Genomic DNA, 67,825 nt, shown 5'->3' with positions numbered 1-67,825 from the left:
ACTTGAGACGTGCAGTAATATATCTTAAAATCATCTTCTGAACGGGACCAAAGTTGTTGGGTTCCTATTAGAGATGGGAGGTTCAGATTTGGAGAAATCCAACAGATGCGAGTTTTGGGGTTCTGAGTGAAACAAAGTCATGACTCAATTCGCACCAATTTCAGATCTGAAAACGAAGCAGAACATAATTTCCAGAAAAATTTAGATGCAAAGCTTGCGAGAGAGTTTTGGATCAATATATTTTATATTCAGCCTGTAGGGAGGAGGTTAGCTGCAGTGCTATGCTCTGAAAATAGACTTCAGGGTGAAAGAGGGACATAGAAAGCAATCTAATCGTGTGATTATTTTAAAGCATTTTTGTAGAGATCAGTCAGCTAGATTAGTTTGCTGATCAATTGCTTTTAATTTCAATCTTTCTGAGAGTTTAGATGGACTACTGGTTGTTATTAATGCATATATAATAGTATTAGTATATAGACTGAGTTAGATATCATTCAGAACTAAGTAGTATATTTAGTGGAGAAACACAGTGTGTTTTTGCTGTATAACTAATAATAGCAGAATAAAAAAAAAACAAATATTTATTTCTTTTAAAACTGTAAGTTTTTCTTGTGTGGGGCCGTGACATCTGAATTCATTTTGAAAAAAAATGGTGTTTGCATGTGAGTGTCAACGCAACTGCACACCCCATATAACGTGATATATTCTAAAAAAAATTCTGTTTTTCAACACTTATCAATTTTCAAAGAGTCATTCAGTAACATCTATACTTAAAACTGAGTGTTTTGCATGTGCATGTGCGTTTTGCAACGCAGCTGCACATCCCCAAAAAACGCTATATTTTCTAAACTTTTTTTATTTTTCAATATTTGTCAATTTTTAAAGGGTCATTCAGTGATCTATATTTAAAACTGGGTGTTTGCGTGTGAGTGTTTGTTTTGGGCAGTTTCGACATTCAGCAACCGCATGTAGAACATTGCAGCGGCTGCAAAAAAAATTTAATCTGCCATGACACCAGATGAAGCAAGCCCATTAGATAAATTAAATAACAAGAAAAATTTAGTGTAAGGCGCAAAATATGAAAATGTTGAAATGCTACACACACACTAAATTTGTAATGCTAGACACCATGCATCCTGAAGATTAAAGAGGCAGTAACAATTAGATGTCATTTGATGGGCAGAGGCATAAGTTGATACCCAATTGTAAAGCAGTATGTAAATTGCTGTATATAAATAAATGATGATGCTGACAGATGAATGTGGTCTGCACCCATACCAAAAACTTCAAAGACTGGTACTATACAATTCTCAATAGGCAGAGAGCATTCATCGGTATCTAAGAGCAGAGCTTTCATAACCTTGCCATTATATAAATAAAGGATGATGCTGATAGAGAAGGTGGCCTGCACCCATACTACAAAACTTCAGATACTATGAACACAATACAGTCATGGCCAAAATTTCTGAGAATGATACAAGTATTGGTTTTCACAAAGTTTACTGCTTAACCATTTTTAGACCTTTTTGTCAGATGTTACTATGGTATACTGAAGTAAAATTACAAGTATTTCATAAGTGTCAAAGGCTTTTATTGACAATTACATTAAGTTTATGCAAAGAGTCAATATTTGCAGTGTTGACCCTTAAATTTGAAGACCTATGCAATTTGCCCTGGCATGCTGTCAATCAACTTCTGGGCCACATACTGACTGATGGCCGTACATTCTTGCCTAATCAATGCTTGGAGTTTGTCAGAATTTGTGGACTTTTGTTAGTCCACCCGCCTCTTGATGATTGACCACAAGTTCTTAATAGGATTAAGGTCTGGGGAGTTTCCTGGCCCTGGACCCAAAATTTCGATGCTTTGATCTCAGAGTCACTTAGTTATAACTTTTGCCTTATGGCAAGGTGCTCCATCAAGCTGGAAAAGGCATTGTTCGTCACCAAACTGTCTTGGATGGTTGGGAGAAGTTGATCTTGGAGGATGTTATGGTACTATTCTTTATTCATAGCTGTGTTCTTAGGCAAAATTGGGAGTGAGTCCACTCCCTTGGCTGAGAAGCAACCCCACACATGAATGGTCTCAGGATGCTTTACTGTTGGCATGACACAGGACTAATGATAGCGCTCACCTTTCCTTCCAAGTGTTTTTCCAGATGCCCCAAACAATCTGAAAGGGGATTCATCAGAGAAAATGACTTTACCCCAGTCCTCAGCAGTCCAATCCCTGTACATTTTACAGAATATCAGTCTGTCCCTGATGTCTTTCCCGGAGAGAAGTGGCTTCTTTGCTGGCCTTCTTGACACCAGGACATCCTCCAAAAGTCTTCGCCTCACTGTGCGGGCAGATGCACTCACACCTGCCTGCTGCCCTTCCTGAGCAAGCTCTGCTCTGGTGGTGCCCTGATCCCACAGCTGAATGAACTTTAGGAGACAATCCTGGCACTTGCTGGATGCCCTGAAGCATTCTTCACAACTATTGAACCTCTCTCCTTGAAGTTCTTGTTGATCCAATAAATGGTTAAATGAGGTGCAATCTTGCTAGCAGTAATATCCTTGCCTGTGAAACCATTTTTTGTGCAAAGCAATGATGACTGCACGTCTTTCCTTGCAGATAACCATGGTTAACAGAGGAATAATTTCAAGCACCACTTTCCTTTTAAAGCTTCTGGTCTGTTATCCTAACGCAATCAGCATGATACAGTGAACTCCAGCCTTGTCCTCATCAACACTATCACCTGTGTTAATGAGAGAATCACTGACCTGATGTCAGCTGGTCCTTTTGTGGCAGGGCTGAAATGCAGTGGAAATGTTGTTTTTGGGATAAAGTTCATTGTCATGGAAAAGAGGGATTTTGAAATTAATTACAATTCATCTGATCACTCTTCATGACATTCTGGAGTATATGCAAATTGCCATTATAAAAACTGAGGCAGCAGACTTTGTGAAAAATAATATTTGTGTCATTCTCAAAACGTTTGGCTATGACTGTACATTTTGAATGTTACCGTCACGGAAATAGGGTTTCTGGCATCCGTCTCAAGAACATTGGGAGTAGCTGTGACAGGTATGAAGTGGAAACTAGGAGGCCAGATGAAGGTCTTGCTCATGGAGGATGTGCTCTATTCCTGTAAGCCAGATGTCAGGAGGAGGATTGCTGGACTGAAGTCCGTACTTGAATAAATGGTTGGAATCTGAACCTGGTGTACTGGAACGGGGACGCATTTACAGAGGGACTGAACCCACGGCTCAGAGACTTAGTACCCACAAGGATCCAGTAACTCAGACAATTATAGTACCAAAACTGGGACTGGGAAGGCTCAGAACTCAGGCAGCAGATTATCAAGGGTGACTACCTCCTGAACTGTATAAGCTTGTAACTGGCCCTGGGCAACTCAGAACTCAGAACATGAGTCAAGCCTGGAACTGGAAGCTATTACCCAGAGACACAGAGATGGCTCCAGAAGTCGGAAGACTCAGAGCAGTAACCTATTACCACAAATAGCCAGAAGAATAGGCTGAAGAGAGCTGGATCCATACAAGGGGTGAAAGCTGTAATGCACCGATTGAAAAATTACAAAATCCTTCATTAAGAGAGCTCGCTGCAGACTTTGGCCAAAATTGGTGACAATTGGGACGGTTGTGAAGGAATCATTGGAAAATAGACTGGAAATTACTGGAAAAGAATGTTTAATGTTATAAACAGTAATATAGGAGCAAAAATAGCTCAAATCACATCATATTTTTCACAATTTTTAATTAAATCTAGATCCAAAACCAAAACCTTTTGTCAGTTCTTGGCAAAACCAGTTACAAAACCAAAACATGAACACGTTTTAGAAACAAAACCACATCCAAAACCAGTTAGAGTGCACATTTCTAATATATATTATATACTATATAGTACTATATATACATCATTCTCAACTAGTATTTCTTTCTAATTCTTTTAAGCATGCTGAAAAAACAATTAGATGCATTTAGTTTAAAATTCAAAGTTTTTCTAATGAAAGAAGCAATCTTGGTAGGGTCAGTTTTAGGGCATCTTTATGAAACACTCAAAAAACAGGGTTTGACTGTGAGCAGCGCCCACCCAAAAAACAATTATTACTTTTAAAAAAAAATTAAGCGTGCAAAAAACATGTGTTGTGTTTGAGGGTGAGCAGCTGTGTAGCAACTCCCCCCCCCCAAAACAAACAAACAAACAAACAAACAAACAATTATTTCTTTTTTCTAAAATCTAAAGTTTTTTCTCTTTTGTACTCAAAGCAACCTTGGTGAGGGGCAGGCAGTGACATCTTTATTAAGCGGGCAAAAAACAGGGTGTTGTGCTTGAGTGTGAGCAGCACAACCCCCCAAAAAAAGATATAATGTGTTAGTTAAGAAATAAGAAATAATAATAAAACATGTATTTTTGCTGCTACTGTGTCACTAATTTTAGTCAACTCGCTGCAGACTTTGGCCAAAATAAATGAAAATTTGGACAGTTGTGAAGAGTTCATTAGAAAATAGACTGTAAATGACTGTAAATGAATGTTAATGCTATAAATAGTTATATAGGAGCAAAAACAGCTCAAACGTACATAATTTTACCTATTTTCACAAATTTGTATTAAATCCAGATCCAAAACCAAAACCCTTCAGGATTTTTGGTCAAAACCAGTAACAAAACCAAAACACAAAGAGGTTTTAGAACCAAAACCACATTGAAAACGAAAATAAGAGGGTCAGCGCACATCTCTTATTATAATTGCGGGGCAATATGAATATATAATTATATTAAGGGAAAATAATATTTGATTGCAAACTGGGGCAATAAATTTTTATAAGGGGCAACACTAATTATATCCCTCTTAGCAATCAAATATTATTGCAACTGATCAGAAAGAATGCAACCCATACTCAACCCTCTAGATAATGTGGCTTCAACCACCACATATAGTGTCCGACAATATAAACCTCAACCATGGCACACCAAACAGACAGCCCCCTGCAATATTCCTCTAGTGCCACCAGAGGGAATTTCACTCCAAAGCCAACCTATTCCTCCACTATAAATTCATTACTTTATCTTATAACACTGCTCTTTTACTTGCCAAACCTACTTTATTTCTCCAAGCATGTCCAGTTGTACTAGAAGAAGATAAGGCAACTGCATTAATACAGAGAAAATTGGGGGAGAGGGGTCTACAGAAAATGGGGGGGGGGGGTGAACAGAAAATGGTGGAGGGGATATCACTAAAGGGGGAGCAGAGATGGCAACAGCAATGATAGCTGAACTCACAATCCAGCATCTGAACTGAGAGACTATTCCAATGGATCTTCCCAACAAACCACATCCTTAGAATGATAACACTCCTCAGTACTATTCTAGGATTTCCCATTGCCTTAATAATTTTTTTTCACTTGTTATATTTGCTAGAAGATGATTATGTGGGAGGTAGGGCACAGAGCTGATATAAAATGCAGTCACCTCGGTCCGCATGTCACCGTAGATATTGATCAACATTTTGGCCACATCTGGCCTTCAGGGAAGAGAAAATGACAGCTAAGATAACCACAGAGAGAGCTTATGGACAGCCAATGTTTATTACAACTGTCAAAGTCGTATAATTGGACGAACAAAAGTATATTGGTTAATATTGTTTTAACGTGCGATCGCGATCAGTATGCCACGCTACACGTGGCATGGCGCGATCACATGGTAAAATACGCATGCACACTCTCCCATTATAACATTTAGTTATTTATATAATTCATATTGGTTCCATTTCACAGTGATTTATGAGCAGATAATATTTAGTTTATTATTGGGGAATAGTTTATATATTATGATTATATGTACACTTTAGTGTTATTTGTGGTTCAGGTTGCAGGAAATGTGTCATGTTTAGTGTAATTTTAATCCCCTATTCATCAGCAGTTGTCCGGTTCATTCGCCGAAGAGATCGCACATTGCATACTCTAGTTATTGATGTTAGGGAATAAATGATCAGAGTGATAACAACTGTAAAATGATAATAGACAAGTTGAAACTGGAGTCTTCGCAGGAAGGTCAGAGCACAACCCCTGGAGAGATGACCCCCACCTTTGGATATTTTGGTTTGAACTGGCCTATGACCTGCAGCACTCTGGACCTTCCTGATACCTGGACCAATAGAAGCAAGCCACACCATCTGCATTGTTTTCACTGTAACACTAAGTGTATATAATAGAGCTCTAACTGGCACTGGCCTCAGTCTTCTCTGACCACAGTATTCTGGAGTGAAGTACTGTACGCTGGTACCAGTGGGAGCACAGATAGCGCAAGCAAGCGCAGCGGTATGTATGTATCTTTTGGTATTGGCTGTACTGTATTATAATCTGTCACTCACCGGACTGTGAGTGCTTCTTCCCGGACATTTAGGAACCGTGGCCGTCCTCCATCCTGAGGGTCTGCGCATGCGCAGCCCTTTCTAACCCTTCAGTGTATGTTCCTTTAACTTAATTGGCAGATCAGGCAACACTCCCTATATTAAGCACCTGTGGTCAATACCACGTTGCCTGATCTTGGAGTCTCATTCCCCATGAGCCTCTGAAGGTGTTCCTGTGTTTCCTCGTGTATTCAGCGCTGCTGATTCCTGTGGTTTCCAAACCACTTCTACCTCTGTGGTTTCCAAACCACTTCTACTACTGTGGTTCCCATACCACTTCTACCCTCCTGTGTATCATCGTGACTGTTAGCTGATTCCTATCCGCTGCCTCCGTGCACTACAGTCTTCAAGCCACTTCAACTCTATCATATATCATTGTGACTGTTAGCTGATTCCTATCCGCTGCCTCCGTGCACTACAGTCTTCAATCTACATCTACTCACCTGTGCATCATCGTGACTGTTAGCTGATTCCTATCCGCTGCCTCCGTGCACTACAGTCTTCAACCTGCAACTCGTCTGTGTTCCATCATGACTGTTAGCTGATTCCTATCCGCTGCCTCCGTGCACTACAGTCTGCAACCTGCAACTCGTCTGTGTTTCATCATGACTGTTTGGCTGATTCCTATCCGCTGCCTCTGTGCGCTTCAGTCTTCAGCTCATCTCAACTCTCCCGTGTTTCCTCGAGACTGCTACTACTATTGCTATCCGCTACTCTCCGTGATCATCAGTTCCAGCTCAACTCTGCTCTCCCGTGTGCCATCGTTGCTGCACCTGCTGGTTGCTATTGGCTACCTCCGTGTGTCCGCAGAGTCCTGCTGCCGCTACTCCTCAGCTCTCCTTCAACTGCTGATCCACTCTCCATGCTTTCCTGTGTTCCCGCTGGTCTCTACCCGCCTGTCAGCATTGGATTCGTGTCTCACTACTTACCTCTCAGCTAGACCATCGCTATTCTTCAGGGTCCTCCAGGAGTCCAGTTCCACACTCTACTGATTCCTGTGTATTTGTTTCCCTGCTGGTCTACCTACCTGTGCGCTGCACCTACTTGACTACCGCTTCACCCATCCAGGGACTTCGCATCCTGCCGGCCTCCTGCCGTTCAGGTATCTCTGCACTCCTGTCTGACAGCCTGCTTCTGAACCACGGTATGCATACTTCTCATTGACTGTGCTGGTGTATTGCATATCTTGCTGGACTGTGTTGGTTCTTCTCTGGAGTTTGCTATCCGCTGAGTCTACTGCCATCATTGACTGTGTTATCTTGTGCCGGATTACCTCAAGAGACTTTCTATTATTACAGTGCTGTTCAGTCATTTATATATTGTGCATATTATTTTTGCTCAAGTTTAAGGTGCCCGTGTATCTCCTGTGTTGCAGTCTCTCCCCGTGCTCCTCCTCACATATATATTCAGTGGTACAACTTGCTAGAGGCAGACCACTGATCCCTGTTCCCTGTGTCACTTGTTCCAGTATCCTTTCACATAGCAGTGGTACAACTTGCTAACGCAGACCACTGACTCCCCGGATACCTCCACTTGGATTCCATTCCTTCACTCAAGACAGCGGTACAACTTGCTATCCGCAGACCGCTGACTCTCATCACCTCCTCGTTTCTGTTGGACATTCCTCCTCACTATAGCAGTGGTACAACTTGCTATCGCAGACCACTGACTACCTTGACGTGTCCTTTGTCCATACAGTTCCTCGTGTATTATTACCAGTGCTGCTAGTCATAGACTTTCCTGAGCATCTCATCATCTGCTATTTCCTGTTCCGTGATCACCCTGCTACCAGAGTACCATAATACCACCTATATTGCTCTGGTAAGCCTATCACCTGGTGATCCCTGGGTAAAGACTCCTAGTGCCCGTGACATAATCATGTATTGAATTGTTAAATTTTGCATCTGCTAAAATAAATCTTTGTGCGTTGGAAACACAATACAATCGCTTATGCAATGCTTATTTGAAAACGATAAAGTTACTTTAATACAAGGGACATCCAACATTCAAAGTTAGCAAGAGGCTTTGTGGCAGGAAACAATACCAGCAGGAGGTATAAGGCAAGGCAGTGCTGAAAAACAAGTTATGGTCAAAAGAACTGTAAACACACCAGATAGATAGATACATACACTCATTATAACAGCTTCCTTTAAAATAAACATTACACTTCTAACTTGCAAACCAGCATAGAATAGCATGCATAGACCTGTAATTTACATTCCAGTTCACCAATCATCACAATTACTCTGTAGACATCCAGAAAACTGATAACAGGTCACAGTGAATAGCAAGAAGGAATTTTGTGAGCAATTAATGCAAAGCACATTTCACTAGTTGCTCTCACATTAATATAATGCACAGTTTGTGTGAAGCGTTGTTGACAGTTGTTTCCAACAGATGAAAAGACTTATGCCCAGCTGTTAAAATCTCACAAAGATTCATGCTATTGAGCAACAGTATTAATTTTGGAAAATCAAATCACAATTTTTTTTCTACTAGTTCAAACTAAAAAATACATTACAAACATTTTAAAAAAAAATCTTTGAGGTAAAACAATAAAATAAGTAAGGTCATAATGGTCGAAAAGTGCAATGTCAATGGTGCAAAAGTGCAATGTCAAATTTTTTTTTTATGTCACATGCCTATTGCTGATTAAATGCACATGGTCCATGGTCCATGGTCTTGCTCGCCATGACTATAGTGCCTATCGAAGGTATTTTTTACTACTATATGTAGATGAATGCAAAAATGAGATTTTATTTTGTGGAAGATTATTATAAAGTGATAAAGATGTTGAGAAATTTCCTACGCTGTTTTCTGGGAGGATGCACAGCATTTTCCTCCATGCAGAAGGAGTTAATTTTTCCACTTTGTCGGAGGCAGCAAAGTTTGTACGCATTTTGAACCTTCTACTTGCACTTTTATGCAAAACCATATTCTACCCCCTTTTTGAGCAATGTAAAAATAAAATCAAACACATGTAATAAATATATTCCCAATATCTTTTCATGATTAATTTAAAACAGAAATGAATCTAAACCCAGCATAATTTTAAGAGAAAAACTTAAAAGTTGAAAATAAAGGTAAGTATAAGTTTCCAATGTGTTTTGGTGCTTGGATTTTTTTTTAAGCAATACTAAACTATTATTGGTTTCCATATATTTTTTATATGTCCAATTATACGGTGTGGAGCCTTGGAAGATATCCGGGTGCAGTTTGTGAGGACCAGAACTTGATTTATTAGCTCACACAGTTGGTTCTTTCAAGGGACCATCTCCGAGGGACCTCTCCGATAGTGGGCCTCCTTTGTCACTGGGCCACCAAAACTTTTTCCTGTAAAATGTTCCTAATAGGCTGCTGAGCTGAGTCTCGCATCCCCCCCCCTCTCCCCCTGGGCTAAAGTTTGCCAGCCAGTCAGCCCCTGTTTTGTTCCATATACATCCATGATTAAAACTTCCGCTTTTACATATCATCTGGCACAAAGAGGCTTTTGCGCACATACCATATCAAATCTAGTAGTTTTTAGAGTTTATGCTGTCATTTTACTTTATTTAAAGATAACACTGCAGTGTTTTATGGTTAAACGTGATATTGTTATGTGATTGCATGTTATTCATTTACATGTTTTATCTCACAGACATGAGTTTCTAGTACTAGTGTCTAACTATTATTTGTGTTTTTGCTGTGCAGTTGTGTAGAGGGCACAGCCTTTACTGTTGACAGCTGCTTGCCCAAGCTACAAGAGGTGTTTATACAATTATTTTAATATTATTATTTTTACCTATCACGAGCATCTATAGGGAATTAGTCATATTTACCAAGAATCGTGCACACTTCACTAGGAAATGGGAAGGGATTTGGGAGAATGGCCTGCTCTCCCGAGAGTCAGAGAGACCTACCTGGTATTCAGGAGTCTTCCGGACAGGGGTGGATTGGTCATATAACCTACAGAGACTTTTCCCGGTAGGCCGGTGGCCTCAGGAGGCCGCCTAATGTCTTTTCTATGATTAAAAAAAATAAAAATTATGTGGAGCGCCCCTCCCCCTCTTGGTCGGGTGCGGGGGGGTGGGGCCAGCCACCTTCCTTAAAGTGGCTGGCCGCTGATCTGTTTCCATCCCTCCCTGCTCTCCTTACCTCTGTGGCCAGCTGCAATCTCCATACAGAGGTCACATGGGACGTGTCACATGACAGGTGCCATCCCTTGTGTACAGAGAGGAGTCTCCACAACCGCTGCAGCGGTAACAAGGTAAGTGTGATGGAGGGCAGAGTGGGGGCTGTTATGTGAGAAGGAGGACAGAGTAGGGGGGGCTGTTATGTGTGATGGAGGATAGAGGGGGGCTATTAGGTGTGAAGGAGGGCAGAGGGGAGGACTGTTATGTTTGAGGGAATGGGGGGGTCTTAATATAGTGTGTGATATAAGGGAAGGGAGGGAGGTTATCGTAATAGTACATGGGTGGGAGGTAGGCTATTAATTTAATGGTGAAATTTAAAATTTAATAGGTGCTATTTTATTTGTGGGGTGGTGGTGGGGCAATTGTATTTATTGGTGGGGCTTTTTAATACTGGAGTCTATTAAATTAAGATGAGGTGACGGGACATTTAATTTAATGCTGGGGTGGTTTGGGGCTTTTAATTGAATGTGGGGCTGAGTTTGGGGAGGACGGCTATTAATTAAATGTGAATATTAATTATTTAATCCCGGGGATGGTTGTTGGAAATGGTTGTATTAAACGTAAATGCTATTAAGTTATTGTTTGGAGGGAGGGAAATAGTTTTACTTTTTAAATGGGAATACCATTACTTTAATGTTGGGATTGGTTGGAGCGAAATAGGTCTATTTATTAAATGTGTATATTATTAATTTAATGTCAGGACTGGTTGGAGGGAAATAGATCTATTTATCAAATGTGAGTACTATTATTTTAATGTTGGGGCTGTAGGGAGGCCTAATTATTAAATGTGGGTGCTATTTTGATTTAATGCCAGGACTGGCTGGAGTTTTCTAAATTTCATGTACCCATTTTCTTTTCGAAATAGGGCCCCCAATATTCCAGGATCCAGACAAGTAGCAAACAGTCTAAAGAAAGCAGCAGCCACAGGTGGTGAAAGTGAGAAGAACAGGTTGGAGAGAGCAGGACAGTCTGCCAACTGTCCAGAATCTTGTGGGGCAGCCCTGAATTTGGGTATCTGTCTCGCTTAGTCAGGATTTGGTCCGACAACAAGGACAGTTGGGACGTATGTCCTGCTTTACACTGTACTGCTCGTGACGGCAGAGCTGCGTGCACCTAACAGTAGTGCACACAGTTTTGCCTGTGTATTTGTCTAAAATGTATCTAAAATAACCCCCTGTCTTAAGTGCCCCGGGCCTCCTAGAGCCTTATCTCAGCTCTGGCGATACTGTAGTGGTTCTTGCATTGATTCCATTATCTGCCTTCTACCACTGCACTGACAATATCATTATTCCTTCCTCCTTTGCACTTACTATATCACCAGCAAGGCCTTTGAATAGCCCTCCCCTTCACTTATGCCATTGTCTGCCATCCCTCCCTGTGCTATTATTAATTCAAATCACCACCAATCACTGGGCACATTTAGGGCTCATACACAATTGTTAAAAAAAGAAGTGTTTTCTTGCAGATGCTTGAAGCATTTCACCTTTGTGGTGATCACACTGGATAGCTATTTATTATAAGGATTATTTTTAATGCACTTTTTAAAACATACAGTGCACTTTATTACATATTAAAGAGAGAAGTTTGGCTGGTAGTTTGCATCTCATGACATCAGGGGAAGATGCAACAGTGCGGTGAGGTGCTCATATGCTGCTCTATGTTTTGCAATAGTTAAACTTATTAAACAAAGTTAGATATGTTTCTATGAAGGGAATATTGGAAGGATGTGTTAGTAGGCAACTAAACAAGTTTGAGCACAGAGATGTAAACCTGTCGCAGATAATGCAAAAGGATTCATGTGTTTTTATAACACAGGACAAGCAGGTTTTTCCCCTGCATTTCTTTAGAAATAAGCCACTGTGTCTTAAGTCATCACATCTAGGTTTTCCTGAAAGCTACTACAACCGAATTCTAGTAGTTCTAAACCCAGCCTACTTTTGTGTTGGCCCCACCTACAGTTGAGTTGGTCCCGCCCATATGAGGCCACTTCAAGACCTTTTTCCAGGACCACTTTAAGTTCCCAATCCGCCCTTGTTCCCGGACATTGCCCACATATTCTTACTTGCCCCCCTGGAGAGTGGGCAAGTGGGAATTAGTGATTTGCATTTGTATATGAAACATAAAGAAATGTCAAACTTGCCACATACAAAGACTGATAGTAAGACCTGATTAGTGGTGATCATGCATGTATACAATGTGCAACAGGAAGACCTGAATGTCTATGCATGGTTTATAAATATTTCTCACATCAACTATTGCTAAACTCTGTGTGCAAGGAACTATAATTGTACTGTGCTTCATCCAAAGGTTTCCACACTTAACATAATTTTTTTGATAGTGTGAAACTTTTGAGAACAGTTATTAAACAATGACTACATGGATACTGAATACTTTCATCATTTTCCTAAGTGTTTTATTCTGTCTTCCTAGTGATAGTCATTTGTCTACCAAATAGGTCGACTTTAAGATCATATTTTGCAAAACTAGCTCTGGCTGACCATAGTCTTAGAAACAGACAAGAGGTGTTTGAAGACAACAAGCTGTGTGGTGTAGTCCATAGATGCCCCACAAGGAACATTTCTTTTTATTTTAATAAAATAAAAAAATAAATGTTACTCTTTGCCCCAGGTTGTATCGGTATGACTTGATGTACTTTATCTCCCAGCTCTGAAACGTCACCAGCCACACTCTTCCCCAAGCCAGGTTTAGCGGAAGTTACATGTGGTGCAAAAGCTGTTTCTTCTTTCTTTGATGTCACATGCTCTTTTGATACAAGAAAATCATTCTTGAAACACGGTCGTCAACGTTTCACAGGTAGAAAAAACTGTCTGTTTATACAACCATGGACGCTGCTTGACTTGGGAAAATAACTGCAAGAGAAGCAAATATTTGCTCTTTGTGATGGGAAAGCTAGTTGGACAAGGGAGAATCTGAGCTAGTAGCAGCAATGCACTTTTTTTTTTGCGGGGACAAGATATTGAAATAAGTTTGAAGGGTGGAGAGTATGCATTTTTGATAACCTTCCTGTTTCAGTGTCAGGAATTTACAACACCTCCGAGATAGCAGTAATCTGACCTTGGTCATTATTTTACTGGGAATCCATTTGTGCCCTCAAGGTATTTCATAGTAGAGGCGCATTAATATATGCACATAGACCAATGTAATTAATAAAATGAAATAACTCGATGTCCTCTTTTTATTATGAGGTAGGTATTTATAATTAAGGGGTTGCACTAAATGTAATAGTAGACTGAGGTGACAGTTTTATTTTTGCCAATATGTTTTTTTTTTTTGCCATGAACCACAAACCAAGACATGGGGTGTGCTCCAACGTACGCTCCTTGCAGACCGTTATGTGCACTTTTTATGGTTTGGGAATGACCTCCACTATCTACATCAGGGATAAGTAGCCTTCATCACATTACCTGTTGCTAAATTACCTTTCAAAGGCTGAGATTGAAATGAACTATAATTCAACCATAACTGGTAATGCTGCAAGTAGCCAATCCCTGACGTATATGTAAATAGTTTTCTTCACTAAGGAATGTTGCAGTTCTAGCTAAATCTTGCTGACTGCTTCCTCATAGCAGATTGCTTCTCTGTATGAACCCTGTCTAGATTTCTGTCTTGATTAATGTTTGAGTTCAGTGGTGGAACTATGGGTTTGCAGAGGGTGCAGTTGCTACAGGACCCAGAGGTGAGGGGTGGCCTAGCAATGCCCCCAAACCCACTCCACCCGAGGCCCCTGCTCCCCCTAAGACCACCACCCTGCTTTCTGATTACTGTAATACAGTGATTTCTGGCATGGACTACCAGCTTTGGTTTAAAAACACCTCCTCCATCTGTAGCACGCTACTCACAGGAATCTCTATTACAGTTACATACTAGAGTTCTTACTCTCAGTTCAGAATTTCTTCCATCCACACTCAGGGGCTCCGGGTCTGTTTCAACATTGCTGCTGTTCTTTCTGAGCGCTCACCTGCTTGTGCTTTGTGGACTGTGTTACCAACAACCTTTCTGCATGACTGTCTCAAGTGTACATAATTTATACCAAAGACTGTTTGCCGGGTACCGGCAATTATTTTTGGTGTGGAGGGTGGGGGTCTGCCTTTTTTTTAGAATTTTTTTACAAATAAAAAGTCATTCATCATAATGATGATGATGATTTATGATGCCACATGAGAATACGATTACAGGGTCGATTTATATGTATCTTCATGCGAAAGCTTTTACATGTTTATTTTGAATTGCACGTATCGTAAGCTATGTGCAACTCTCATTAAATACATAAAGAACACTATTTTACACTTTTGGGGGTAAATGCCTCCAGCTTTAAATAAAAATCTATATTAGCTTGACCTAGGTACATTATTAATAATATGTGTTAACCATTGGGCTCCTATAATAAAATGGTGTGATGTATATGGTATCTTAGCAAGCAATTATCTAATTATTTTGGTGGTGACAACCTTTTTATTGATAACCTATATAACATTCTTACCTATATCCAATATTGCTAAAAATAATAATTGGAATAGTGGTTAAGATAAAATGTTTTCCTCACTCATTTGCTTGTGCTAGCTATTTTAAATAGAACTATCTGAATTTTCTGTAATACATGAACCTTGTAATTGCACATTTAGGGGTGTATTTACTAAACTGCGTGTTTGAAAAAGTGGAGATGTTGCCTATAGCAACCAATGAGATTCTAGCTGTCATTTTGTAGAATGTACTAAATAAATGAAAGCTGGAATGTGATTGGTTGTTATAGGCAACATCTCCACTTTTTCAAACCCCCAGTTTAGTAAATATACCGCTTAAAATTTAACAATTAATGTGATAGTGTAACAGTAGACCCATAATACATTTTATGTTTTTTATAACAATAATATACACATAATTATACATAATACACCTGCAATAACATTAGTAAAATTGTTATCTAGCCTGATACAGCGTTGTATGCATATTGGACATAACTGATGCTTGAGGCTCGCACATCGCAATGTGTGTCCAGCTCTGCTTAGGCCAGGTGTACATATACCCACACACATACACCCACACACATACACCCACACACATACACCCACACACACATACACCCACACACATACACACAACCCGGTTATAAGCACAAGAAAAGTTTCTTAACATTTGTTTTGAAAGTGAAAAAGGCATTCACAATTAGGCTTGATTTAAATAAAAGATCTCTATAATACAGCAAATATATTGTTCTGGCTCGTGTAGCAAAAAAAAATGTTTTAACTACACAAAATTCTGTAAAATATGCACAAATAATCATCATCATCATTTATTTATATAGCACCAGTGATTCTGCAGCGCTGTACAGAGACCTCATTCACATCAGTCCCTGCCCCATTGGAGCTTACAGTCTAAATCCCCTACATACACACAGAGAGAGACAGACTAGGGTGAGTTTTGATAGCAGCCAATTAACCTACCAGTATGTTTTTTGGAGTGTGGGAGGAAACCAGAGCACCTGGAGGAAACCCATGCAAACACAGGGAGAACATACTTACTCCACACAGATAAGGCCATGGTCTGGAATTGAACTCATGACCCCAGTGCTGTGAAGCAGAAGTGCTAACCACTTAGCCACCGTGCTGCCCTAAATAATGAGGAAAGCTCCTATTAGTTACAGAGGTGAATTAGCAATCAGCCAATGAGAAGCAGCTATCTAGTGCTCTCACCATCATCATCAGTGTTTATGCATGCCAGCCAGGGGAGGGCTGGTAAATTTTAGGTCAGGGGGCAAGATTCAAGATAGAAGCCTATTCAGAACACTTTAAAGGAAGATGCCCTCCTGACCCCGAGCCCAGCCTGCCCCTGACGTTAGCCCTCCAGGGGCGCACGGAGGATTGTCGGGGGGGGGGAAGTTTCCGACCCAAAAAAAAAAAAAAACACAACCCGAGAGCAGCAGCTCCGTTTCGTCAGTTTTGTCCTATACAGCAGCCGCGGCGCTGTCTAAGAAGCGTCCGCGGCGGTGCTGTATACACTACAGCACCGCCGTGGACGCTTCTTTGACAGCGCCGCAGCTGCTGTATAGGACAGTGGCCACTTAGTTAGCGCAGGGGGGGGTTTCTAGAGACTCAGAAACCCCCCCTGCGTGCGCCACTGCCCTCATACACCCGCAATTAATATGACTTTGACAATTCCGTGAACACTCCCTTATTGTACTCGACCTACGTTAGACAGCCCCTTCCTTCCCCCGTCTGGCCTCTTCAGTCGAAAGCAGGCACAAGTGTAGATGCCTGCAAAACTGCATATGCGTATGGCTGTTTTTGTTTTTTTACGCTACGCTACTCAGCACCATGCCCAATGTGTTTAATTTATTTCAATTATAAAGCAGCTTAAGGGCTAGATTTACTAAACTGCGGGTTTGAAAAAGTGGAGATGTTGCCTATAGCAACCAATCAGATTTCAGTTATCATTAAGTTAGTACATTCTACAAAATGACAGCTAGAATCTGATTGGTTGCTATAGGCAACATCTCCACTTTTTCAAACCCGCAGTTTAGTAAATAAACCCCTAAGTGTTTATACTGAACTAATTGTATCCCTTTGCAGAACAATATTTCTCTGACTTACAACACTTTAGAAAATATTGAAAGACATATTAGATGTAGAGGCCTTCAACGCCACACTTACAAACTACAACACCTTTTCTTAAAAACTATACACAAATGCAACAAACATTAAAGTTAAAAAAACATTTGATGATAAAATAACTAGGTGCTGATGAATCTCATCATGAGTTAAAACATATGTTAGACGATAATATGAATATACTTAATTTTAAGTTAGCTGTGATCTCCAGTCTTCTCAATCTTTGTGTTCCACATTAGTCAAATTAATTAAACAAAAAAAAACCACATAGTGCAATCTAATTTTTCAATAATAAACAATGATTTAGAGTATTATTCAGAGTACATATAGTCCCTTAATAATTAGAGCAAGAGGGTGGAATCCTTCTTCCCCTTGTGAAGTGAACACTTACTGGAACCCATCTTTAAATAACACATCACAAATCTCTTTCCAGAGATGCAGTTCCCCAGACCTGCTCCCTGGTGTTTAAAAATTTACTGGAATTTTTCTTGAAAGATAACTCTCACATAGTTTTCTCTACACATCATTCAGAATCTGGGAAACGTTCCAATCTTCTAGATAGATTTTGCTCATAAAAGTAGAACGGAAATAAAAAGATCCTAGCGTTCTCCATATTGTTCTCCCTTAAAATTCAGTTTCTTACAAATATAAGAAAGACACTCACATGTTACAACAAATTAAAAAATATATATACTCCTATCAGAGGGAAGATAACATGAGCGTAGTTCTAGCAGCAATAGATAGATGGGTTTTTGTTTCCCTTTATCCCGGGATTTTGCCAGGTTCTAGAGCCATATTATTCCTCCATAAGATGTTAATTGGTGGGGTAGAAACCAAAGCGCTCCACTCTCATACCAACACATTTCTACTTTGTTTTCCATTCTTTTTTCAAGGTAAATGTGAAAGTGCTTTGGAGCCATTTTTAAATCAGAGTGAACCAATCAAATGGTACCTAGAATGGGACCTCCCTCTTAAACAAAATTCCATAGGGGTGTGAGGTTAAATCTCCATATATTTACTATAAAATCAGGTTAAATAGACTTTTACATTTAAAATAAATTAGTTATAAGCACTCGAAGATACTCGGATGGCCAGAGGGCTTAACTCAACATAGTAAATGCTTTATTTATATATTGGCAAGGTAAGGAAAGCCCTGCTCTTAACTACCGATGAATGCTCTGGCAATGTATGGTGTGCTTAATTCTTCAATTTTTGTAGTATCTGTGCAGGCCAACTTCATCTATTTACTTTCAAAAATGTCTAACTCTATTCATTCATACCACTGTCCAGCCAATGACCTCTGCCTGTTATTGTAGCTTCACTGTCTATGGTGAATGCCCTGTAACATTCAAAATGTATTGTGTGTGTAATCTTGAATTGTTGTTACGAGTCCCCTGGTTTGTTTCAGAAGGGTAGCATTACGTCAAAGAGTATATAAATCAAAAGGTAAGTAAAGCCCTGCTCTTGGCTATCGAATGCTCTGACAATGTATTGTGTGCGTAGTCTTTGAATTATTTTAGTATGGGTGCAGGCCACCATTGTCTCTCAGCATCTTCATTTATTTATATAGCGGCAGGGTAAGGAAAGCCCTGCTCTTGGATACCGATGAATGCTCTGGCAATGTACTGTGTGTGTAGTCTTTGAAATCTTTAAGTATTGGTGCAGAGCACCTGCGTCATTCTGCATCTTTATTTATTTATATATCGGCAAAGTAAGGAAAGCCCTGCTTTTGGCTACTGATGAATGCTCTGGCAATGTATTATGTGTTTAGTCTTAGAAATTTTTAGTCTCTCAGCATCTTCATTTATTTATATAGTGACAACAAATTAGGTAGCTCTTTACAATTGGGTAACTGTGTTGATTATATTCAATAAATACATTCTTTTTAACCCTCTGCAGTGCATTATCTTTTTAAGTGAGTGTGGTGACCATTGCAACTTCTGGTTTTATTATTGCATTTATTGCTTGGGATAGCAGATTCCCTAGCTTTGGCATCTCACCACTCAATCAGTATTGGCACCGGAAATATTTGTTGTGTTTATTGACTTTACAATTGGGTATCTACTAGTCTAAATGTCTAATGATGTTTCTGTCCATCAAATGACATCTGATTGTTACTGCCTCTTCACTCCATGATGCATGCTGTGTAATGTTTCGAATTTGTATTTCTTGTACCTTTCACTAATTCTTTGCTGTTTGATTTATCTAATGGTCTTGCTTCAGTTGGTGACATGGCAGATGACATTTTATTTTACAGCTGCTGCAAAGTTCTACATGCGGATGTGGAATGTCAAAAATGCCCAGAAAAAACCTTCACATGCAAGCACCCTTTTTTTATTTGGATGTCATTGAATGAGCTTTTCAAAACTGACAAGTATAGAAAAATAGAAAAGATTAGAACGCATAGCATTTTTTTGAGGTGTGCAGCTGTGCGCTGACCCTCAAATGCAGACAGACTTTCAAAATTAACAAGTATTGAAAAATAGAAAATGTTAGAATATAATAATATATAGCCTTCCTTTTGGGTGTGCAACAGCTGTTGAATCTCACATGCAAACACCCAGTTTTTTTCAAACTAATTTCAGTTGTCACTGTCCCACACAAAATTACTTTCACAAGAAAAACTTTAAATGTTAAAAAAATAAATCTATTTGTTTTGTAGATTCTGTTGTTAATAGGCAGCAAAGCAACTTTTATAAGCAAAATATAGCAAGAGTGGAACATTTCCCAGATTCTATTTGAGAGTTATCTTTCAAGAAAAATTCTAGTAAGTTTTTTTAATATTTTTTTTTAAATCCTGTTTATTAGTAACATTGTACAAATGAAAACAGAAATTCAATAGAGATCTAGCCATAATAAAATACAGAGAGGTATGGGGCATATTGCATTTTGTGTGACATATGAAGCCCTCAATGATTATGCCCCTGGGGCATCTTTACATTGAGATGTTAAAATTATAACATTTTGAATGGAAAGGGGAGGGGGCTGTAGGGCTGAAAGGAGAGGAAGATGCAGTAAAGAATTGTGGGGGCAGGGATTGGAGAGGGACAGGGGTTTAGTCTGGAGTCTGATGAGGGTTAGGAGAAAAGGGAAAGAGAAGGCTAATGTGAGGAGAGATGTTGTAGGAGTGTGGAGGTAGTCTAGATTGGAAAGCCGGTCAATGATTCAGAACCGGAGTAGAGGTTGGTTATGATATGAGACCAATGGGGTCCAAATTTTGTGGAATGATATGGAGGAGGCCCTCAGGATGCTGGTGATATGCTCCATCTGATAGGTGTGCCACACCCGGTTGCAGACTGTTGAAGGATGAGGGATTCTTCCAGGAGGCAGTGAGTTGGCAGGCTGCCACATGATAATGTGTCTGAGCAACTTATGAGCATGAGAGGGAAGGTCTGGGACAGGTAAGGGTAGGAGAACGTGTTTGGGATCAAAGTGTAGAGGGACACCAATGATTATTGAGGTAAAGGAAGGGTCAGCGGTCCAGAAAGGGTGCAGTTTGGGACAGTCCCACCATATATGCATGAATGTGCCAGTGTGGTCACAGTTTCTCCAGCAGGCAGTGCTTACCTGTGGCACAGAGCCTGGGGGGAACATGCTACCACCTTTGCAGTAGTTTATTCATATTTTCTTTGATTCAGACATTGATGGAACAACAATCTTTGTGGTCCAATGATTCCCCCTGATCTTCCTCCCACTGTGTCTGAAAGCAATCTTTAACTACTGTAGTGAGAGAGAGCAGTGTATTGTACAATGTAGATATGAGGCCTTTCGAGGAAGGTCTTGAAAGACACAGGTCTTCGAACACAGTGGGCAATCTAGCCAACTATTGGGTTTTAACTGTTTGGTGGAAATGCCTGGCCTGCAGATATTGATGGAACAGTCTCCTCTAAAATCCACGGAGCTTTGCCAGGTCAGAAAACTATATATCATTCCTCTACCTGCCCATTTGGTGTGCATTGAGCAGGAGAGGCCAGGTTCAAAGGTAGGTAGGACCAGAGGGCACCATAATCTGGGGGGTGGGGGGGCATTTTGTTACAGTAGGACCATATAGAAAGGCAGAGGGCAAAAAGGGGCTGGACATTGTGTGGTAGGCAGCCAGAGGACAGAACAGATCAGTGATCCCCCAAGTAGGTCCGATTCTATATCGACCCAAACTCTGGTCCAGGTAGTGAGTGCCATGGGACACATTGGGCTAGGCTGCGTAATAATAATTTCAGAGGTTGGGGATGCGAGATGACCTGCCATGGGGGAGTGTTGATAAATGCGCGCAGAGATCCTGGGTCACTTATTGGACCAGATGAAGTGCATCAGGGAGGTCTGTAACATTTTGAAGGTTGGAGGGGGGACTCTAATGGGGAGGGTATGAAAGAGATACAATAATCTGGGGAGCAGGCCCACCCAAGGTATCATGAGTTTATCCCAGGATGCTAAATCATTCTTGCTGCAGGTTATAACAGGAGGGTAGTTAACCTGATAGAGGTGTTCCACCTTTCTGGTGAGCGCTATTCCTAGATATCTGATGTGAGTGGGTTCCAATGCAAAGGGAAATTTAGTTATAAAAACTGCTTTTGTTTAAGGGGGATGTGGAAGTCTAACATGTCTGTTCTAGCCGTATTCATTTTGAAATTCGAAAGGGCGGAGAAGCTGACGAGTTCCTGAAATAAGTTAGGGAGTGAGATTAAGGATCTAGTAATGATGATTAGCATATCGTATGCATAGAACGCGTTCTTATGAATGTCAGAGTGTAGTTGTATACCATTGATATCTGGGTTGAGGTGAATCTTCGTAGCTAGTGGTTCTATAACTAGGGCGAAGAGGAGGGGAAACAGAGGATGACCCTGCCGGGTCCCGTTCAGATGTAAAAAGAGGGGGGGGGGAGCCATTCAACTGGATCGAGGCGGTGGGGGAGGATGATGTTAATGAGATTTGCTAGCACTGCAGCGTAGATCTTCAGGTCGATATTCAATATTTGAAATTGGGCGATACAGAGATAGGAGTTCTAGCCCTCTTTCAGTATGACTGTGATCCAGGATCGGGTTGTGGCTGGTTCAAAGGAGACCCCAATGAGGATAGAATTAAACCATAGTGTAAGCTTAGGATTGAGGACACCAGCAAATTTATTTAGTATACAGCTGGAAAGCCGTCTGGGCCCGGCCCAGAGGCACCCTTTTGGAGCGTAAAGCTATAGCGGACTCCTCCTTCGTTATATCAGAGCTGAGATATTTAAGAGCTGATTCGGGGAGTTTTGGGAGGTGGCATGAGCGTAGGTGATCATCAATCCTCTCCTCCATGCCAGGAGGCAGCGGGTCAGAGGGATTCAGGTCATAAACTGGACAGTAAAAGCTTTGAAATTCTTTCAGGATCAAATCTGGTTCATAGATGATTCGATCCTGAGGGATTTTTATGGAAAAAATCGCATTGCGTGTACGCCACTGTAGAGCTTCTGGGTCAGGAGGGAGCCGCCTTGTCCCTTTTCTCATAGAATAACTGCTAAATTCTCATAGAAGAGCTGCTAAGTTCATTTGAGGATAGACAGGATCGCGTTGAGATAACCTCTCACCAAGGTCAACTCCTGAAGATGTGACGGATCAAGAGAGCCTTTGGTGAGGAGTGAAAGAAGTCGGGCCTCCAACGTGGCAATCGGTTCACTCTCATCTTGTGTCACGCAGTTGTTATACTAATAAGTCTCCCCTGGATGTTGGCCTTGTGAGCTTACCATATTGTTGAAGTAATAATGGGTATCTCATTAAGGGTGAAGAAGTCTGTGTGTCACTGGCACTAGGAGTTGCTACCCGAGTTTCACCAGATGGCACTCTGCTGGAGAGGCGGGGATATGGCACGCACCTCAAAGCAGGCAGGTGAATGATTGGAGCGACACAACAGCAGGAGAGTAGAGATAGTCTGAGGAAATCAACGACTTGGAGTTGTAAACTGGAAACTGAAGATAATGTAGACACGAGGAGTGGACGTGGATCGGTGATGATAGGTAGAGGAGGAGTCAGTGGTCTGCGTACAGCAAGTTGTACCACTGCAGTGATGGGAAGAATAGGATTGGTGCAGGTAGGTAGCAGGGTAGTCGGTGGTCTGCGTGCAGCAAGTTGTACCACCGCTATGGTGAGGAAACGGGTCCAGGTGTAGGTAGGTAATAGGAAAGTCAGTGGTCTGCGAGTAGCAAGTTGTACCACCGCTGTGATAGGAAGACTTGTCCAGGTGCAGGTATGTAGCAGGGAAGTCAGTGGTCTGAGTGCAGCAAGTTGTACCACTGCTGTGAGAAGGAATGAGGACTTGTCCAGGTGCAGGAGAGTGAAGTTGAAAGGCAAACTGTGGCTGTATGGGAACAGCGCGAGTAGAGCAATGTCTTGAGAGGCAGGGATGGAAGGCACAATGAATAGTCTGTATATAGTTGGTGCCTTGCAGTGAGGAGAAGCTGATCACAGCAGATTAAGCACAATGAGGCTAAGTAGTAGCATGAGAAGATATCGAGCTTGAGTGACAGCTTGTCCTAACTGGAGCAATGCGGAAACACAGTCTATATGGGTACCTGTACCCTGCGCAACAAACAAGAATGGATGCAACTGGTATGTGAGCAAAATAGGTAATAGTCAATAGTTAGTAGAGCATACCCAGTTGTGTAGATCCGGAATCAGCTGGGAGATGAAGCGTTGTAGCGGTATGGGAAACGCCGCTGAGTTGAGCAGGGAAGCAGCGTGGAAGCTGTAACACGATCAGCAGAGTGTCAGCGTTGGAGCGGTAAGAGGACCGCTGCTGAGTGGAGCCGGGAGCAGCGTGGAAGCTGTGACACGATCAGCGGGATGATAGCGTTGTAGCAGTATGGGAACCGCCGCTGAGTTGAACAGGGGAGCAGCGTGGAAGCTGTAGTATGAGCAAGCTGCACACAGTTTGGAAACTGTACAAACGAGTAAAGCTGGAAGCAGTTTGGGATCTGCACACACCTATAGAAGTTCACCGGGAATAAGACTTCAAGATCAGGCCCCTACCTAGGATTGCAGGTGCCTCAAATAGGGTGAGGTGATTGATCTGTCAATCACCTCCATGGACAGGTGAAGTTAATAGCGAGACCTGCGCATGCGCAGATGGCAGGATAGCGAGCGGCCACGATTCCACACAGGTGTAGGTAGAAAAGATGGAGGACCTCGCACCAGAGTAGAGGCACTCACGGTCCGGTGAGTGACACTGTGTCTCTGCCAGTTCTAGGCATGTAGGAGGGCAGAGTAAGAGAGTATCATCTAATCGCCATGTCGGACGCCTTTTAGGAAAATTAGCTCTGCTGGTTAGATACCCCCAGGCGATCTATCCAGGCGAAAAGCCGAACCTCAAACCCAAAAGTTTAGTGGCTAGCCGTGAGTCTACTAGAAAATAGTCAATACATGTGTACACCCTGTGGGGATGCGAATAGAAAGTATATTTTCTATCAGTGCTGTTAACCACTCACCATGCATCTAGAAAGTCAGATAGGATGTGCACTAGATGTGGAGGGGGTCGTGGTCGCTGGGGACCTGTCTAGATTTGGGTTTATGATCATATTGAAATCACCTCCCAGGTTGCCCTCAGCAATTTTATCAACAAGACAAAGCTTTTGGAAAATAGGGTTTTGGCTAGTGTTGGGGGCATAACAGCAAATTAGGGTGATAGGAAGTTGGCCTAGGGTGCCTACTAGGATGAGGAATCAGCCATCTGGGTCTGAAACGGAGTGGCTCAGTACATGAGATGGTATCGTGCAGAAGGACTATATGTGTGTGATTTCTTTAAGGCAGCAAGAATGGAGTGTTTCTTGGGGGTATTCAGCACTTTGATATTCACAATGAGCAATTTAAGAGACATGATTATAGAAGAGTATTGGCTGCGATGTCGAGAGGCCCCTCCAAATCAGAGACCTTTGGGGACTAATAGAAAACCGGTAGTTGTGGTGATACAGTAATCGCGTGGAAGGAGTAGTGAGAGAAGATAGGTGAGAAGAAGGGAAGGGGAAGAGGAAAGATTAGACTGCTGGTGGCTTGCAAGGAAGGAAAGGAAGAGGTCAGTCACTGCTCGACCGGCCTATAGACGCCTGGCTATGGAGAGGATAAGGGGTGTTGCGATAGGGTGCAGCACCGAGAAGGGGAGTAGGGAGTGGGAGGTGGCCGGGCGGGTGTGGTGGTAAAGTTCTTATGGTGGGTGTGGGGCGTCAACAAATGTAACCTTAAACCGTGAATACAACATTGACAAAGGAAAACACATTGTCAAATGGCACTAAAACATTTTGAAAAACAGCAGTGTAATTTCGTTGTGTAGTGTGATATAGGGTAAGTAGATGACAAAAATATCAACAATGCAAAAGTATCCTTAAGCATGTAACATGTGTTAGAACCGTAAATATTGGTCAGGCGGTGTCACTCAGTGGCGGCAGATGGTGAGTGGAGTTGATGGGGCAGGGTGTCCTCTCCCAGCATCCATTCAGGTCACGGCCGATCACTTTGTGTTGGGAACGAGGAAGTACTGTTGTCGTGCCTGCATAGAGAGGCACCCTCCGCCGGAGTCTTGGTGAATAGCAGTCTGGATTTACAGAAGGCCTGGAGGCGGAAGGGGAAGCACCATCGGTAATGGTGTCCATGTTTGCACAAGGCCTTTGTAGTGTCTTGGAGCTCCCAATGTTTTTGGATGGGGAGAGTGGCCAGATCCGCAAACAATTGAATTTTATTGCTGAGGTATCGAATGGAGTCACAATTCCTTGTGGCCTGCATGATTTTCTCCTCTACATAGTAATAGTGCATGTTAGGACATCTCTGAGTTTCTGGCCTGGGGTCGACCGACACCATAGAGATCTGTGAGCTCTCTCCAGAAGGAGATCTGTGTCTGTGGCATATTGTAGAATTGTTTTGAAGAAGTCAATTAGAAAGCCGATATTTCGGGATTTTGGGATATTTTTGAGGCGGATGTTGTTCCATTGAGCTCTGTTTTCAATGTCCTCGCATTTCTCGGTGAGTGACAATATGTCCGAGCGCAATGAGGAGAGCTCTTGGGTGGTATCCGCTAGAGATCTGCAGAGTTCATCTGTCTTGGTTTTCAAAGCGTCGGTGTGGTCACCAAGTTGTTATATTTTTATGAAAGTCCAAGATTGGTTGGTGTAATTCTGTATGGAATGCAGGCTTCTTGTTGTCCTGAAACAGAGAGTTGACCAGGTGCCACATGACGGGAGGGATTTCATCCTCCCGTGACAGGCCCGGGCTCGGTGAGAGGCTGGCATGAGGTTGAGCTAGTGAAACTGTGGTGTAGGTTGCTTTTTGTCTCTGTTGGTGGCCTCTGCCAAGGAGGTCCATTTTGTCCTGCCAGACATAACAGTCTAATTGTATCTGTGCAGCGAATAGGGTAGCCAATGATAATGTGTTGACGCCCCTACATAGAGTGTTTAGTACATAGTAGTAGGTGGCAGGCTCAGAGGTGTTATTGATGTTAATGCCAGTTCTGTGGTGGCATCACTGGATCTCTAGCATTGCTGTTCAGGTACGCAGGTGAAGAGCTGTGGCACTAATGCCAGAGAACTGGGTTTTATAGTGCCCAGTGCGTATCAGGGGTATTACGAGAATGCCCACAGGTTGACAGCCTATTGAGCAGCAGAAACTATTGTAATTTTCCGTCCTATCACTAGGTGGCAGCAGTGTGCTGAGTTGTGGATACGAGCCAACATAGACCTATGTGCTGCAGGCTTTATCGGTGGTAGTCACTTTAGCGGCACATATAATGCCGACACAGTTTAGAATGACCCAGAAATCATGAAGACTATCACTACGACAAGCTGAAAGTACCCACTTACTATATCATAGACAGGCAGTATATCCGGCATTTGAAATCACCTCCAGATGTAAAGAGCAACTTTTCCGAATATGTACAGTGACAAATCATGTCACTACTAATAGTCAGGCTAAAAACTACGCTTAAAGCGGTAATGCTTGGACCCACCTGATTTATATAATGCAGAAGGTGGGTCCAAGCATTGGACTGATTCATCAAGGAACGTATCTGCAGATTTTTAGCCTATCGTCCGCAAAATCACTCTGCGCATGCCCAAAACGCCAGAAACGTCCGTGAACGCAGTCCGATTCCGTGCGCCTGAAAGTGCAATGGACATTTATTACACCCTACGATTACAGGGAGTGAACTAGGCAGAGAAGGTGCATTTTGTTGTAGTGAATTTACAGTAGAGGGGTGCCAAACTCAGGCACACGCAGCCACGCTCGAATCAAGCCCTGAGCGTGAAAAGTTAGTTGTTTTACTGCCGTATCTTGCTCCAGCTACAGGGCTAGTCTAAGTCCTGATCAGTAGTGATGACAGTCTCATATGCACGCTATAACATGTGTTTCCATTTACGAGCAATTGTAAAAATTTATTTTATGCTCTGTAGACATTAACAACACCCTAATAAATGAATATGATGGGGGAGGGGACGACGACAAAAAACACTTATTTTTTACTGTTTTACCATCACTGTCTTTATTATTATCAGGAAACAATAATGCAGTATTTTTTTGCCAAAGCCTTTGTGGCAATCTTTGAGTCTCCTAGGTAACAGTGTGCTGTGCATAAATAACTGAACTCACATGTAAGTGCATGGCAAGAAATGCAAGAAATGCAAGAACAAGCATAACTGGTAGCATATGCTTTGTTGTTTGAGATTTATGTCCTATAAGAACAACTTTATATCCTTTATCTAAAGCAGTGATAGGCAACCTAAAACACTTAAAGGGGCTGCAAGGTGCAGCTCTCTAACCTTCAAAAGGGCCGCACATCACCCTAGATCTCGGTAATAAAATAATCAATACAATTAATCTAATAAAGAGACACCTAACTGTAAAAACATATCAACGGGCATTTTAAACAAGTGTTGCGAGTTATAACAAACAAATCTGACTCTAAAGCAGGAAGCAGCAAAGGAACTTAACTTGCTATTAATAGAAAACATAAATAAATCTTCTAAGTGGGATTGTTGCTTTAAGTCCCCAATTTTATATTAATTATATTGTCAATCATATATTTAATCAGACCAAGGTAAAGTGACTTAAATTTATCAATTAAAAATGTAATTAGGGGTTATGGATCTGATTCACAGACATAATCCACATCATAGGCAAAAAAAATTAAGAAGAGCTATTAGTTCAAAATGCTATCAAATTTGGCTTGTATGGGGGCCTCACACTTCTTTGATTGCTCCTGAATGGTGAACCTGGATCTCATGTACGTAATTCAGGGCTCAGAATTGTGGTTCTTAAATAAGTTAAAATAAACTAAAAAATGTTGCCTGTTTAAGCTTAAGTGGCTATATTGTAAAATATTTTTAGCAGTTTTTGATTTTTTTTTTTAATTCCGACCACAAACATTACTGTGTTTGAGCTCAAACTCAGGGAAGCTATTACATATACTATACATTGTAGCTCTTAAGCACAAACTCAAACATGGTTGAACCTGTTCAACTTGCTTAAATTTTGCTAACATTTTTACTCCACTCTAAAGTGTAAGTTACTCGAACTAGAGTTGAACTAGAACTTGTTCCATAACCACTAATTTCGAGCATCTCAAATAATAATGTTTCAATGGGCTCTCCATAATTTGGACACAAAACTGAATCTTCAGACATCTTGGGCCTGATTCATCAAAGCATGTCATCTGAAGGGTTTGTCCGCAAAATCACACTCTGCGACCGAGAGTTGCGGCCGTGTCCGAATCAAGCCCTGCGGACGTCAAAGTTACTTGTTTTTCTGCTCATATCTCTTGCTCCAGCTACAGGTCTAGTCTAAGTGCTGATCAGTAGTTATAACAGTCTCCTATGCATGCTACAACATGTGTTTCCATTCACGAGCAACTGTAAAAATGTATTTTAGGTTCAGTAGACATTAACAACATCTTAATACATTTATTTAATAGATAAAAACAAAAACAAAAAAACAACACTTTTTTCTCATTAATGCTTTTATTATTAACAGGTGACATTAATTCAATATTTTTTATTTTATTTTCCTGTGCATTTTATAATTCACATAGGTATTGGACATCTCCTGCAGTGTCTTGTGTTGTAGACCACAGCAGACTTACACCTGAATTCAGCAGTGCACGTATCTTGAGATCTGAGCCTTGATGAATTCAGGAGTACGCAAAGCCTAAATACGTGCGCATAATACTGAACGCAGGTTGCGCGCAGAATACGTGCATTGATAAATCAGGCCCCTTGAGTTTATTTTGTGTACATGAAACAGGCAGCTTTAACTACTAAATATAATGCTTTATTTGTGTTTTATATTCCTTACTCGTATTTTTCGCCAAAACCTTAATATCACCATGCAGGGTAGTCTAGTTATGTTGCCCTTAATTACAACTCAGATAAGCTCTGCTGTGTTCCTTGGTTACAATCATATCTAAGGGGCAACAGAAATAAAACACTTTGCCTTGACAATGTTTTTTTGATGAAAAAAAACAGAAGGAATGACAAAAGATAAAATACAGTTAGTAATAAACCTTACAGGAGAGCACTTACATGCCAATAAATGAAAACTGTCTGCAATTTATATAAATATATCTAACAATCATCATCAGCAGCAGCTATTTATATAGCGCTACTAATTCTGCAGCGCTGTACAGAGAACTCACTCACATCATAACAGTATATGCTTATTGTTAGTCACTGTATTGAAGAGCATAAGTTTCAGATTCAATATGACGACAAGTAAATGTCAAATGTATGCACATATTTTCTAAATAAACAAAATATTTACTTTTGTGCTATTTACATATTAGAATGTTTTTACGTCTTCCTTACGCATCTGTTTATAATGCTATCTTCATGTAGGGATTTCCTTCCTTGTCCAGATTGTTTGGTTGAAGAAGTAAATGACTTGTTGTCCGGTTGCAACTAACGGCTCTTAAATCATAAAGCGGTAGAAAGTAGGACACGTTCTGAAACTTCAGTGGGGAACACTTCTGAGCTGGAAAACATTTCTTGATAGCGTGGTGATCTGGAATGATTGTAGCCTCATTCAGACAGCAGGGGAATGATGCAATGTTTACGTGAAATCTACCAGGTTCTGAGCTGTTGAGCGAGAACTTGTGTCCATACATGTTTGTAAAATTCCTTAAATGATCACATATGTCAAAGGTCAAGGCAAACGGAATATCATCTTGAAATTTCACATGAGCCATTCTCTGAATGTCTGCTGCTTTGTTAACAGCATTCCTGTGTTCATCTGAAAACTTTTCTGTTTCTCTATTTTTTAAGTCAACCAAACTTAACTCTGATAAGTGGTCACTGGGAGGGAGAAGTTGTGGAGTTTTCTCCCAGCTTTCAGTATCATCCCCATGATGCGTCATACTGGGGACCATGCCCACTTGTTGAGGTTCTTCATGATTATGAACAGAGTTACATTGATTATCAAGATTAGGCAGATAACCATTCCCATCTAAACACGTGTTATTGGTACTTACAAGGCTTTCAAATGGCTTGTACCCAGAGTCAAACACTGGGCACATTGTATTTCCAGATGTCGTACTTTGTTGAACAGCTTGACCAAAGTCTTGACAACCGGACACTTCAGATACGGAAGTGGGACCAGCGTCTACTCCATGGTTGTGTACTTTACGTTGCCCGTTTTTTGTTGGATAAGCCTCATTACCAAATGGAACAAAACCAAAATGTGTATTGTAATAGTAAATACTATTTGGCTTCACCAGTAAATTATGGTTAGGTTTGTAGGACATGCTTTGTGATGAACAGTCCAAACAAAAGTTTAGTACAGGGTCTCTTGCTGCTGTATCATTGCTAGAATCCAGTTTATCTTCAGCTAAAGCATTAGCAAAGCTGTTGTAGCCTGAATTCACGAACATAACCTCTGTAGAACCATGGGAGCAGCTCTCATCAAGGCTGAAGGGGGGAGCATACGGCAAAAAGTCCTTTTGATTACCAGACCATTTATCAGAGTAAGTAGTATTTGGCTCATATAATTTTGTAGAAAAGTCTCCTAGACAATTATCAGAATCATAGCTGTGATACCCAGACTCTGGTGAGAACTCGGACAGACGTGCCTCGTCTTCATTACAATGTCCCATGAAGCTCGGACAACCAAAATTCCCAAATGTGTTTCCAGTATTATGGTTTTCTAAAGTTTCCATCTTTTGGGCAGATGAATCACATAAAATATCACAAAACATCTTACTGATAGAGAAGTCAATACCCAATAGGTGATCTTCATCGTTGTCTTCCGTTACGTCCTCTTGGCTTGGGATATTTTCATTGTCAATTTTTGGGAAAATTTCAACACAGCTTTCAATATTTTCGTTCTCCGGTTCAAAAATTAATTTTTTCAAGTCAGAATTAATATTGGAATAGTCTTTTATGTTTTGTCTTTGTGTAAGTTGTACATGCTTAGAACTCTTGTCGTTTTTTGCTGTTCTGCTCAAAAAATTTCCGCAGCTGGCAAAAGAAAGGAAAATGTTAATTTATGATCGACAGACACAAAATTTAAAAGAAGTGTACAATTATAAAGTTGGGACTTACTATGTTTTTGCTGCATTGGATTTTCCATCTGGTTTAAACTGTTTTTTCTAAAAAAAAATAATTTTTTTTATACCTTCACAGATAAGTAATTCAGTCCTACACAATGCTAATAATTAAAGCCAATATATTCCTAGTAAATTGATAGGCTAGAATTTTATGAAAATTGCTACGGACCACAAATGTCTGTCGTCACTGTGTGTATGAAAAAATGACACTGAAGTTGTTGATTCATTCCTGAATAAATATATTTATGCTAGCCATACACGCTGCTATAAAGCAGAGTGTACATCCTAAAAGTACCCTAGACACTTTATAATGATCCACTTCTGACCACAATTACAGGCCCCAATGACAATGGACGTGATCCAGCCACTCGCTCTTGTCATTCTACCATCTACTGTCCAATTTGCCCACCAAGGTTTGTAGTCAAGTGAAACGCCCGTATGCCCAGATCACCTTTTTCAGTTATTCACACTTAAATTTTGGTGCTTTACGCTTTTCTGATCAGTTTAACTGTGTGTAGCAGTGAGGACTTCACGTGGAACAACAAAGACACTTTGTGGTACATTACAGATGTTGTAAAAGAAACCTTAAAATGATTGCACAACTTAATGTTTGTTTTTTGCTCTGGACCTGTTAACACACTGACACACTCTATGACCTTCACCAGGAACGTCCAAACCCAATAGTTCCTAGAAATGTCTGTAACAGACAAACATAGTTCACAGGTGGGAAAAAATCCTACATAAAGGTTCTAGCAGACCATTTTAGCTAGTAACAAGGGGATACCTCTCAAAAGAGCGAGCCCTGTTAGATTTAACCCGGTGGTAGTCACTACTAAGAACACGATAGTCCAGACAGCACTTAGCGACAGTAAATTTGTGCGTGCTGTAATTCCAAGCTGGAGTCAGTTCTGCCTTGCTGTAAAACTGACTGAGGAGAATTACATTTATGCTATTAAGGGGGTAACGTGAGGACCCACCGGGTGTGTAATGTGTTCTAGGAAGAGCTGGACAGTAGACACCCACTGGGTACTCGCATTGCCCCCTTAACAGCATAAAAATAACAGTCGCAATTGAAAGTGACGTGAATCTCGACAACATTATGCTCTAATGCCGGAATTCTTCTGAGTTTTTTCAGCAAGTCGGAATTGCCTCCAGCTCGGAATTACAGCAATCGGAATTTTACTGTCGCTGTAAGTGCTGCCGGGATTATCGTGTTCACAAACTCCTAACCAACCCGATTTCACCTTATAAATACATAACAGCACCATGGATGATGCAGCTGTAGGCCAACAAGACATTTAGACCCTGGCATGTTGCCCTAACTGTTTGTACTATTAATTGGAATGGGCACTGGCAAGGAGTTGAGTCGAAAGAGGAAGTAAAAGTACTTCAATGGAAATGGCCTAATATTTCTATTGTACATACAGTATGTTACACTCACAGGGCCTGAGTCATTAAGGAGAGCAAAGCATAAAAAAGGAGTAACATTTGCACCTGGGCAAAACCATGTTGCATTGGAGGGGGAGGTAAATTTAAAATGTGGGGACAGATTTATAGTTGGGGTAGGGCATGTCCTAGATCAACTTTAAATTTCAGTGTAGTAATAAAGATATTAAGTATTTGTGTGCTATATGAAAAACAGACAGTATTTAACTTATGTGCAAAATAATAAACTAATTTGCACCCCTTCAATTGTAACATGGTTTGTCCCAGAGAACATTTACTCCATTTTTGCCTTAATGACTCAGGCCCACAGACTGCTATTGAGATCATCTAATGTAGAATATTCTCTTTTACCATTGGAAATCATTTACTCCCCACCTAATCAGTTCATTATTAACTCACCGGTATTAGTATGAGTTGGGCTAAGTTGCTCTTTCCAGGATCTGGAATATTGTTCCACCATCTATTCTTGTACCTGCATATAACATAAATCAATTTAAGCATAATTATGTCTCATTACAGAGGACCAATTCCAAAAAGAATACCCTCTAGTTTCATATATTTCTATGAATTCCAGAATGCATAATGTTATGACATAATGTCTACTCCCATAATATTAGTGCAGAGAGCGGGTAAAAGTTAATCACACTTTCCTAATGGTTTTAAGTACATTCTACTAATTAATTGGTAATAATTGGTTACACTCTACTAATTAATTGGTAATAATTGGTTTTACAATACATGTTGTTAAATAATTAGCATGAAGCAATAACCATAAATGGTCTTTTAAATGTGATGTTTTGAATTTATTACCTGGAAAAACAAAGGTAGAAGGATATAACCAGGAATATTATTACTATGCAGGAAACTGGGATAATGGTGCTCAACAGGTCATGTAGAGTAAGGCTGTAATCTGTGCAGGAGAAAACAACAGTGGTGTCAATTCATGTATAACTAGAAATATAACCATTTAAAAAAAAGAAATATCTTTATCACCATGAAAACTTTCAGAATGCTTACGTGCCAGTAGCGGCATATCTCAGGTATGATGCTGTGTTTTACGTAACAACAACAAAACTACAAATCATAATAGTAATTTGTCAGTTTATTGTCCCTCTAGTCATCGGTCATCATCTCAGTCTGATTAAATGTTCCTATGGGATTTCTATAGGATGCTATAGGACAACCTTTCATCTGTTTTTATCTTCTAAACACCCAGCGAAGATGGGGAATATACAATTATTTACCATTTCTCCACTCGGCCTTTGGGTTACTCCACTCGCTCCAAATTCCTTTAAAGTTAACGTGTTCTGCCGGCTTTGTTCTGACTCTCACCATATAGTCGTATCCTCGTTTCAGCTGCCTCTTACTGAATCTATATCTGGATTCCAATTGAGGAAGAGTATCTTCTAATGCCTGGTAAAACAAATGCATCAGGTCACAACAAATCCCATTTACTAGAGGTTTGGGGTTTCAGTATCAAAAGCACTAACACACAGCTCCTAATGTAAATACTAAGGGGGGGTATTCAAACAGGTCCGGGATTCGTGGCACTGCGCCGGAACGGGGAGTGAAGACAATCCGTGGGACCGCAATAACGCGATGTTGCGGTACCGTATTATACTTACCTGCGCAGCGCCACGAATCCCGGACATAATTGAATACCCTCCTAAGAGCTTAACGCATCTCACTAAACAAAACTGTTACTAGACTCAATTAACGTGTTGCCGGGTCCCTGAAAGAGCATCACGTGTACATTAAGGGCGTTTTCACACAATGGCGGCTCAGGCAAACCTGTTTGCACATACACCTGTTAGGAGGTGTATCTCTGGCACTTGACATTGGACAGGAGCAAATATGCTGATGATGATGATGACTTTAAGGATCTTAGCTTAAGAAACTTCTTATTTCAGTCTCCTGGACAAAACCATGTTACAATGCAAGGGGTGCAAATTAGTATTCTGTTTTGCACATAAGTTAAATACTGACTGTTTTTTCATGTAGCACACAAATATCAACTTTCAATTTCAGTGTACAAATAAGCTATCAAGTATTTGTGTGCTACATGAAAAAACAGTCAGTATTTAACTTATGTGCAAAACAGAATACTAATTTGCACCCCTTGCATTGTAACATGGTTTTGTCCAGGAGACTGAAATAAGAAGTTTCTTAAGTTAAGATCCTTAATGAATCAGGCCCTTGGTGTAGATCAGATACATATGCTGTTGATGCTGAGGCAGATGCATACTGAGATATCTACAGCGCCACATATAGACGTCAATACGCTATATTTGAGTGTGCTTCTTTAAGAGTAATTTACGCCCAACTCTGCCTCAGCCCCACTGTCTTCTGTCTCTGGCCAATAAATGTCGCACAATACATAATAATAGACTTCATCTATTGACTTCTATTTTGAAATCTATAATTATATATCTGGATAAACAGTCGATTATTGAGTTTATCTCCCCAGCTACAGATCATGCCACACCGTCAATTAATGTGCCGAGACCCCCCTCAGCTGAGGGTCACAAAGCAGCTGCATCCCCCCTGTATCTATGGTAGTTACGCTTTGTCTCTGGGACATGCGAGACACTCATACTCTGTAATATGTATAGAAAAATATAGAGTGTTACCGTTCTATTGTCTTGCTTGCAGATGAACTGAACCTGAAAGGAAAGCTGATTGCGAATGAAATTGTCCTCATAATTGGAATCCCAATACACTACGGCATTTTCTGTCTCACTGAGGTCAAGGCGTACATTTGATGGAGCTTTCAGTTTAACTGTACAGGGTACAGAATGTAGAGATTACAAGTCAATGTGCACAATAGACAGCCAGATAAGTTACTCAGGAACTGGACACACAGATAAGATAAAAGATATTGTAACGGAAACTACAAAACAAACCACACGTTCTTAGTTTCTCAAGTCAAGTACATATGTGGTCAGCACTGGCACTGGGAAAAAAGACTGGCATCAATGATATATTTTTATTATCATAGGAGACTACTTTTTAAACTGATTGGGGGTGCCCTTGTTAACCTCCACCACCACCAGACAAATAATGGAGATATTCATCCATAAGGGCTCATTTACCTAGATTGCATTTAGGTGACAAATGTGCACTGCACCACAGCAGCCAATCAGTGTGTATATTTAAATATATATTTAGGCTATGAAGCTCATTTATGACGTGCACATGTTGCGTACCGCAAGATGAATGGGCATTGCATCAGTGCACCTCAAAGGCCTGCCCAGCCCATGTCAAGGTGCATGCCTCCAATGCGGATTAGCCTCTGCAAACTGAAAGTGGTCCGTGGTCCTCTACACTGGACTAAAGAAATCTTTAGTCCAAAGTCCAACCTTCCAATTAAATGAAGATTTCAGTTTTTATTCTCAAATACTGCTCGAGTTAGCCTCATTCATGTTGTAACCAAATTGTGAAGGAACACCGGGGCTGTTTTTATTACAAGAGTCACTTTAACATGTGTGAAGCTTATTATTACATTGCATTGCGTGCCCAGATTGCCCAAAGAAATGTGCTTCAATTTAATGGGACCACTCCAATGGAGACGCTCTCCAACTGTAATAACACAAATGAGATTAAAAAAAAAACACCCCACTCACTCACTACAAACATCAGACAGCAAAATAATTATAGTTTGGCAGCAACTGAACTCCTATCACAAGCAGTCAGGGTGAGAAAATGGTTGTGATTGGCTTGCAGTGAAGGGAAGCCTCAGGGAGACTCACATGTAATAATTTTGCATCTGTCATTCGTAGTGTACAGGGCAGACTATTCTTTCTATGGATTCCCCCCATCCCAATTAGAAGTGTGCACTCAGAGACTTCCTGCAACATATTGTACTTACTGTTCCCATGTTCCCATCAACCTCCATTATATTTTTCCCAGCGCTGGCATTGCCGAATCTTACACTTTTCACACAGGGCTACTGCATATTAGTTTATTTTTTTGTTTAAAGTATAATCTGCTATGGGCAATTTTTCAAGGGAGAGTAGATTTATCAACTTTGAGGACTTGCTGGGGACCAAAGGATTGTAAATTATGTTCTAACATGTAAAAACTCATATTGAAAAGAGTTTGGGCTTTCTATTACACGCTGTTCTGTTGTATTAGTAAGTAGAGAACATATCAAAGACTTTAAAAAATTTTTTTTTTGCCCACATACAATTCTCTGGGTTTAGTTAATTGCAGGACTAGTAATTCTTGAGAACACCACATACAGGTCCCACTAGGTCAGGAGTAGGCAACCTGCGGCTCTCCAGGTATTTGTGAAACTACAAATCCCAGCATGCCTTGCCACCTATCTGCTGGTTATCTACTGGCAAAGCATGCTGGAACTTGTAGTTTCACAACACCTGGAGAGCCGCAGGTTGCCTACCCCAGCACTAGGTTTTTGGAGAATGACGTTCACACACAGAATCCCACCTACAGACAGCAGCAATCCTTTATTACCTTTAGAGTTAATGTATATAGTTGTATTGGCCACAGATGTCCCGCGCCATTTTACTTCTATTTTATAGTCTTCGGCAGCTATAAACATGTACATTTTTAAGTTACATATACATTTATTTAGCAGTCTGGTGCCACCATCGTGTTCATTGTCGAGGTCACGACAATACGACGTTCTGAAACACAAAAAGATTAGAGCAGTTAGATGATGATCATCATCATCATCACCATTTATTTATATAGCGCCACTGATTCCGCAGCGCTGTACAGAGAACTCATTCACATCAGTCCCTGCCCCATTGGAGCTTACAGTCTAAATTCCCTAACATACACACACACACACACACACAGACAGAGAGAGACTAGGGTCAATTTTTGATAGCAGCCAAATAACCTACTAGCATGTTTTTTTGAGTGTGGGAGGAAACCGGAGCACCCGGAGGAAACCCACGCAAACACGAGGAGAACATACAAACTCCACACAGATAAGGCCATGGTCGGGAATTGAACTCATGACCCCAGTGCTGTGAGGCAGAGGTGCTAACCACTTCGCCACCGTGCTGCCCGCTGCCTGATGATGATGATGATGATGATGGGGGCATGTGCAGGAATTCTGAAGGTGATCGCACACGGGATCCTTGAAGTGAACAAATTTTCCCATCATTACCAAACTATAAGATTAGCGAAATTGGCATTTATTCCTGATAGACTATAGAGATAAAAATAAAAAGGTAGGAGTCAATGTTTCTTTTTTTTTTTTGTACGATGGTATTCCAAGTGTCCGTGTTCCATAGTCCAAACAAAGTGGTTCATAATAGAACATATTGGATAATTAATAATCAGTAGATTCCAAAAACAGATTCTAGAGCCCTATCTGGGGTGCCAACCAAAAGGCAGCACACCATGGGGGTAAAGTATAAATTTTAGATACATCGAGTAGTAGATAGAAAGGCAGATTGGGAAATATATATGAATGTAAGTGAATGGAATGTGATAGTTTTACAGTGAAGGCAGTAGGAGAGGTGGCGGTATGGTATACCTCCGTATACACCCTCACTTCCACCACTCACTTTAATTGAAACTTACCTACTAAAAATGTCAGCGACTGCTAATAAAGTCCTGAATCACAGGGTACTTGATCAACTTATATCCCGAAAAATATAGAAATCTGATACTTTATTTTAAGTTGGTTTTGTAAGTTACAGTTTCGGTGGTCACTTATATTTGCAGATTTGTTTTACACTACCACTTTAAAATTTACTTTTTTCCTTATTTTTACCACTGCTATCTGCTACAGGAGATTTAAATATCAATTTAAAAAAAACCCTAAAGAAATTTAAAAAAAACAAAAAAACATTTTAAAGCAAAAACACATACTAAAACTTACTTTTTCTCAAAATTTGTATACTTCAATTGGAAATCCTCACTGCAGTTGCTGTTTGAGTTAACTTCCCAATAACAAAACATTTTCTTGTCGAAATCATTGTAACAATCCAAATTTGTAATTTTTGGGATGTGCTGGGCTGAAAAGGATGAAAATATATTATATATTATGGTACTTTAAGAAATGCATACAAAACTGTATATTAAGCAATATAAGACTGTAAAAGTCATATGAATAGATAATCCTAGAGCTTACAGCATCTGTTGCTGAAGAAGGAGCATTTATACAAAATGTTAGAGACTGTTCCCCCGCATTTATGTAGTTAGTAAATGACCCTTTGGATATGTGGAGATTTTTCAGTTTTTTGCCATATCTAGGAGAGTGGAAATTTAGTCTCTTATGGGTATTCTGTGCCATTCAACTATATAAAAAGGTGTTTTGGGTGCGCATTAGGAACAGATTAGGGGTTTACTAAACTACGGGTTTGAAAAAGTGGAGATGTTGCCTATAGCAACCAATCAGATTGTAGCTGTCATTTTGTAGAATGTACTAAATAAATGATAACAAGAATCTGATTGGTTGCTATAGGCAACATCTCCACTTTTCAAACCCGCAGTTTAATAAATATACCTCTAGTGTCAAACCTGAATGTCCATGTGGACATCTCTTCAAGTGACTAAGGCTGATTGCAAATTAAATTTTACAGTATTTTCATGCTATCTGCTACATTATTAACAAACTTGTCAGTCTCACAAAGATCACAGATTCAGCTCTGCTGGCATTTGATTAACTAAAGTGACGTAAGATTTCAGAACATTAAACTTCACCATATGAAACCCCTACGAGCAGATTTACATCCAAATGCGTGATGGTTATAAATGACAAATGTTTTATTGCAGCCGTGTAGATATTTCTGGTTGCCTTTGGTTTATTGCTTCCAGTTGGGATAATCAATAACTGGAATTGCTGCGTCACCAGGGGCCTGATTCATTAGTGATCTTATCTGCCGTTTTTTGCTTATTTTAAGCAAATCCACTCTGTGCATGCTCAGAAAAGGGAGATAAGAAGCAAAATCCACTGCGTAAGTGAAGAATTTCTTAAGTTAAGATGAAAATCCATCTTAACTTCACTCTTATCTCCCCGTTTCTTCTTAAAAATAAGCATCTTAAATGTTGCACAAGATAAGATCACTGATGAATCAGGCCCCAGGTTATTACTACCGATGCAGTGGGAACTGTTACGTTTCTCAATCTGCATTTTAAAAAAAACTAAAACGCACTATTATATAGTAAGAGTGGATATCTTGCATCACTGGTGTACTTTATATGTATTATCTGTGGGTGGTCAGGGACAGGTGCATAGAGCAAAGGTTGAAGGTCCCAGCACTAATGAGACGCTTGCGATTGGCTGTTTGCGATTGCTCCACTTATGCTGATTGACGATGTCTTTGTCACTTAGATATATATTATGCTACTGAGTGTGTGATTAAGGAGAACATTTTTTTTCTATTTCTGCTGCATTAGCTAAGGTTTAGCAGTTTTACTGATGCCTAATGGCGAAGACATTGTTATTTCTATAACAAATCGATAAACCAATGGGCGCAAGTGGGACGTAAGTGTATGTGATGTATGTTTGGCTTAAACCAGTCGCGTATGCTACTGATGCTGACCATCGCTCATGTTAGGATAATTGCCGCTCTGCACATAGTCAGCATTGCAGCTTGTGCCCCAAATTGCGCCTGCAATTTGGGGCACCTTCTGCATCAGCCTTTTGTGAAAACAAGTGCTTAAATTAAAAAAAGAAAGAAAATTAATTCATACCGTCCATTTGTAACTATACTGAACGAGAAATGATATAAAGAGGTAGACAGCAAACACAGCACGACACTTACAATTGCTTAAGGCAAACAATAAACCAATCCATATAATGCTGATCTGTATCATTCTGTTTGATTCCATCTGGAACGCTGCCATTGCTTTCCTTCCAATGGGCTTTCATAAGTCCTGTGGGTGACAATATTTTGGTATTTAGTAATATGTCATTCATTCTGTAAGTGAGAGTAAAGTCACAATAACATCTCCAGCAAGTCAGGTGGTGTCTGTACGCAGGGCCGGATTAAGGGAATGGAGGCCCCCTTAGCCCAGGGGCCTCCATTCCCCCGTGAGGCCCCCCCCCGTGATCCGAGCTGCCCGTGCCCCCCCCTCTTCCTCGGCATTTACCTCCTTCTCCAGCGAGCTGTACGCTCTTTACTGAGGAGATCTCGTGAGAGTGAGACTCACGAGATCTCCTCAGTAAAGAGACTACAGCGCGCCGGAGAAGGACCGCAGTGAAAGTGCTCAGCAGCATTGATCGCGCCGGGGGCGCCCCCGCCCCCCGATTGATCAATACTGCTGCTGAGCACTTTCAAGGGCCCCCTGGATGCCATAGGCCCCTGGGCTGTAGCCCAGTTAGCCCTATGTTTATTACGGCCCTGTCTGTACGGAGGCATTACATCATACTTGCCTACTTTCAGGCAGTACAGTCCAGGAGAGGGGCGTAACTAGAGGTCGGGAGGGGGTGGAATGCGGCCAATTGCAACATTTTGGCCGTGGGGGGGCGGGGCTAAAATGAAGCGATTCGCCGTTATTTTGGCCAGGGAATTGCGGTATGCGGGAGACTTGCCTGCTCTCCCGGGAGTCTGGGAGACCGACCCGGATTTCGGGAGTCTCCCGGACATTCCAGGAGAGTTGGCAAGTATGCAGCAAAATGAAGGGATTCCCTTTTTTTAAAAAAATGTGGAATATTAATCAGTTCCCAAACTATTTTTGTGATTCTGAGTCCCCTGCTCTCAAAGAGACCAAACAACAAGCTCTTGTATTCTATGACTTATGACTCATAGCTTGTACGGCAGTGATGGGCAGCAGGCGGCCCTCCGAGCCATCTCCTGCGGCCCCCCAGCTCCTTCCTGCTTTATTGCGAGACATTTTTGTTATAGCTTGTAACACTTGTTTAAAATGCCTGCAGATATGTTATTACAGAGACGAGTCTTTATTTCATTAAATTATTTTTTTAAACTTAATACTGAGATGAAGGTTACTGTGTGGCCATTTTGAAGGTTAGAGGGCTCCACCATGAGACCGCTTAAATGCATCAGGTTGCCCATCACTGTTGTAGGGTATTATAATTGTCATAGCCGTCTATTCATTCTTAAACCTGGGTTCCTTATAGCAGTGTTTCCTAAACACGGTGCTCAGGGCCCCTAACAGTGCATGTTTTCCATACCTCCTTGCATAAGCACAGGGGTAGTCATTACTGGCTGACACATTGTAACAGATCCACAGGTGATATAATTATTTCCATTGTCACCTGGAAAACGTGCACTTCTGAGGGTCCTGAGGACTGGGTTTGAGAAACACTGCCTTGTAGGACTGTGGGAAACATGCTTATTACATTCTTGGAGGTGCTTCTAGAAAGAACTTGGAACTGTATAGCTTGTAACTAGCACCTATAGTAAAGTATATTTAATAAACAAATACAACATGGCATGTCCTCAAGTGTTGCGATAAAGGTTATATACAGATTACATCTGTTTCCTTTGTCTTGTCTCAGGGGAGCATAATTAAATATATAACTACAACAATGAGAATTTTTATGATTCATGTCAGAAAAGAACAAGAAAAATCACAGGGTCAAAATTACTGAAATATTGTCACTAAGTCATAAATTGTAGTCACAAAAACAAGATCTTCCACTGCAAATGGTATGATGTATGGGAATCAAGGTTTTTCTTTGGTTCTCCTATATCCCCAGCAAGTAATCTTCTGAAGTTTTATTAATTACAATTGAAGTATACAGAGTCTCAAAAGATTAGCTGTTGGCAGATAGTTGGGAAATTCTCTACCGAAAATTGAATTGGGAGGGCCGCTTATCGTGACAAGTAATCAATGTGCTGCCGAAATAATCTCACAGGGGATGTCTGCATGCAACTCACCAGCAGAGGGCAACAGTGGGTGAATGTGCATAATTCAGGCTTCAGATCAATTGACTGCAAATTTCAACCGGTGGTACAAGCTGCCAGTCTAACCAAAAACAATCTGACAAGAACTCCACAGAGCAGGATATCATGGTCGGTCTGCCGTGCATAAACCACCCATTAACCAGATATCTGTTGAGTGAGTTGTACAAGCCCGCCCGTTGGCCCTACACCCTTTTAAGTGACGTTATATTGATGTTTCTTTCTACTACCCGTATATTTAATATTTTATCATTTCAAAGTACAGTTAAATGGGCAGGATTTCTTTTATTGCAATTATATGAAAAAAATGAACACACACAAATTAATATTTTAGAAGTCAGAAGTCCCAGTCCCTGGAATGCACACAGTTTACAATGAACTTTCTAGTGGCTGCATTTTTATCATATCATCTGATGCCCGCGAGTAAATATAGACCATGAAACCAAGGTGTGAAATAAATAATTACATATAGGGTGGGAAATACCATAACAAACATGTATTCGGTTTCAGTTTAGATTCTATTCTGAATCTCTGGCTCTCAGAGAGATAAAACAGCAGATGTATCAGCAAGTTTGTTTTCAGATAAGCTGCAGCGGGCACAAAGCTCAGCTATATATATATATATATATATATATATATATATATATATATAATTGTATGTTGTATTTAAAGGGTGTTTTGAAGGTGTCTGGTGATGGGCCAGAGTTCGGAACATTGCCCGGATTGCCCAACTTCAAAACCTGTTGGCCCAGCCGCTCCCACTACTAAATTGCCCACACAAAAATGTGCTGAGCTGAAACTTTCTATACTGTTCCGATTGCTCTGACCAGAGACAAAAGCAAACTAACACCCACTCAGCTGGTTAATCAATGCCTTTCCCATGCTGAAAATGCTTCAAACGATTCGTCGCTTCAACCTGTGCAGAAAGCAGGTTCTCAAAATGTAATTATCAGAATCACTTGGATTTCATCCTGGTTGTTACTTTTTTCACTCTGCAAATGAAATAATCTCCATTATTTAATAACAAGTGATGACCCCGCCCTCCCTGAAAGCCTCACAGTTACACAGAAGTCAGAACTGTTTCCCAAGTCTTGACCGCTTTGTTCTAAAGAAGTGACAATGCTATGATGCATAACATAGGTTCAGTTGTTTTCTCAATAAACTGTTATGACAACACTGGCTGTATTAATAAAGCAGATTGCCTAACCATTACCCAGAAACAACATAGCTACTCATGCCAGTGATAATATGAAATGCATCGTCATTAAGTATGATAAGGCTGTGTTGCAGAAGTGCAAAAATCTGGCAATATAATATTTATACAATTATCCTATTGTTATGGAAAAAGGGTAGATTGTTTGCTTAGCACTACCAAGCAAGAGATTTTATTCAGGACGAAGAAATATACTAAGCATACATTGGTTTAAGTCACAAAGCTTTGGATAGTATACTAATCTGCTTCATACAGATATCAACGTAGCTATACTAATTGAATGGTCTAATAGATTTTTCATACAATCAACATCTTCAGCTATTTATAGCGCCACTAATTCCGAAGCGCTGTACAAAGAACTCACTCACACCAGTCCCTGCCCCAATAGAGCTTACAGTCTAAATCCCCTAACACAGACACAAACACACACACACACACATATAGACTAGGGTCAATTTGATAGTAGCGAATTAACCTAGTAGTATGATTTTTGATTTTCGGAGGAAACCAGAGTGCCCAGAAGAAACCCACACAAACACGGGTATCGCAACAACCATACAATGGGTTGTTGCACTATCACTAATAAGTTTATAGTATTTAGACCATCTTAGGGCTTATCCACTTGGGTGTATTGTCTGCATTTGTGCACATAGAGTGGCTGTGTTACGAAAAGCAAAATGGCCTAGGGGCAGCGCAAAGTCCTCATCCTAAATCTAAATCCTACATCACATTGCTGAACAGTACAAAAACAAAACGTTTTTTTTATAGAGCTAGATTATTAAAATGAGATAAAGGGGAGGAGAGAGGGTGCATTTTTAGGGGCAATCCTTAATGACGGGCATAGCCCTACAAAACACTTGAAGTGGTGGAGGAGATCGGGTCTTGTCTTGTACTATAATTGGATTCATTTTGCACCTCCCGGTTGCAATTCTAGGCACACTCTGCCCCAAGTAAAAATACATTTCAAACACGCAAAAGTGGCACATGTAATAAAGTCACATCCAATGTCCCAGTCTTATGACTAATTTAATTTACGCCGAAGTTGCCCACTTTTCCTACCTCGCATCCAGGAGATGTGCAAGCAAAATAGGGAAAGAGCTTGAGGGCGGGGCTTGACGATGTCATTTGCACCATTAATCGGTTGGGTTAATCTCATTATCAAGCCCCTCCATCTCTGTAAACACTGAGCATGGCAGGGATGATAACATTCATGTCATTACACCCCTACCAATAGGGGTTTACTGAGGTGGGCGGGTCCTGATGACACAGGATCCGTGAAAGAAGGGGCGAGACGTATACTACAGACGGGGGACATAATGGATCAGAACTTATCTGTAGTTCCGTGGGTGGTCCCAAAGAAGAGGACCAGTCTGACAGCGAGTCCTGGCTGGAGGGGGGGTTTCCGGACAACTAGAAACCCCCATCACCGCATGGGCATCTGGTTAGGGTTCCTCCAGTGGCACTATAATGCCTGTCCAGAGTCCTTTTTGCTGATGTCTTGTACACCAGGATCATCCAAGCTAAAATAGCTCTATTGGCATTCTGCTCTCCTTATATTCTTGGCTGTATACACAGGGAGTAGGGTGAAATGTCTCAATCCTCCCCCTTTCAGCAGGGTTCTATCAGTGGACACTTTAACTGTTAGACATACAGGACTTCATTTAGAGTCTGACGCAAAGTCCGTTTTAGGCGCATCCAACAAAAAAACACTATAATGCATGTGCAGAAAGCACCAAATCCGCCTGCATCTTGGACACTTGCGCCTAAAACAGACTTTGTGTCCGACTCTAAATGAGGTCCACAGTCTCTGTTACCTTGGTTATACAATGGAATGGCTGGACTGAATTAGCTATTTGGCTGGGTACACTTAACTTAGGGTTACAATATTACATCAGGAAACAATATGACACTTTACACATGCAAGACTATTAAGACATTTGACACATTGTATCTGCAGCATTACAGAATCTACGTTTGAGATACATTTTGATACAATAACATTTATATTGATGCAGTATCTACAGTATTATATTTCAGCCAGTATACTGCTGTGGATAAATTGCACATCATCTGACTTAACTACCAGGTCTCAGATTACAGGTTCACCTAGATATTTAACTTGGGCTGCCAGCTAGTTAATTCATACATTGTTCTGGTTACAAACCAGATCTACACCACACCTCACAACATTCCACATTTGAGACAAATGGTAATTACCTTATCTAACACAAGCAAAATTACATCTGCTGTCCTGTTATTTTCACATATAAAATGTACCTAATAACATGAAATAACAATACACATACTCTGGTGTATATACTTAGACTGGGCCAAGGACTAAAAAGTACATTAAACTGTGAGAAACGAGTGAAGAAAAAGTCCTCAGTCCAGTGGGACTCTGTTTCGCAACATAAGTCTGTCGGGATTCTGGGTGGTTTCCCTTAATTCAGGAGTCTACTGGAGATTTCGGGTAAATAGGTATCTATGCCATGACTTTCAGTGTGGTTTTCACTTCCAAGATCTACCCACTGGATAATGCTAAGATACCAATGTATTCAATGCTTTCAACTTCACAGATGACCATCTGAGCAGATAGGGATTTCTATTATCCCGTGGTGAGTGAAACTAACTCTGTGCAAAGCTTTAAGCAAGTCCAGCGTAACTAAAGAAGGGACACAACTTTACAGTACGCTGCAAGGTGTTAATAACGCAGCATTTCCATTCTGCACAAACGTGCGTTTACAATAAGTGGAACATTTTAGTCTCACATTTACATGTACTTAAAGGGGAAAGACAGGGCTAATTGTAGGAGCTGCTTTGCATACAGCACATGTAGAGCCATGTTGACTGGGCTACTGTGCTCAAAGTATGTTACAAGTAGATTTCCAAATAAACTCAATAGAAAGCTTGACAGGTAAAATAAAATAATGATTTACACACATACTAAGTAAAAAATATATAGAACTCTTCAACATTTAATTAGCTGTATACCAGGCCTGTCCAACCTGCGGCCCTCCAGATGTTGTGAAACTACAAGTCCCAGCATGTCCTTCCAGCTATCAACAGGTTGTCTACTGGCAAAGCATGCTGGGACTTCTAGTTTCACAACACCTGGAGGGCCGCAGGTTGGACAGGCCTGCTCTATACAATTAAAGGGATGCGGTCAATTATTCTTTTCACTGTGCTGCAAACAATATATCTGGTCATGAGCCAATTATATCTCTCAACCAAGGAGGGCAGCCAAATCAGACAAGATCTGACTGTTTGACTTCTCAAGGTGAAAAACTGGATAAGGTTCAGCTTCATTGCAGGTTGTTAGTGCAGTTGGAAGATGACCATGAACACAAGCCAATAGGATCTTTTCACTGTATTCTAATCATGCAACAAAAGTCTGAAAATGTTATAATGTGTGAGCGAATCTCACGTTGTGAAACGGATAGTTTTAAAAAAATTCGACTGCACTGTGCGTATTTATTTGCATATAGAGCCAATCACTTCTTGTGAAGCGTACTAAAATGTGAACAATGTTTGTGTCTCTGGCCACACATACTGTCATTTTTTTTTTTTTCTGAATAATCTATTATTTTTTTTTGCAATGATATTAATATACAACTGAGTAACACACATTACTATCTGATTGACAGATTGCTTTAGACACGTTCAAATTTGATCTGACAGAACAGTAACATATTTTCAGTGCATATGCAATGTAAGATGTAGGATTTCATGTTATGATTACAATGCACACTCCTCAATCCACATTTATTTTTCTGGCTTATTGAATTAGTCATCTATAATTGCTAGTATTGTGTATGTAGCATTCACACACATAAAATATTAAACAATTAAAAAAAAATTTTGGGTTGGATAACTGCATTAAATTAGCAGATTGGAGGACTGGATTCAATGATCTAATTGTAACTTTTTTGGACACTTGAACTATTATTATTATTATCATTGTAGTTTTGTAAGGCACCGCAGTGCTCCACGGCGCCGTACAGTAGGGAAACAGGACTTAGATGAAACAGGAAGATACAACGTAGACATAATAAACAGACATGAAAACAAAGGGTATGGAGGACCCTGCTCATTAGAGAGCTTACATTCTAAGTGGGAGAGGACACAACTGAAACAAGAGGAGCAAATGTGGCTCAGAGCAGAGACTGGGACAATAAGATGATAATATTGTTTAAGTCAGGATGAGTGAAAGATCACCAAATGAGATCTGACCATTATATAGTAAAATACTATACTGCAGACCTGCTCAGGTAAAGCTCAAATCAATCAACAGATATAAAATAATGAGATGTTATTTTTAATTTCCCTATATTTAAAGTGTACAACACAAACACAATAAAATAAATCATGGTGTCCCTTTAAATAAAGTTTGACATTTATTAAAGGAAATGCCACTTCATGGACAATCCTCTCCCCTTACGAAAACCTGCATCTTCCCTCCCCAAAACAGCAAAGAGTTCATGTGAACCCTCCCCCCTGCCCCCTTGTTACCTGAAGCAGGGAGCTCACGGGGCAGGTGCACGTTTTGGTCTGTCCATACATAATGCTATATTTTCGAGGACTGGACAGAGTGTAATATTCAGATTTGCCCTGTAGGAGGATTGTACAAAGGGGAGGAGGGGTTTTCTAAAAGCGGACAATCCATTTAAATGCAACAATATATATTATTGTTTTTCCAATAATGCCTTGTTATGATCTTCCTCTGCAGCATTTACTTACTGACTGAAACAAGCGGAGTGAGAAAACAACAAAGGCATCGAGGACCAACTGATTGTCATCAGACAGAAATTGATACGATCTGATTGAACAGTACATATTAAAAGTTATATTGTGATAGTTCTTGAACGTAACAAGTATTTACCTTACATCAATTATTATGATACATTTTATCACAACACATCTAACAGAAAAACATTCTTATTAAGAACCTTTAATTAGTCGATAATCCCACCAGACTCCTTTCCCAGCCCTCAGCACTTCCCAGTATAACTTCTGTTTCCAGAAGATCAAAATGACATTTGATAAACTTACATTACAGTCTCCAGATCCTGTCCCTGTCACCTGGCTGAGTAAATAGGTAATGTTATTTTCTCCATGTCTAATGTCCGTATATATCTGCAAATTCCTCTTCTGCTATTCTTATCAAAGTATTGCACGTATTTCCTCTTCAGCTCAAAGGCACACTAGTCCAGCCTACTGCAAGCAGTTCTATTTTCCTGCTGCACATTCTAATCACACAGTTTCCCAGCACTGACACAGACAATGTGGGCAGGGATAACATACACATTGAAAACCTGTTACTCATCCAGCTTGGAACGTTGCACAATCATACAGCTTGGAACGTTGCACAATCATACAGCTTGGAGCGTTGCTGCTTGTGCCTCACCCTGTAGTGACTTACTAGCCATAATTGTGGCAGTCTATGCTCGAAAGCTGACTGATTAAAGATGTGGGAATTGTGAAAGAAAAGTTCTCCTAAATATTATTACTGGAATAGGGTGTCCTCCTACTGGAAACTAGTGGTGTGACACCACTGTGTGACACATTATCCAGGGTACTACAAGCCAAGGCTATTTCTTATATCCTCACATTATTAACACATTATCAGAGGCTGGCTGGGCCGAAGGCCCCCTTGGTCAGGTCCCATAGTGGGCTACCTTGGAGTGGGTGACTGAGTTACCCTTTTCCCTTTAAAATGTACCTAATAAGCTGCTTTGAAAAGTGGAGATGTTGCCTGTAGCAACCAATCAGATACTAGCTGTCATTTTGTAGAATGTACTAAATAAATGACAGCTAGATTCTGATTGGTTGCTATTGGCAACATCTCCACTTTTTCAAACCCGCAGTTTAGTAAATATACCCCCAGAGTGACTGTATTATGTCTTTTATCTCAGTCCCTCCATTTCTTACTGTCCTTCCTCTGTCTTTCAGCTCCTTCCTATTGTTACAGTGAATATTGGTATAATCTTTGTTCCATTGCTATAAGGTTTCATGGTCTAGTAATGTCTGAGGAGCTAAATGCTATTGAAAATAAATAACTACAAGCCTGGGAAAGTGGATGCACTGTTACTCTTGGGTGTTGTTAGAGCAAAAACAAAATATGGTTTTCAGTAAATCTGAAAAACCATCCTTTGCCTTCCTGTAAACGCTTATAACAGAACCCTTGTGTCTGCTGCGGCTACGTGTGTCACTGTACAGTAGGTAAAACATGGGCGCAGGTAACTAAAGGAAGTATAAGAAGCCACGGAACAGGAAACCACAGCACAATACGTTCTATTGTTGTAAATCAGGGGCTTTCTATAAATATTATAGTGATTATTAGATGAGATGATTTTGAGGGTAGATAAATAATTGACACACCTTTACTTTATCAGACAATCAGTTTCGTACCTGAACTAATAAACTCCCAACTAGCTTGTGACATATATTGTGACTTTTGTATTGTTAAGAATTTCCTCTCAATAATGAAGTTAAAATGTGCATCAACTCACTGCAGCTAAGAAACCACAAGGTTTAGGGGACGATTATGCTTTCTACTAGATACTAGACTGAGATGACTTGATGAGATTACTGTGTGCCTGGCATCATAATGGACCGCCACTCTCAACAACAAACCCCAGGGCCCACCAGAATTTACTGCATGTGGAAGATGGATCTTGTGAGGCACAGACCACCTTTCCCTCAGCACACCCCCTAGGGCTAGAACATGTGCTTACTTGCTCTAACATAGGCTTTGATGTTTAAACACATGCTTTATCATCTAAAAGTTAAAAAAATATATATATTTAAAAAAAGAAGACCAAAAGTTAACATATACAGTATCCTATAAAATTTAGGAGTGACAGAATAGTATTAGGAGAACATTTTATGGATTGAGCTAATTGTGGGAAAGTAAGTTGCATGGAAGTAGATAAGGGGAGAATGAAGTAAAAGTGTATGATTCTTTTCCCCACATACAATGACAATAAATTAAAATGATATTACCGGACTATAGTCATTATTGTAAAAAAAAAAAAAGTATAGAATTTTCCTGAGTACAAAAGGCAAATGTGATTTCCAATGGAACTGACACAGAACAAAACGTGAAAAATGTTGGGGCCACTTGAGGGGAAAATCCATTGAAATACCCTGGTAGTGGGATTGGATTTTGGGCATTGTAAATGCAAATTATAAGAGCATTTCAGACGTTTAGTATACCATTCAGGGTGGTAAACTGGCAGGTCCCATGTCTGAGTATTGGTCTTTGGTACTGGCCAACTTCTGTCTATACAATATCGCTACTTTTTATTAGTATGGCTAATAGCGGCACTGACTTCATGACCCCTTCCTTACTCTCTATAGTCAGTCACCTATCTCTAGCCTTTGTGGATGTGAAGGTTGGACCTCAGCATTCTTGCCTCAATACTACTTAATTGTTAGTCACTCATTACTGTAATCTTCTACATGGAGTGTAGGAATAATTATTCCAGAAAACTCCATTCCTTCATACATCTCAAATCTCACCCTCTTAGATATACTTTTTACCTGCACCTTGTCACACCTCTGGTAACCAGCTCTCATTCTCTCCTACAAGGCTTCTCCTGTGCTGTTACCTACTTATGGAATGCCCTACTTTTGAAGTCAAATACTTGGATGAAGTCGTTCTAAATTAATAAATATCTCTTGTTATAGTTTCCTGTGCCATTGCAATTAGTACGTAATGGCATACAAAGGTTAATTGACTAGGACAGGGTTGGCCAACCCGCAGCTCTTGAGCCGCATGCGGCTCTTTTATCTATGAAATGTGGCTCCGGGTGTCTGCCGGCAGACCAGAGAAGATTCAGCTGTTCAGCTGACAGCCGAATCACGTGACCTCCTCTACACAACGCAGGGAGGTCAGAGAGTCACAGCCAATCACGGAAGGAGGAGGAGAGCATGTAGTGTGCTCTCCCTCCTTCCTCTGCACGGAATCCAGCGGATTCCCAGCGGACTCCCCAACTGTGGGAGGTGTGAAAGGTAAGTAAGGGGTATGTGGGATCTGATTGCATGTGAAGAGGTATGATTGGCATGTATGGGGCAAGTTGTGGGGCTAACTGACATGTATGGGGCATGTTGTGGGGCTGTTTGGTATGTATGGGGCATGTTGTGGGGCTGTTTTGAATGTGGTGGGACTGATTGGCATGTATGGGGCATGTGGTGAGGCTGTTTGGCATGCATGGGGCATGTTGTGGGGCTATTTGGCATATATGTGGAAAGTTGTGGGACTGTTTGGCATGTTGTGGGGCTGATTGGCATGTACGGGACATGTTGTGGGTCTGTTTGGCATGGGTTGAGGCTAATTGACATGTATAGGGCATGTGGTGAGGCTGATTGGCATGTATGGGGCATGTGGTGAGGCTGTTTGGCATGTATGGGGCATGTTGTTTTGTTGATTGGCATGTATGAGTCGTTTGGGAATGTCTGATGGTCATTTCTGGGGCATGTGGGTAGAGTTGATGGCATGTGGAGAGGTCTGGTGATGTGCATGTAAAAGGCATGTAGGGAGAGCTGATGGACATGTAAAAGGTCTGAGGGGCATGTTGGGCATTTCTGACTTTTTTTATCCCCACTTCAACAGTTCCCTCCACAGTGATTGTGGATACAGAAGCAGCGGGAGTTACTGTGAAGAGACAGTAAGTAACCTGTGAACCCTCCTCCACTGGACACAGAGTTGTGCTGATTTGATGATTATTTTTGGAAGTGCTTGATATTATCTTTTTTGCTTAGCAAGGTATTTTAAAAATGTTTATTTTCAATGTATGTGTTTCCAGTATGTATGTATGTATGTATGTGCTTATACTGTGTATATGTATATGCACACACATATAAAAGGTAAAGTCAGCTCTTTGCAATATCTATAGATATTTTTTGGCTCTTGGTCTCTGATTGGTTGGCCACCCCTGTCCTAGGAAAACACAGTAAATACACTTACCTTCATACCTACATTTGTAAATAGGTCATTTTTATTCCATTTTCAATTTTTCTTATTGTTCATATAAAAGAACTTAGAGATTTATTACACAATGGTAAATCTACATTAAATATATTTCTGGTTCAGGTCATAAGTAACATATTGTGTTTGGTCTTACATTAATCCACACTTCACCAACAGGAATCTGGTATCATCGGATAAGCGCTCGCACATTGCTATTGCTGGTTATGATTAGCAAAGGATTAATACTCAAAAATACTCTGTTAATGGGTTAGTTTATCCCAGATTTTTGGCGGTTCCCTGAGGCAAGACACGTACACAGCAGTTGGAGTGAGCTGCCCCCACTTTTGGAGAAGCATCATTTGAACTGACCTATGACGTGCATTGTACTGGACTATCTTAAACCCTAAACCAGTGGTTCCCAAACTTTCTCAGTTCGAGGCACCCTTAAGGTCATCATAATTTTTCCAAGGCACCCCTAAGCCAAAATTATTACCGGGCAGTCCCGTTTTTAAGTAGTTGGGTCAAAATGACGTAAGATGTATTTAGGCCCCTTCACCATCACATTGTGCCCCTTCATCATATCACTGCGCCCCTTCACCATATTACTCTGTCCCCCTCTTCGCCATCTCACACTCTGTGTCCCCTTATTCACCATCTCTCTGTCCTCCTTCAGTGTCTCTCTCTGTCCCCCTCCTTCAGCGTGTCTCTCTCTGTCCCCCTCCTTCAGCGTGTCTCTCTCTGTCCCCCTCCTTCAGCGTGTCTCTCTCTGTCCCCCTTCAGTGTCTCTCTGTCCCCCTTCAGTGTCTCTCTCTGTCCCCCTTCAGTGTCTCTCTGTCCCCCTTCAGTGTCTCTCTCTGTCCCCCTTCAGTGTCTCTCTGTCCCCCTTCAGTGTCTCTCTCTGTCCCCCTTCAGTCTCTCTCTGTCCCCTTCAGTGTCTCTCTGTCCCCCTCCTTCAGCGTGTCTCTCTCTGTCCCCCTTCAGTGTGTCTCTCTCTCTGTCCCCCTTCAGTGTCTCTCTGTGCCCCTCTCTGTCCCCCTTCAGTGTCTCTCTGTCCCCCTTCAGTGTCTCTCTGTCCCCCTTCAGTGTCTCTCTTTGTCCCCCTTCAGTGTCTCTGTCCCCCTTCAGCATCTCTCTCTGTCCCCCTTCAGTGTCTATCTGTCCCCCTTCAGTGTCTCTCTGTGCCCCCCTTCAGCGTCTCTCTGTCCCCCTTCAGTGTCTCTCTGTGTCCCCCTTCAGTGTCTCTCTGTCCCCCTTCAGTATCTCTCTGTCCCCCTTCAGTGTCTCTCTGTGCCCCTTCAGCGTCTCTCTCTGTCCCCCTTCAGCGTATCTCTGTCCCCCTTCAGTGTCTCTCTGTCCCCCTTCAGTGTCTCTCTGTCCCCCTTCAGCGTCTCTCTGTGCCCCTTCAGTGTCTCTCTGTCCCCCTTCCGTGTCTCTCTGTCCCCCTTCAGCGTCTCTCTGTCCCCCTTCAGTGTCTCTCTGTCCCCCTTCAGCATCTCTCTGTCCCCCTTCAGCGTCTCTCTGTCCCCCTTCAGTGTCTCTCTGTCCCCCTTCAGCGTCTCTCTGTCCCCCTTCAGCGTCTCTCTGTCCCCCTTCAGTGTCTCTCTGCCCCCCTTCAGCGTCTCTCTGTGCCCCTTCAGCGTCTCTCTGTGCCCCTTCAGCGTCTCTCTGTCCCTCTTCAGCGTCTCTCTGTGCCCCTTCAGTGTCTCTCTGCCCCCCTTCAGCGTCTCTCTGTGCCCCTTCAGCGTCTCTCTGTCCCCCTTCAGTGTCTCTCTGTCCCCCTTCAGCGTCTCTCTGTGCCTCCCTTCACTCTCCTTTACTTACCTTCTTTCCTGACGTCCTCTCTGCTGCTGCTCCTCACTGAGGCTGACGGATGTGATGAGGGCAGTCAGTGAGGAGGAGGATCCGGCACTGGATGATGGGTAAGTTTTTTTTTTGTTTTGTTTTTTTCTCTTCTTTTTCTTGCTAGGGATTGTGGCACCCCATGGAGCGGCGGCGCACAGTTTGGGAACCGCTGCCCTAAACCAATGAAGAATGATCTTAGTGTTATCCTTCTGTGCATTGTGATCTCATCACTGTTTTCTTTTAACCCAAACTGTATAAAACCAAGCCACTGGCACAGTAACAGTCTCTCTCAACACACAGACTTCAGGATTGATAAGCTGTTAGTGGATCCAGTGTGCAGCATATGTATCGGTTATATTTTGTTATATTTTGCTATTAAATCTCTTTGTGCGTTGGAATCATATTGATCGCATCGGACGATCTTTATTGGTGACAATAGTTATGGCTTTAAAAGTACCACACCCAGTCAGACTCTCCCACAGCCTTCAAATCTGTAAATGTTCACTAAAAACCCATTTCCTTACCCTACTCCCACCTATACTACCCACACTAATGCACCTTCACAACTGTCCTAATCGCCACTCTGAGCTACACTCACTTATTTCAGCTGTGCCCTCTTCCAATTAGAATGTAAGCTCTCATGAGCAGGACCCTCCATACCATTCAGTTTCATGTCTGCATGTATTTTGTCTACACTGTATGTCCCTGTTTTATGTATGTCTTGTTTTCTCCACTTTTTGCACTGCAGAGCACTGTGGTTCTATAAAAATTAACAATAATAATAATAAATAAGATAAAGGCAAAAGTAGTAATATGGGAAACCCATATCTTACTTTTTTCAAGAAATTTGTTTTTTGTGAGATCATTGTTTTTAGTAGTGAGATATAAATAATCAGTAAACCAATAGATACAATCCAAATGAATTTCTAGAATAATCAGCTACAAAAGGTATTTTCAAGTTGGTCATCTCTCCTGGCCAATCCTATTCCATACTTTATCTGAGTATTGTCATAAGGCCCGATTCATGTTTGGACGCAACCTGAACGCAACTTGCGTTTAAAAAATGAGCACGGGATTTGTGAATAGTTCTGACCGTATTCAAATCCAAGTGGACCCCAAGATACATTTCTATTTTGATCTGGATGTAAGAACACTCCGGCTAAACGTTACTTGCTGTTTGTTAACAGACAGAACACGGTGCAGGATATGCACATGGAAATTAAATTTCTAAAACATAAATTATCAACTCATAGTACATTAAGAAAAATATGTGTTTTAAAAAGTATATATTTTTTTTTTTTATTTTGCTCATTAAATACATGAATCAGGATATTTTTAATGCATACTATACATACAATGGATTTTTATGTTCTTTCTTACTTGCCCACAAATGTTCTTTGCTATCTAGTGACCCGCATAAGTGTAGTTTTTAATAAAAAGACTATGTTGTGACAGTCATCACTATTAGTCGGCACTTACACCTGCCCTGTAGCTGGTGCAAGTGTGACGGCTTAAAAAAACCCTCGGCACACTATTAGTCTACATTGTCTACGTTCATCCACCCCTTCCCTCCCCCGGTCCGCCCTTTAAGCCATAGGCTGATTTAAGTGTCGTTTGCATTCCGACATGAATTGCATGCAATTGAGTTAATTGGTGTAAGGTCCATTTCTGGCCACGCACAGAGCTATTTCACACAAAACACGGCACACAAAAAGTCTTACGTCCGAAGATGAATCGAAATCTTTAATCCTTAATCCTCTATTGTCCAATGAGGGGGACAAAAATCCAGGGAAAATCATCCTAAAAAATGAGCGCCAGTCACTACAAAACTGTCGTTTCAAATTAATATCCATCAATTTGGTTGTCTTTGTCTGAAAATATGCGAATAGCGCGCTACGGCGTGGAAGGGCGTATTTAACCACAACACGTGCGAACACTTCTACACACATTTACACTTAGACATTCACTTAAAAAATAGTTCACCTTAAAATAGTTCCAACACACAGTCGTTTATAATCAAATTTAATAGAGTTAATAGTTAAAGTTAAGGAGCTGGCGGAATATGTCTCAGTCTCAAATTATAAAATCAATAACTCTAAGTCGGAGGCTCTTGCTTTTCAGGGATCGGATGCAATAAACTCGATACTCAAGACTAAATTCGCATTTCAATGGCGCCCCAAATCTCTACGTTACCTAGGGATACTCATCACCAAGGATTACAATACACTTTTCCAAACTAACTATATCCCACTTTTAGACACAATCAAAAGGCACTTAATCAAATGGGATCCCCTCTACATCTCGTGGTTTGGTAGAATAAACATGATAAAAATGAATGTCCTCCCCAAAGGTTTATACCTATTTCAAACACTCCTGCTTTCAGTTCCGAAGACTTTCCTGTCCTCCCTTCAACAGATATGTAGAGAATTCATTTGGCACTGTAAAAAACCTCGACTTTGGCGCTCCTGCTTAGCCAAACCAACTGTATCTGGGGGGTACGGGCTACCGATTTTTGAACATTAATACCAGGCAGTCAACCTCAGCCACATTATCTCCTGGCATACATCCCCAGGAAAAAAGAGATGGGTAGACTTAGAGAACGCACTAACACCTGACCACATTCTACAATACCTTCCTTGGCTCCCACGTACCCAGAGACCAGCCTCGGTATACTGTCACCCGACTATACAATTCACGCTAAACATATGGGACAAACTTATCAGGAAGAAGACGGACATCGCTAAGTTCCCTTCACCTCTTACTCCACTTTGGCACCATCTGGCATTCCCTACAGGGAATTCAATATCGTATATCACACCCTGGCAGAGAGCAGGTATAACCCAATTCAAACACATCTCGGGGGAATATGCTCCACGCACATTTTCTGATCTTAGTGAAAGAGCGGACCTCCCGGATTCCTTGCATTTCTCATACATTCAAATTAGAGCATTTATCCAGGCCCTACGCAAATCCTCCAAATTGCAGAAACCTACCTCCTTCGAGAAGTTTTGCATGCACCGAGTGGGTTTCCCAGGATTGGTGTCCCTCATATACCATGATATGTTATTACCAACCACTGAGATCTTGGAATCGTTTGAGACAACATGGGAGACTTTGGACAAGGAGGGTTGGTCTAAGCTGACGCTCAGGATATCTAAGGTATCAATTAACACCTCAATAAGGGAAAATGCATTCAAAGTTTACACACGTTGGTATCTGGTTCCCACACGATTACACAGACATTTCCGGGCACGTCCGATCTCTGCTGGAGACAGTGAGGGGAAGTGGGGACTTTTTACCATATTTGGTGGCAAAGCCTTCCCATCTCAACTTTGTGGCGATAGGTGACTGCGCTACTTACTCAGATACTGGACAGTGACATAATCCTAGACCCCCTGGTCATGCTGCTTTGTTCTCCTCTGAAAACCATTGATAAACATAGGGACAAACTTGTACAACATGTCTGTTCAGCTACCCGCTTACAAATTGCTGCAGATTGGAAATCCTAATCCCCTCCATGTATCCAGGCGGTGATCTCTCGGGTGTGGTAAATAGTGTCGATGGAGTACATCACAAGCCTTTTAAAGGATAAGGATGATAGGGAATTAATGATCAGAATTGTATTGTGTGTGTAATGCAAATAGACTAGTTTGAACCAGCTCTTCGGCAGGAAGATACATAATGCAGCTGTTAGAGAGTTTACCCCCACCCTTGGAGGGCATCATTTGAACTGACCTATGACCTGCATTATACAGGACTGTCCTGAAGCCTGAACCAATGGAAACATGTCAAGTCATCTCTACTGTTTTCAATGTAACACCAACTGTATATAAGCAGGAGCTCTGGGACTAACAGACAGTCTTTTTAACCACAGACTTCAGGATTGAATGACTGTATGCTGGATCCAGGGAGCCTGCGTCTGTAATCAGCTGTACTTATGTTATTATTTGTTACTCTTTTGCTTCTTGCCATTAAATCACTTTGTGAGTTGGAACCACACAATTCGAAGTGGACAATTTTCATTGAATAGCGAATAGACGAACATAACAATTGTGAACTAGAATGACCAGACTGCTCTTCACTGTTCAGCCAACCACAAGCAGCCAAACGGACATATAACAATGATGAATCAGGCCCATATTGTATAATAGCAATATGGTGTAATAAAACCATAACTAAAACAGGCACAATTTTACTCAGGAAAAGAAAGTACTTACATTCATTATTACTGTTTGTCCCCAGGGTGTATACCGGAAATTCCTCTCTTCTGTATATGAGGATTCATCTTTCTTTACATCTCTAGGGATATAAAGCTAGTTCCGTAACTAACTGATTGAATAAATAAACATGATGACTCATACATGCAAAGCACAGGGGAGTTGCCACAAGCCTCCAGCTTTTGTAAACATTTGGAGGCTGTCCTAATACTAAATTTGTACAGTTAAAGGTACACTCAGAAATCTGTATTACAATTGTATAGACCAAGGTTGCAGAATTCCAGTCTTTTCTACTGACATGATGAGATCGCTAGTACTCCTCAACATAACTTGTCAACTGACACCAACACTTGTATGGATGCAAATTGAACACTGCATGTATTGATTACATAAATGGAGAAGGCAGCTAGGTTCATAACCATTTACATAAATTTGTATATAACTATTCTTAACTCTATCTTATACCATACTTGCCTGCTCTCCTGGAATTCCAGGGAGGCTCCCGAATTTCAGGGAGTCCTCCCGAACTCCCAGAAGTGTAGGCAAACCTGCCGGATTCGCCGAAATTCACGGCATTGAATGGCAGGGGCAGGGCCTAATCACGTCATTAAGCCCCGCCCCCGCAATTCAATGCCGTGAATATCGGTATTTTATAGTGTATAGTGGGGGCGGGGCTATGGTGACGCGACAATGTCACCACGCCCCCTCCTACCCCTGTCTCACTCCTTTACAGTGTTCTCTGGCTATTAACTGCCCCAAGTTTTGTGAGCCCCCCCCCCTAGATCTGTCTTTAGCTGCCAACACCATGAACTGCCCCACAGCTGCTCAGTTTATCGCCTTACACCAACAGCTTCACTCCATCCTGGATTTATATTTGGAGTTGGAGATAAGTAAATTTTTTTGCATAAAATACACATTTCGTACTGGACATGTGCACCAACAAAATGGGGGTGGGAAGGGGCAGGAAAGCATAGGCCAAGTACAGTAATAGCGTGTTAACGTAACCCCAAACTTTCCTGCCAGTAACTTCTGAACTTGGGTCTGTGAAAAGAAAGTCATCCAGACAGTGGAAAATGTTTTCCTCTCTCATACTTCCCTGCAAGTCAAAACACTCAGGATGAACCAGGTCAAGATAAATGCAGATACTATGTCCTCAAATGATGTGTAAGACACCAAACATATCTCCTCACTAATCTCATCATTCACCAAATCTCTCTTTGATGGTGAATTATTCTGAATTCCCCCGTTTATTTTAGGCACCACACTCAGCAGAAAGATCTGCAAGCCCTCCATAGGTGACCACTCCAAAAGGTCCTTCATCTATTAATTTGTTCCTGACCACCTCTGGAAAATCCCTAGCTGACTTCAGGTTCCCGTACACCTCCAACACTCTGTGCTCCCTGTAAGGGATCTGAAAGGCCTTCTCAAACCCATCTCCCTGTCTAGATATTGCATCTCTTCTAACCAATGTTTCTCAGCAGGTTCCACATGGTTGCCCTGTCTTCCCCTCTTGAAAAACAGTAATTTTCAGTTTCCTCCACAATCAGAACCTTCATGTCTGAATCTGCAGGAGTGTCCCTGCTGCATTTGCTGTCATTGAACTGTCAGCATGTTCTACGGCATTGCCCCACCTATTCCAACACTATGCAAGAAATCCCAACCACAATGACTAAATTCATTACCTAAGTTTATCGGAACTGTTCAATCATGTCACATGCAGTTCTGGTTGCGAAAAGGCCCTATAGACTGTCCCATTGGTGCCAATATACCCAAAAAGATACGAGCAGTTATCCATCATCTTTTCCACAAAGACAGGTTCAAAAAGGTCTGGACCATTTCCAAAATGTCCTGGGAATTTAATTTATTCCTCGTCCTATCATCCACCTCGCTCCTTCACTCACCCCTTTCCACCTAGTCTAGATTGACCTTTATGTATGGACAATATTTCATCATACTCATCTCAAAATCTTTTTTATGTTCCATGCTTCACTGGGTCCCCCAAGCACTCTTCAAAACAAATATTTAACCTACCTTTAGCACAGTCAGATACAGAAGTTTCTCTACTAAGCTCCCTTAGCCCCCACTCTTTGAGACCCCCAATGCCACAAGACCTCTGTATTGCACCCCATATCCCCACTGTCCACTACCATGCGCCTGCCTTCCTTGTGGCCGTTTGGGACCAAGCCCTCATCAGAGATGGAGTACTTACTACCACCGGAGAGGACTTTGATATTCCTACTTCGTTTCCTACAGAGCACAACCACATAGCATGACACAGACTCTCTAAAGACACTCCCCTACCGCATGCTGTCATCACCCCTGGTAGTAATCAGACCAGATCCCTCTTTTCCACTTTTTCTCACTCATTAGGGACCTGTATTGTATTGCCTGTATTGTTGGTGTAGGAATTATGGACCGTCTGCACTTGTGAGTGAAGGCTCTGGTGTGGGGATTGCTGTCTAATGGATGGTTTAAGGTTTCTGGTCCTGTTAGGGTTTGTTGGTGGTTTCCAAGGCGCAGTGGTTGTGGTAGTGTTGGTAGTTGGTGTGCCTGTATGGACTGAGAGAACTGAGAGAGCAAGGCTCTGGGGTGTTAGCTAACCTGGGTGATGTGTTAGTCTTGGCTGTTGTCTGGATGTGGAGTGAGATGGTGGCCGTCTGGACACTCTTTGCAGGTGGTCCTTTTTGGAGCTTCTTCTGAAGTTACTGAAGGTTTTTAAGGTCTTGGTGGCTATTCTTTGTAGAGTTTTATGGAGAGAAGAGAGGGAGAGAGTTCACCTTATGGGAGTCAGAAGTTGGAAATATGTATTAGTTTTTTATTAATATTGTTAGGACTAGTCCCCCCTCATCTTCACATACCAATATTTATTATTATTATTATTATTATTATTATTATTATTAGGACTGCTCCCCCTCATACTCACATACCAATATTTATTATTATTAGGACTGCTCCCCCTCATACTCACATACCAATATTTATTATTATTGTCAGGACTACTCCCCCCTCATACTCACATACCAATATTTATTGTTATTGTCAGGACTACTCCCCCCTCATACTCACATACCAATATTTATTATTATTGTTGGGATTACTTCTCCATCATGCTCCCCAAGAGAGGTATTCATCTTACCCAAAAAATTCTTGGCAACCCTCCTAATTCAGAAATATTGTATAATTCATCGTTATGCAATAACTGTTACATTGATGTTAAATACTATCTTTTGCTATCTTATTTCTATGTTCCAGATCACATAGACTCTGTATAATTGTCATTATTGTGTGTATTCACATGCTGTTACATAGGTCTGAATGTAACTACTGCCAGAGTTAGACTCACCTAAGTGATTGCATGCTCAGAGTGGTGTATTTCTCCTCTATACTTAGGGTTACACACGTTTTGCTATGAAATTCCTTTCTAAAACATTAACATCTTCCAGTCCCCTGTTGGCCCAACATGTACCTCTCTGATTTTGTTCCTCCAAAACATTCTAAATTGTGTTGGCAAATATCAGGAAACAAAGTCCTTGGCAGAGCACAAAGATTTAAAATAGCCTAAATGCTTGGATATATTCAGTTCATAAAAGTTTGTTTTATCTGTCAGTTTAATTTCCCTGCAACGTCCCCCGTGTTTAATCAGCCTACTGCATACTTACCTACTTTCTTCAGCTCTCTTCCGGGAGCCAGCCAGTGGAGGTGGGCATGAGGGGGCGGGGCGGCCAAAATCGCGTCATTTTGGGGCCAAACGCCGCGATTCACCTAATTCTGCCCACTTCACTAGGAAGTGGGGCACTTCCTAGTGAAGTGGGCAGAATTCGGGAGATTGCCACACTCACCCGGGAGTCCGGGAGACTCTCGCAAAATGCGGGACTCTCCCGGACATTCCGGGAGAGTTGGCAATTATGGCCTACTGTACCCTGTAGTAGGGGGCAAACGTTTGTTTTCTGCTCTAAGTATTTTTTGTCACAAAGTGTTAAGAAAATACAGTTAAACAAAACTGTTAAACAAACATTGAATAACAGTTGAAGACATCTAAAAATAATCTACATCACCTGCAGCCTTACTCTGCTACTTCTCTGATTGCACAGGACATTACAACTAGGTAACTCTTATAATTCCCTCATTTGTTGCTATTTCACTCTTAAATCTCAGTGTTTGCCAAATTATTTTTCTTGCTCTCCTTTCATGGCATTATCTTTAGGACTATGTCATCCTTCAACCCTCTGCAACACACACCTCTGTCCACATTGTCCCTTCATTACTTCACTCACCTCTAGTTAACACTCATGAACTGTTGTCCTATTTAAAGCCAAAAGTTATAACAGCCTCACCCTGTTGCCAGAAACTAATAGAACGTACATCTTACAATCATCTTTCCTATCTTTCTACCTCCCTGCTTTTATTAGCTGATGATATATCACCTAATCCAGTTCCCCCAAACTTCTCCCACACACATATATCTGAACGCTACTGAAATCCAGCAAACCTCAAATGTATCACCTGTCTCCCATCTCTTCCGAAGTCCTATAAATGTGCCCTCTGGAATGCACGCTATGTTTGTAACAAACTTACTTCCATACATGACCTCTTCCTCTCAAACAACCTCAACCTTATGGCAACAACAGAAACATGGCTCACGCAATCAGACACTGCCTCACCTGCAGCCCTTTCACATGGTGGTCTCCATTTCACCCACACTCCCAGACCTGGAGGCAGACAAGGAGGTGGGGTTGGACTACTTCTCTCCCCACAGTGCACGTTCACAGTTCTACCAAATGTCCCATCACTCACGTTCACATCTTTTAAAGTACATAGTGTTAGGAATTTTAACCGATTCTCTATGCGTGTTGCTATGATCTTTCTTCCTCCATGGACTAAACCAATAATGTCTTGAACATTTCTTGCATTGCTCCCTCACTTTTATCTTCTGACATCAACATCCCTATTGCTAATCCATGTTCCGATGCTGCTTCTAAACTACTCTCTCTAACCTCCTCACTTGACCTCTCCAAGTGGATTGATCCACTACTCATCAGGATGGCCACTGTCCTACCTGATTTTGTTTTCTCTATCCCGTGCTCCGTTTCTAATTTCCTTAGCACTCCTTTCCCACTCGCTCATTCCTAGTTTTTTAACCTCCCTGCTGACATTTATATATATATATATATATATATATATATATATATATATATATATATATATATATATCTCTTAACCCAAATTTTGTTAAAAACATGTATAAATGAATATAGACTCCAGGACATTTCAGGACAGTGGGAAACATTGAGGTATAGCTTCAAAAGCATGTACAATTTTACTAAACATTAACCACAGAAAATTAACACGAGCAATAGACACAATTTAAAATTGACCTGTGGAAACTTGAAAAGCATATTAATCAGTGAACCAGTCATTGTGATCAAATGATATATGATCTTTATAATAAGTACTTAGCATCATACTGCCCAACTAAACATGTATTTATCAACGTGACTCATTTCACATTGGAACACAATGTTATGTTCATAATTGTTCCCTTTATATGTATACTTCAGTCATCGAATCTCATTTAATTATGTGTCAGCTCCTTCCTAGAATTTTTAATCTGTACTTTGAAATGTGCATATTTAATGAACTATTTCTGATTCTGACCTATTCCACCTGGTATAGATATGCTTTGTTCCCAAACTCCCCATTATGTAAGCAACATGGGCTGAACAAAGTTAAAAAGTTAGTAAAGCCAATATTGGGAATAACAACCTTTCAAATTCTAGTTATCATTTATTTAATACATTCTACAAATGACAGCTAGAATCTGATTGGTTGCTATAGGCAACATCTCCACTTTTCAAAGCAGTCTATTAGGTACATTTTAAAGGGGACAAAAATGCAGGTAACTCAGTTTAGCCGCAGTTTAGTAAATATTCCCTTTAGACTCAGTGTATTACTTGTGTATTGGTGAATAATATACAGGAAATAACTGAAGTGTTTTCCTTAAGTAAATATTTCCACCATGTTTCATCATGCTCATTTTCACTCCTCTGAGCCGGTAACCATGTAACATATCTCCCAGTTGTCCCGATTTAGGAATGACAGTCCCGGAACTGTCCGGCCGCCCGCGTATCAGGACTTTTTCCCCGACTCCAGGACAGTTGGAAATTATTTCCCACTAACGGATGCCCTTTTAATTCCATGCAGGGCTGCCAAGAGGAATTCAGGGCCCGGGTACAACAAATTCATGGGGCCCCCCCTCATAGTCGAGTAAGCCCCCAAAAATTTTTGCGCCGCCTGCGGGCGGCGTAATTTTTTTGCAGTGTGTAGTAATACATTCAGGGGTGTGGCAATGCACCGTTGGGGCGTGGCTAGCCTAACGGCGGTGCAAAATTTTTCGGAGGTGTGATGATGCATTTGGGGGCGTGGCAAATGCGCCATTGGGGCGTGGCTAACATCAAAATCACTAGACTCTCAATTCGCCGGAGCGTCACATATGTTCAAGCACTCCTGACTTTCAGGACATCTACCACCACAGTGTAGTATACAAAGAATGCAGTGTGTACACAAACAGTTCAGTCTTAGCCTACACCTTACATTGGGCACAACATTCACCAAAAATTGCCATTGTCCCTACTAAAATCACAACATTTCACACACACTGTGCTGCTCTCTCCTACCTGTTCTTCTCACTTTCTCCACCTGTGGCTGCTGGTTTCTTTAGTTGTGGCTTGTCCGGATCCAGGAATGTTGAAGGACCTATTTTGAAAAAAAAATGGCTACATTTAGAAAATTACAGCCAGCCCCGGCGTTAAATCAATAGCACTCACGATTAATAATTAGGCCTTCCTCCAGCCCCAACATTAAAATAATACTATTCACATTTAATAAATAAACCTATTTCCCTTCCTGCAAACAGCCCCAGCAGTACCTATTTCTTGCAACCATCACTGCCATTAAATAATTCATAGTCACATTTAATAAATAGACCTTGTTATGTGCGTATTGTCGCTAACCAATAACGATTGTCGAACTTCGATTTGTGTTTCCAACGCACAAAGATTTATTCGCAATAAGTAGAATAAATATGCTCAAGCGAAGTAATAGTAAATACAGCCGTTACTTATCGCAGGCGCTCTGGATCCAGTGCAGTCATTCAATCCTGAAGTCTGGGGACAAGATGTCTGCACACTGGATCACAAGTTGCTGCTTATATACACAATCAAATACAGTAATACAATGAAGATGGTATAGCTTGCATCTATTGGTCCAGGTCTCAGGAATGTCCAAGGAGGTTGTCAATCATTGGTTGGTTCATCCTAAGGAATCCAAAGGAGGGGGTCATCTCTGCAGGGGGTATGCTCTGCTCTTCCTGCCAAGATTCCTTAGTCTTAAGTAGATCATAATTCCCTATTATTCATAACTTGCGTATGCACTCTGCGATTCCCTCGCAGAGTGAACCAAACAGTAGGATATGTAACGAGGTTCATTATGATACCACTCATGATGTGATTCCTTCAACCCGCTCCGTGTATTTCACTAATATGCATGTAACTCTGATATAACATATAAATACTACTATATTTCGACATAACTGACTATGTGTTGCAACTACCATTAATGTGTATTATTTTATAAGTATGCGTGTTTGTGCGAATGTATGGTAAAAGACCAATTACTGCTGCTGCCACGTGTAGTGGATGCGTACGCCCTTTCACGCCGTAGCGTGCCCTTGTACGTAGATGCGTACCATACGCATCTTTTCAAAGACAACCAAGTTTGCTAGACTTTAATTGAAATGACTTTATCCAATTTGCTGACTTCGACAGCTCCACCCTTTGATAGTGTACTAAACTATCACCCAATCACCGTTTCAAGTTCAGGTTTATACAATACTTCTTCACAGACCATGATCTCGGTACCTGGTACCACCCTCTCAGTCTCTCTCTCAGTGTTACTCCTATGAGACCGTTTTCCACACTTCAACACAGTAGGAACACATTTGACAACTAAACCAATTGCTAAGATGACACCCAGTATAAGGAGAAGGAGCTTACCTTCACTAGCAACCATTTCCTGTACCCACTCCCCCAGACCGGAGAACCATTTCACAGGGTTCAACCACGAGAACCAACCCGCCACCTTTTCCCCGACCTCATATAACGAAGAATTATGGCTCTTTCGAAATTCCCATTTCAGCTGCAAAATTTCATCCATCTTCCGGTCTATAACCTCTTTAGGGTCATCCGTATTATTAGTAATGTACGTGCAACATTTGACACCGAACTGGGTGGCCAGTGTCACACAGTACCCACCAGTAATAGAGGTGAGATAATTTAGTACCAGTCTATGTTGCACCAACTCCTTCTTGTACGCTTGTAGCTCCCTTCCAGTATACCTGAAAGTGTCATCATACATCTCGGTGATATTATCTATTAATTTAGCTAGGTCTTGGATATATTTAAAGTTTAATGTTCCCCGAGCGGTCCTGGTGAGATCTAGAGCAACCATAACTTGGAAACCAGCAGTTTCACTAATCA

General features: G+C 41.1%; 1 protein-coding gene across 3 annotated transcripts; it reads right to left on the bottom strand.

Annotated features, from left to right (window-relative positions):
* Positions 1-29,463: 29,463 nt before the first annotated feature.
* LOC142097600 (interleukin-4 receptor subunit alpha-like) lies at positions 29,464-59,369 on the bottom strand. 3 transcript variants are annotated; one of them, XM_075179587.1, is made up of 10 exons: positions 59,292-59,369; positions 40,946-41,057; positions 39,058-39,193; positions 37,674-37,846; positions 35,831-35,979; positions 34,445-34,613; positions 34,011-34,110; positions 33,600-33,672; positions 31,750-31,796; positions 29,464-31,665 (listed from the first exon to the last, which is right to left on the bottom strand). In XM_075179587.1, the coding sequence occupies exons 2-10, from the start codon at positions 41,025-41,027 to the stop codon at positions 30,027-30,029; spliced, it is 2,568 nt and encodes an 855-aa protein (XP_075035688.1). In that variant the 5' UTR covers positions 41,028-41,057; positions 59,292-59,369; the 3' UTR covers positions 29,464-30,026. The 3 variants fall into 3 exon arrangements, with proteins under 3 accessions (XP_075035688.1, XP_075035687.1, XP_075035686.1); XM_075179586.1 differs by lacking the exon at positions 59,292-59,369 and adding an exon at positions 55,054-55,190; XM_075179585.1 differs by lacking the exon at positions 59,292-59,369 and adding an exon at positions 49,311-49,521.
* Between the last annotated feature and the right edge of the window lie 8,456 nt (positions 59,370-67,825).

This window comes from Mixophyes fleayi, chromosome 7 (assembly GCF_038048845.1).
Source record: "Mixophyes fleayi isolate aMixFle1 chromosome 7, aMixFle1.hap1, whole genome shotgun sequence".
Lineage (NCBI taxonomy): Eukaryota > Metazoa > Chordata > Amphibia > Anura > Limnodynastidae > Mixophyes > Mixophyes fleayi.
The sequence above is the reverse complement of the archived record's forward strand: the minus strand, read 5'-3'. Positions and strand labels throughout refer to the sequence as shown.

Excerpts from the sequence above, each read along its gene's own strand:
- LOC142097600 (XM_075179587.1), bottom strand. The coding sequence starts at position 41,027 with ATGGCAGCGTTCCAGATGGAATCAAACAGAATGATACAGATCAGCATT. Across the intron at positions 35,980-37,673 it reads TATATACATTAACTCTAAAG|TTAAACTGAAAGCTCCATCA; the intron begins GTAATAAAGGAT and ends TACCCTGTACAG. Across the intron at positions 33,673-34,010 it reads TTCTACCTTTGTTTTTCCAG|GTACAAGAATAGATGGTGGA; the intron begins GTAATAAATTCA and ends TGTTATATGCAG.